The 72,089-nt window shown below is 33.1% G+C and overlaps 3 protein-coding genes and 1 long non-coding RNA gene across 4 annotated transcripts; 1 reads left to right on the top strand and 3 right to left on the bottom strand.

The window, feature by feature from the left end:
- Nucleotides 1-7,984: 7,984 nt before the first annotated feature.
- LOC126723941 (uncharacterized) lies at nucleotides 7,985-10,781 on the top strand. Its single transcript, XR_007654523.1, has 2 exons — nucleotides 7,985-8,198; nucleotides 10,414-10,781. It is a non-coding gene; the product is annotated as an uncharacterized LOC126723941 (long non-coding RNA).
- Nucleotides 10,782-17,239: 6,458 nt separating this feature from the next.
- Nucleotides 17,240-24,415, bottom strand: LOC126723940 (E3 ubiquitin-protein ligase BIG BROTHER). Its single transcript, XM_050427962.1, has 10 exons — nucleotides 24,255-24,415; nucleotides 24,071-24,135; nucleotides 23,356-23,401; nucleotides 23,078-23,259; nucleotides 22,418-22,640; nucleotides 22,245-22,279; nucleotides 21,146-21,190; nucleotides 20,477-20,604; nucleotides 17,678-17,786; nucleotides 17,240-17,566 (listed from the first exon to the last, which is right to left on the bottom strand). The coding sequence occupies exons 4-10, from the start codon at nucleotides 23,216-23,218 to the stop codon at nucleotides 17,531-17,533; spliced, it is 717 nt and encodes a 238-aa protein (XP_050283919.1). The 5' UTR covers nucleotides 23,219-23,259; nucleotides 23,356-23,401; nucleotides 24,071-24,135; nucleotides 24,255-24,415; the 3' UTR covers nucleotides 17,240-17,530.
- Nucleotides 24,416-33,998: 9,583 nt separating this feature from the next.
- On the bottom strand, nucleotides 33,999-38,243 carry LOC126723942 (ADP,ATP carrier protein 1, mitochondrial-like). Its single transcript, XM_050427963.1, has 4 exons — nucleotides 38,076-38,243; nucleotides 35,732-36,246; nucleotides 35,260-35,631; nucleotides 33,999-34,556 (listed from the first exon to the last, which is right to left on the bottom strand). Exons 2-4 carry the CDS (start codon nucleotides 36,233-36,235, stop codon nucleotides 34,260-34,262), a joined length of 1,173 nt encoding a protein of 390 aa, XP_050283920.1. The 5' UTR covers nucleotides 36,236-36,246; nucleotides 38,076-38,243; the 3' UTR covers nucleotides 33,999-34,259.
- Nucleotides 38,244-41,485: 3,242 nt separating this feature from the next.
- On the bottom strand, nucleotides 41,486-44,441 carry LOC126722728 (uncharacterized). Its single transcript, XM_050425878.1, has 3 exons — nucleotides 43,983-44,441; nucleotides 43,358-43,891; nucleotides 41,486-42,757 (listed from the first exon to the last, which is right to left on the bottom strand). The coding sequence occupies exons 1-3, from the start codon at nucleotides 44,439-44,441 to the stop codon at nucleotides 41,486-41,488; spliced, it is 2,265 nt and encodes a 754-aa protein (XP_050281835.1).
- Between the last annotated feature and the right edge of the window lie 27,648 nt (nucleotides 44,442-72,089).

The raw sequence follows: 72,089 nt of genomic DNA on the forward strand, positions 1-72,089 counted from the left end.
AGGTCAAGCCACTAGAACACCCTGTTTGGCAAAATATGACTTTTCACATTCCTTCTCATCCTACTATATATATAACCTTATACCCATGATTCAAAGAGTGCTTCTAGAGAGAATTTTGAGAGAGAAATCCTAGAGAAAAACAAGATTGACTCATCCACAATCTTTACCTAAGAGACTCTTCAAATTCCTCTACTCTCTTCCTCTCCATTGTCAAATCCTTGAGAGGCTTATTACCAAAACTTTTTCTCACCATATCCATTTCTATGAGAGGGTTGTTTGGTGCTTTGGGAAGCAGTTAGGAAGGAACCAATTTCACATTGGTTGATGCTATGATCAAGTAGCGGAATCCGGGAAGCTAGAAAAGAAATAGGTTCAGCGCAACCTCATTAGAGCAAGAAGCTTGGAGGGCTTAGGTACATTAGGTAGATTAGGCTTGGAGGGTCTATTGCTGTTCATGTATCCCAACTACATTTTCTAATGGATTACTTACCGCTTGGAGGGCAGCGGAGAGGTTTTACGCCGAGGGCTTCGGTTTCCTCTTCGATAACACATCGTTGTGTTGTTCTTGTGTTTACATCTCCCTTCCCTTATCTTTGCCTTTTATTTTCTGCTGTGGATGTGATTTTAATTGGCTTAGATTGTTTATCAATTCTGTTTATAGCTTGTGTTCATTTTCCGCACACTTTGTGTTTATCATAAAGCTTGAATTGGTTATTTTTGATATGGGGGTCTAAACGTTCATAGTGTATTTTACACTATTTGAACTTTCAATTCGTATCAGAGCGGGTACACTTGTTGTGGTTTAAATGCCTAAGTGTGATCCTTAACCCCTTGTGTTATTTGCCATGGATAGTGCTTTAAATGTCTCTATGCATGTTTTGGATGTTGATGAATGTTACATGCCACGTGTTTGTGATAATGTCTCTATGAGTGATGATCCTCATGATTATGATGCTATGTTACATGAATCTTTGGGTGTTGTTGATATTCCTAACATCAAACTCTTTAAGAAAAATGTTAAGAAGTTTCAAAAGAATTTGAGCAAGTTATTGTGTGAAAAGGATGATTTGATTGCTAAGCTCAATGAATCCAATAAATTGGTTGAGAAATATAAGAATCTTGCTGAAAATTCTCTTAAACTTATTTTGTCTAACAAACTTGTTGATAATCTTAAATGTGAAAATGAATCGCTTAAGATGCATGCCAAGTGTTTGATTGCTGAACCTATTGCTAAAATTAATGAAAATATTTGTTGCAATCATGTTGTGATACCCGATTTTGTGCCTATCATGTGTTCTACCTCAAAGGACAAATCGGTGTACATTCCTCCACATAAAAGAAATCAAAAGGTGGAGAGAAAGGCTGTTAAGTCAAAGCCTCTGTTTAGGTCTCAACCTAAGGCTTTGGATAGATCTAAGTTTGTTCCAACTTGCCACCATTGTGGTGTGATTGGTCATATAAGACCTCAATGTCACAAGTTGAAGAAGGAACAAAACCATGTTGCTATATCCCTTCCCAAAAAGTCTAGTGGACCTAAACACATTGTTTGTCATCATTGTGATGCCTTTGGTCATCTAAGACCTCAATGCTCTAAATTTCATGCTTTTATAAGAATCAAAAGAAAAGAAAAACTTGAGCTTTTTGGAAGTTATGCTAAAAAGAGTAAACCGGTTTTGAGTGAAAATAGCATGTTGTTAAAGAAAATGTTTAATGCTCTTAATTCCTTGACTATGTGCATCTCCGGTTCTCATTCTTCCAACCCTCATCTCACTTCTCTTGAGACACTCATTCCAAACAATCGTTCCGTTTGGATGAGGAAAGGTTCCTATGATTGAGCTTTTGCTCGTTTGGTCCTTAATCTAATTCTTTCGATCTTTGTAGGACCCTTCATGCATTAATTGTCATATCTTCATGCATTTTGTACATCTTGCATTTATTTGTATGCATTGCTTTTGTTTTGATTTTACTTTTATGTTTTAGTTTTATGTGAGTAAAAAATCCAAAACTACATAAAAAGTGTAAAATTCAAAAACTTTGATCGTATATGTTTGAGCACCTTTTACATATGAGTTTGGCCTTGTACCTTTGTACAAATAGCTCTGTGCATTTACGAGTTTAGCTTGTTCTTTTTGCACTTATATCTTTGTGGGAAAAATCTTGACATCTTTGTATGATTGTTGTAAATCGATCTTCAAGCTTGTCACAAGAGACTCTTTGTCCTTGTGTTTGCATCTCTCTTCATTTATCTTTGCCTTTTATTTTCTGCTGTGGATGTGATTTTAATTGGCTTAGATTGTTTATCAATTCTCAATTCTGTTTATAGCTTGTGTTCATTTTCCGCACACTTTGTGTTTGTCATAAAGCTTGAATTGGTTATTTTTGATTTAGGGGTCTAAACGTTCATAGTGTATTTTACGCTATTTGAACTTTCAAGATCAAATGAAAATAACCTTCTAAAAAAAATGAATGGCTCAAAAACTCACATGGGTTATAGTCACTACCTTTTATTTTCAAGATTTACAAAGTTGGTCCATAATGAAAAGTCAAGAGTATTATAGGTTTGTAACTCAACTAATTGAAACTTATAAATGTATCTAATAGAGATATTTAGGGTTAAATTGACTCTGCCAACAGTTGATTAAAAAAATTTGCATTCCTTTCATAATCAAATTTTTTTTAAATTAAAAAAAAAAAAAAAATTCTTTCAACTTACATGTATCTTTTCAAAATTCATGTGAGGAACAACAAAAATGATTATCTATCACACACACAAAAAAAAAAAAAAAAAAAAAAAAAAAAAAAAAAAAAAAGAGCTTATCAAAGCCAATTTCCTAGCCTACTAAATGAGGGGTCCAAGGTCTGGGACTTCCCCAGTTCCACCTAACCAATAACAAGCTTTAAAACTGCACACAAACCCATCCATTTTGGAGTTTTGATTCTTTTAAAAATACTCATTCAATATTATTATTATTATTATTATTATTATTATTATTATTATATAAAACCGAAATTTTTGAAACTCTCACAATTTTCCACATCATCATTTTAATTTATAAAAAAAAAATTAATTTTTTAAACTAAATAGTGAGAGAATCCTAACAAGAGTCTCTCTCTCTTTTTTCCTTAATCCTAAAGTTTTTTTTTTTTTTTACGTGAGTCTTTCTTTCTTTTTCTTTTTCTTTTTTCGAAACCTAAAGTGAGTTGTTTAAAAAAAAAATTTCTAATGTGTGGTCTTTTTGTAAACTAAATAGTGAGAGTCGTAATAGGAATCTCTCTCTCTTTTTTCCTTAATCCTAAAGTTTTTTTTTTTATGTGAGTCTTTCTTTTTTCTTTTTTCTTTTTGAAACCTAAAGTGAGTCCTTTAAAAAAAAAAATCTAACTTGAGGTTTAATTAAAAAAAATTATAATTATTTTTTTAATCCTAATTCTAACATAAGTCTCTCAAAAAGTCAAAAATTTTAGTTTTATATTATATATAGATAATAATATAAAACCATAGAAAGATCTAAGGATATGAGAATGCAAGTTGTAGATCTACTATCAAGATAACATAGATTAGATTGATGGTGAATAGCAGATTTAATTGCAGTTGAGTATTATGTGAAGTCATCACCATAGAAGAGCCTACACTAAAATGTGTTATGTGGAACCAATGATACAAAAGAAAAAGAATTTTTCTAAACCATTGTATTGAAAAAAAAAAATTATTATTTTCATTCATTTTCAAGTTATACATTTTTTAAAGTTAATTCATAAACCTTTAAGCAAAATAAGTACCTTAAATTTTTATTTAACTATCCCGTGCATTGCATAGATTAGCGATTAGTTATTATTATAACAAAAGTATTGCACAAGGTGCTGGAGAGAACAGACAACCACCTGCTCAAACAGTCATACTTGCCAAATTCGTGAAACAAAGGAGTTTGCATTTTTAAATAGTAAAGAAGAGTGGCATTATTTCTGAATAAGTTTATATATTCTTTTTTTTGTTGAAAAAAAAAAAGCCTACTACATATGTGCATGCGGCAGGCATGTCTTCTTATATGTATAGCACACCCTTCACTTTACAACAACTACAAAATCCAGCCCTCCCTCTTACATAGTCTGTTCTTCGAAACCACGAATTATTGCTTTTTTTAAGGTAACGTGTCTATAAATAGTCATTGCCTTAGCCTTAAGCAATTGTGTCTTAGATTGTACTGGTATAATTTTTCTTTTTTCAAACCTATTTTTATTTTGGATTCTATTGTTATTGACATTGCTGTGAAAATTGTTGTTCATGTAACTGATGTGGAAATACAACCTAATTGTTAGGACATATGTGAATCATGTTAGAAACATATGTCAATATAGAATTGACTAATCTTTTGACAAAACGCACTTTACTTGTAATTGGCTAGATCTAGGATGTGTTTAATACTTCAAGAAACAAGGTTTCAAATTCAAATGTTAAACTCATGCAAGTCTGTCTAATAATCAAGTGAAAAAGTGCTGGATTTTAATGTTCGACAGCTAACTCGATAACTAGTATCTATCAAGGTTTAAAAAACTGTTTCAGCCCGATGCTCGACAGTTGCTCGACAGATAGGGTATCTATCGAGGTTTATGAAAATCAATTTTTCAGATCTGATTTCAGTCCAATCAGCGAATAAATGTTTGGGCTTTCTTTTCTCACAACCCTAAACATATTTAAGGATTGTTTTAAGGGTCATCATAGCTGATGCAACTCAATGCAAAAAATTTTCACAAGTATATTGTGAACCAGAGACATATGCCCTAGTTCATCTTTCTATCAAGAAGCTACTGTGTTTGTACACCATAGGGTTTTGTAACCAAGGAGTTTCGTGATCTTCATCGTGTTGATGAACTGAAGAACTTTGCAACCAACATCTTTTTCAAGTTGGTGAGTAAGTTGCGTACTGGGATCTGCGCATCGAATTGGTTAATCACATACTGAGAGCCATGCATTAAAAGGAAAGATTATCACTACAAAACAAGTCCAATTGGGTATTGTGGTAAGGGTTTAACTGTAGGTTGGTATAAGGTACTAGGATTCCTTTACTTGTAACCGCTTGTTGTAATAATAGTGAATTCTTGAAAGTGATGACCTTAAAATCATCCGGTGGAGTTTTGCCTCGATAGTTTTCCCCATTCGTAAACAAATCACTTGTGGCAAATTTATTTTCCGCAGCATTTGACTTAATTTGTGATTTGTTTGTGCTACCACGCATATTGCATGCTAATTGAATTAATTGATCAACTTGGTTAATTAATTGATTAATTCATCATAAGGAGTCAATACATTCTTAACCTATCACTAATGACAGTGTTGTATAATAAGAAAAATTCATTAGTGAGAGAAAAAGATAATCAAAATCAACTTCCTCTTGTGGCTACTTTATCTAAGCAGTATTTGGATATATATCGCTAGATTTATCAATAAGAAATACATTCAACGCCAAAATTGGGTTGATGAAGATCTACAAGGGGTAAATGGTGCTACCATTTTGTCCTAGCTATATACACTGGTTTTTAGGGTAAGAATGAACTCTGTCTTAACTTTTTTTTTATTCGGAATTTAACTTCTATGATTTGAAATTTTTTTGGTTGATTAATTTCTTTGTCAACACAGATATTTCTCGGCATCTAGTGAACAGATTTCCAAGTTTGGTTTTCACTTCAAATAGAGAAAATCACTCCCATTTTCCTGTTATATAGTACCGTCTTTAACAAAATTTCAATCTTGTTTTTTATTTAATAGTTTTAATATTATTATGCTTATGGATTTAAATACGTGAATATGGTACCTTTTTTTTTGGTTTTTCAAGCTCGGCATCTCTATATGTTTTTCTGTATCTCTTGCTTGCTTCCAAATTGTTTATTTCTTTTCTTTTTTTTTTTTTAGTAGAACAGGATATAACATTAAACTAAAGAGCAAACACAGGATCAGTACATAGCCTGTTTACAAATAATCCACGGCAATTAGCCTCATAAAAAGGATGGATGTCCACAGGTGGACACGAAAAATATCGCTACCCATAGAAGATCCTAGCTTGGCCAAATGATCCGCACACTTATTTGCTTCTCTGTATACATGTGTAATTCTCACTTGAGGAATCTAAGCAACCAGCTGTCTGCAATCATCCATAAGAGAAGAAATAATAACATTTGAGTTCCCCTGTTGAGCAAAGGCATCAACTGTGACTTTGGCATCCATGTCTATAACTACTGCTTGAGTATGCGACCGTAAACAAAGTAAGAGCCCATCTCGGAGCGCCCAAAGCTTGGCAAAGAAGTTGTTTGCTGCGCCAATTTTTCTGGCATATCCAATCACCCATTTTCCCTCTTCATCTCTAATCACGCCTCCACCTCCAACCAACCCGAGAGTCCCAACAGATGAACCGTCCGTATTAAGCTTCCTCCATCCCACATTAGGCTACTCCCATCTGATACTTCTCAGAATCAGCTTTTTGATTGCTATGGGGTTGCACGCACAGTGATTATACTCCATAGCTCTATCCATAATTACTTTGGCAGCATTCGCATTTCGAGTTCTATCCTTGAAGATAAAAAGATTTCTATTCTTCCATATCAGCCAAATAGCAAACAAAAACACCTGTGACCACGGCAGCTGTCCTATTCTGTGCTTCAGATCAGCATTACAGTTAGAATACAACTAGTCCTTTAAGTTCACAATGAAGAAGGAGGGGTCTGAATGCTGAACTCCGAGTTGAAGCCAGGTAGCTTTAGTCGAGAGGCAGTCACGCAAGGCATGGAGAATAGTTTTATGGATTTTTGGAGTTTTTTTTATTAATAAAAAAAGGGGGTTCTTTGGACTTTTGTCCTTATTTATTAAACTGGCATGTCATTGTTTGGTTGGTCTCAAGTTTCCATGCTCTTTCTGATTGTTGGTCAATTTGAACATATATTCATAGTCTTTGTGTGTGATTGCCTTATAATATTATAAAGTGAATTTTCCAACTTAGATTCAGAAACTGGTCTGCTCATGACTTGTGTATAAGATATTTTTTCTTACAAAATTTTGTTATCGTTGTAAGAAAAAAAAAACAAAAAAACAAAACAAAACAAAAAACTTTATTAGATGTTTTGCAAACCTCAGGAAAAGGGAAGACTTTTGAATGCGAAATTGTATATTTTTATGGATTCTGAAAGTCATTTTAAAGTATTCCTTGCAAACAGCTTGTTCAAATTGGACATAATTTTGTCTCTGTGACAAATGTTAAATTTACAAATCCAAGACTTCTTCGGTTTTAACTAATTGTATTTTCTTACCACTTTGAAAAGCATATGTGACTTATTTTTATAAAAGACAATTTTAATCCTAGTTTCAAATTTCGGACCTTGTGAAATGGAAGTTTTCATGTGACTATTTTGGTTTGAAAATCATTAGCTAGCTTTTTGGCCTTATGGCTATTATTCAACACTTGCGTTTGAAACTCGTTGAAGACAAAATTATATTTTCGCTAATTAAGTGGAATACTCCAATACTCTTGGTTTCAAGGATGGTCACCCTTAAACCCCTTTATGAATTTGATCTTTACGATTTGAACTCCATATTTTGGTTTGAAACTTAAGCCATTGATTGAAGTAATACTTGACCCTTTCAGTTGAAAGGTTTATGTCGAAATGTTAATGCCAATGATTGCTCGGCCTTGTTATGAGACACATAACTATGTTTATAATTTTGGGAACGAAATTCTTTTAAGGGGGGAAGAATGTAACACCCCAAATATTTTTTTTAAAGCAACTTTTCCAATGAAAATAATATCTAAATTGGTCTTTTTTTAATCAGTGTAGTTAACTATTTTATGGGGGAGTTTTGAATATTTGGGCATATGATAGTATTTAGTTAAGTTTGGAATGGGCCAATTCAGATATGGGAGAAACTTTAAGGGTAAAGTTGTAATTTTGATCCCAAGATATTTTGGAACAAGTGGTCCACAATGCTCCCATCAACTCAGCCCCTTTCTCTTATAACCATACGTATGCCCCTTCTTTCATTTCTCTGTTTTCCTGTCTCACTCAGCCACCGAAGCCCACAGACATACACCCTCTAGTTCCCTCTATTTCTCTCACTCCCTCACCAGTAAACCAACCATCCACCACCACTTTTGGCGGATTTCACCGGAGAACCCCAGTAGAAACCCCATACACTCCATTCTCTCAAAGCTTTAAAGGTAAAACTCTTAATTGTTTGGTAGCTTTTCAAGTTTTTTTGAGATTTCTTTCTAATCTAAGCTACATGAGTGGTATACATGCGATTGAGTACATGGGTTTTTGATTTGGTGGATTTATTTGTTAAATGGTTAAGGGTTTTTACAAATGATGATCATTTGGGGTTTCTTTGTGGTTAAAAACTTGGGTTTCCTTTAGCAAATCGTGTGGGTTGATTTTGTGGAAGTTTGGTTTGATTTTTGGAAGTGTGTTCTTTGCATTTTAGATGACTTTGGCAAATGTGGGTGTGAGTGGAGTGATAACTACGAATTTATGCAAGTTAAGTGTGAGCATGTGCTTTTGCATACCAAGTGTTTGATAAGTTGTTTATATGAGATTTTTGAGTTTGATTCCTTGTTTTTAATATGCTTTAAATCTAGTGGTTTTAATGTGAGTAAATTCTCAAATAATTTGGGCTAGTCTTACAACTATAGCAATTTTCTAAAGCTGTCATGACAGATTTGAGTCAGCCGCAATGCATGATTTTTAATAAATTACAGAAAAATCATTTTGGCTTGAATTTTCTGTGGTACATTGTATACATATAGGGGAATGTTCCCTTAAAGTTTTGAATTAATCGGATAAATTTTCATTGACCAAACAATTTTTACAAATGGCTGCCCTGTTATGTACTGAATCTGAAAGCAAGACTAAAACGCTGAGAAATTGTGGAATTAATCCCAAACCTCGGTTGATCTTATCTTGGCTTAAATATATTATTTAGTACTCAAAGAGATTATGAGTATGTTATATTATCTTATGATGCACATTTTAGCGGTAATGAATTTAAAATGTTTTGGTTGTGTCAGTACTATGAGTTTCTTGGATGCTTGTTTGGTTCCTGCTTGGGAAGGATACTTGTCTTAGGACGGGCAAGCAAGACTTTAGGGCCTTTGGTTTGATTTTAGGGCATTGTTACGATTTATGGAGATAAGTGTGATGGTACTTTGTGAAAGGCCTTGTTATTGATAGGTTTGATCATTGTGTTTCTAGGTTCCGATATTCTTGGTGATAGACCTAGTGACTAGATTAGTTGATTTTGTGGTGCCCGGTTGAGGTAAAATTAGTTGGCCTTCCGAGGTAAATAGCTTTTTAATGGGAATTTTGAAAAATAAACATGTTGCATAAATATTGTTTTTGGGTTGGAAACTACTTATGGAAACTATATTTTCCTAAAAATTATTGTGTCGTAACCTTAATATATATATATATATATATATATATATATGATTATATATATGAAAATGCATCATATTTGATATTGCATTTTGGGAAATGCATGAATTGTTGATATGGAAAAATGAGCATCTTTTGTTTAATCTTTGATAAGGAAATCATGAACTTTATGGTATATTAGAAAATTCAAAGATGCTTATATTGTCTTGTTATGTGGGAAATTGTTAGAAAATCTTTTGACAAGAATGAAGTTGAAAACCTTACAAACTTTGTGGAAGTTAGATTATTTAAGGTTTTTCTAAAACTACCTGGTTATAAACTATGTATTTGAAAGGAAATGTATACCTGTGAGCTTTATGTGGTTTTGACACCATGTCATGTGTGATTTCCCGGTGATCACCCGATTTGGTTTTCGTAGTCTTTGTGACAACGAAATCAAATCTAGGTCAGTGCCCCTTCACTTTGGATGCCGCGTTCTTCCCTGTTGTCCATGGGAGGAAGGGGTTCTTTGATTGTGTGTGGGTGAGGCTGTTGCCCATGGGGCCAAGAGACCACATGCAAGAGAGGTCCTATTTGACGCTTTCTCTCTGCTACCCATGAGGGGAGAGAAAAATCTTAAGGGTATGGGTGAGGCCGCTGTCCATCGGGCCAGGAGTCTACATACCAATTGTGAATGAGTGGATCCCCTGATTGGTCTATGTGGTAGTGTGGTATATTTGTGATAATTTACCTTACGTTAGATATTATGGCTTTGTAAAGTATATTGTTAGTGCTCACAGATTATAATATATAGTTTCATGGTATTATTTTGAGAAACTTTGTGTTTTATCATTTAATCATTCTTGTTACATTATTATTGAAAATGATCTTGCAGTATTCAGTTAGCAATTTCCCAAACTAAAACATGTTTTGTAAACTGTTCATTATTATGAAACTTGCATTTCCCTCACCCCTATTAATTATGCTACTTACTGGGCTTTATCTCATCCCAATCTCCAACAGTTTTTCAGATAAATTAGCTACACGTCGAGCATAGAGCTTAATTTATTGGTGGTGATTGGAGTGCTATATTAAATTGGGAGACTTGGGCCATTAATGGTTAATGACTCAATCTTGCAAAGTTCAACAAGATCATAATCAATTCTATTGGAGGTTGGATACTTGAGGTCTGTTAGGCTTGGGTGCGGGAGGCCTAGATTTTTGTTGAGGTTGCATACCTTGGAGAGGATCATGACTTTGTGTTTATTGTATTTGGAATGTTGGATTGTTAAGTGTATTTTGAGGCACATGATTTGTAGTTTGTATTGCTTGTAAATGTGTCATCGAGCTCTGACTTGTATTGTGGAGAGATCAATATATTTATTTATATTTATCAAATGAAAAAAAAAAAAAAAATCACTACAATACCTTTTGAAGGCTCGGTCTTTCATGCTTTGGACCCTTTTGGGTTTGGGGCGTGACAAATTAATTCTGGCTTTTAATTCCCACAGCTCTGTTTCTTGCCCATTCACCATATCCAATTCCAAGAGAAGTTGATTTTCCAACTGGATCAAAGAGGGAGAGAGGTTGTTTGCCTTTGCCCTTTGAACCCCATCCTAGCGAGCCATGAGTCTTTTTTTCTTAGAAAAAATATTCCCAAAATGATTCTTATTCCACAAACTGACCTACTTTGCAAAATTTTCCATATTCTTCGATATGTTCCTAGTATTCCTCCAAGACTGATTAACTACTTTCAGGAAAAAAGTATCAGAGAGCCAAAAACTTTGAAACCTGAAAAGGCTTATTAAGATGAACTGATCTCCTAGGCAAAGTTTCCAGGAGCACCGGGCAGTGATCCGAGTGACATCTCATGAGGTGGGACACCCTAACTTCTAGGTACAAAAGACACCAACTTGGATTCATGAAGTATCTATCTATTCTTTCCTGAATGAAGCAATTGGCATCTCTTTTATTTGTCCACGTGAACCTTGGCCCATTAAAACCTATATCCACCATATTACATATGTCTAAGCAGTCCTTAAAAAGAAGAGACCTCTTAATGCTCACTGGTCTGCCCCCAAGTTTATCCTCGCCAATGAGGTGTTCATTGAAGTCACCAACTATCACCCAAGGTTTATTGTGCAACTTTGCTACTTTGGACAGATTATTCCACAAAATGTTTCTCTCTTCGCTTCTAGGACTTGCATAAATCGCAGAAAATAACCAAGAAAGGTTAGAGGAATGTACCTTAACTTCTACATGAATCTCTTGCTCTGTGGTAGCAAGTTGATCAACTTCCACCATATTTGAATTCCACAAGAGCCACAAACCTCCAATAAACCCAATTGTCTTCGTGTGAATTGCTCCGTCAAATGGAAGTCTGTTTGTAATCTCCCTAGTTCTCTCTCCCCCTAGGTGGGTTACCATAATAGCAGGATTGTGATTCCTAGCCAACTCCTTAACATGCTTCTAAAAATTGGGTTTCAAAACGCCCCTACTATTCCAAACAATAATATTCATGGTAAATTGATGGTTCAAGGTTGAGGCACTTATCAAGAAGGCACATCAACTCCACCTCCATCCTCAAGATCCATCCCATCTTTGCCAACAAGTACCTTACTCTTTCTACTGATTGTAAGCTGAAATCCAGGATCGACTTGAACACTTGAAGCAGCTTGATTACAAGACGGGACCCCATTGCAGAATGGACTATTGGCTGGACTTCCAAAGTCCTTCTCTCCGTCAAGTCTTCGACAGGAATCATCTTGTATAAGAATTTCAACGGCATCTTCCTCCATACTGCCTTCTGCTTCTCCTCTGGTGATCGTCCGTCGATCTGAACCTGCCACTAAGGGCTTGGCATCATCCCCCACAATGAATCCGTGAGAGAAGGAAATCCCACTTTTGTGCTTTCCTCCGTCATCAGAGAAATCAACTTCCACGCCTTCTTCAACATCCAAACAAACCACCCCCTCATTTGCGTAGGATTTGCTCTGGATTCGACAATCACTAACTCCGACCTCGCCACTACTCTGCCCCTCAAGTTGATCGCTAATTTTGGAATGAAATGAAGCTGTGAACTGGAAGGGGGCATCTGACTTTCTCTTGTTGACTTCAACGCTTCTCCAAGACCAAGTCTGATTTTTTTGAGAGGAAAGTCTGTTGCTAATGATAATGGCTAACTTCATATAAGTGTTAGGCGCCCTAGTCCTTGCTATGCCTTTTTTGCCCCACACGGATAGGCTTATCTAAATGGAAGGCTCAATTCCACTTGGTGAAAAACCCATACGGATTGGCCCATCCTGAATATTCTTTTTGCTGGGTTCAGCGCCAGCTACATTAAATTTTATGGACTCCTTAGCGCAGCCCACCTTCTCGGCCTTACTAGAAGAACCTTGTCCATTAGTATGATTTGTCACTACTTTCCCTGGACCCGTGGGACCCTCCTTAGTCACAACATTCACGGAGATTCATTGTCCTAACTTCTTACGTGTTACAATCATCCAAGGCCTGTACAAAGTGCTATCTGTAGCTGCTCCACTACCACCTGACGTGCCACACCCTTCTGTAGTACTATCCGTAGCATGCAACATGCGTGACCTTGCTAACTCATTGTGCTCACCGATTTCCCCTCTCACCGACGAACCCGGTTTCCAGATAGTGTGTGGGCAAGCATCCTTCTTATGCCCAATCTTGCCGCAGGCAAAACAAAGTTTATGTATACCCTCATAAACCACCTATTGCTCAAACCTACCAATGAGAACAGTATTGATGAGCGGCTTGTTAATGTTCACTTGGAGACATAACCTTGCATACTTCCCTCTCGCCTCTAATGTTGTGTGAGCATCTATTCGAAGGACTCTACCAATGGCTTCTCCAATCTGCTTCAACACCTCAGCCTCGTAAAGTTCCATAGGGAGTTGATGAAGCCGTACCCATACCGCAATCGAAGAGACATTGGCCATGGCTGGTTTGAAAAATGGCTCTCATGGTCTGATGGATAAAAAGTGTCCACTAATGAACCAAGGGCCTTTTTCCAAAACTGAGTTCAGGTACTCTTTCAGGGCGAAACGTACCGAGTAAAAATCATCTCCTAGGTTGACGCAATCAAGTCTCCATGTTGGTTTCCATAAAAGGTTGAGCTTGCTTTGGAGAAAATTGAACCCAACCAATCTCCCAAATAGCTTAACAATCAGAGTTTGAGCCCAAGGACCTCTAATCCGCCTCTTAGTTTCCCAAGAAAGCTTTACAGCTGCTAGACCTTTCCAAAGATCGGAGACCTCGTCGTCAGACTCTGCCTCACCATCCATCAGATCAGTAAAATCAAAAGCTTTTGCAAAGGCTCCTAGAATTTCGCCCACTAGTTTGTCCTTGAAGGAAGCTCTAGCCGACCCCCATGTATTCTGGTGACTCTGAGAATGGCCACCGTCACTCGAGCCGTTTCTTTGTTGACAAACAAAGCTGCGTCCATGTGTACTTCTTATGACAACGATCCACCACAGTAGGCATCTCAACTGTATTTGAATCCTACCAGCACCAGATGGTTTTGTAGCCAACTTTTGAAGTATATACAAATTATACCCTTGAATCATCTTTTCTTGTGCCCCAACTTTTACTTTTGCTCTTGCTAGGACCATTTTCTAATGCTTCTACGATGCTATTTCATTCTCATTTATATACAACCTACCCTCTCTCAACAAAAAATAAATAAATAAACAAGCTACCAAACTTTGAATATCTCCTAATTAAAGTCAAGCACCAAGTCTAAATATTTTTGCTTTCTAATTTCAATTATTCACTATCTTGCATGTGATTTAAAGTTGCTTCTATATATTTATTAATTTTATTTTAATGGGCATATATATCCAATAGGGTTAAGACAAAGAAATTCTTATTGGATTGAATAAACATTATGATCAATAATATATACCCATAAAATAACTTAATAACATGACCACATATGATCTCATGATTTGAAAGCAGGTCCGCTGATTGATTGTTCACTCCCACCTCAACCCAATGCAATCTTTACGCTCTTCATACTCTTTTTTCCTTTCCTACTAAAGCAATGAAAGCTGACTCCTGTTATCTTTTGCTTATGCTGACATGTCCTTGTACATTTCCAACACCATATTTGTAATTCCAGAATCACTAGTTACAGAAATATGTATTCTTGACTTCTTATTTATCAAATGGACAATATGGTTGTATATTGAAAAAAAAAAATGGAAAAGCTCATAAAGATAACAATGAACAATGATTTTCAACTTTTCTTTTTGGTGATGGTCCCTGCAGCATGTTTGCTCTACATCTTTAGCATTACCTGCAGAATGTGAAAGGAGAGTATAGTACTAGTCACTAAGACCACTGAGTGTTATCATTAGTAGTATTGACTTTCAATTAAGAGGGCTAGCCTGTTTGATGAATGTAAAAAGATACAATCTTCCAATGAAGATCACTTGTAGAATTAAATAAAAAATTAGCTTATATATAATATATGTCTAGGATTTGAGTATGATAGAATACCATTTTTGAAGTGCTTGTGTGTTTACGGAGCTCAGTTCCCTTAGCAAGAGAGTCTTGGCTACAGAAGCCTTCATGATTCTCTTCATATGCGAGTTCTCCACTAGTCACTAGAGCTGATACTAGGATGACCATTAGTGCCATTACAACAAAACCCAATTCCCATTCCTCTCTCCAGAGTTATAACTATCTGCTGCAGCATTTCATACGTCCTTTGGTTCATTTGGAATCATTGGATTGAGGGGAAGGAAAGGGGAGTAGAATAGAATTGGCCAAAAATTAACCTTTTTTCCTGCCAACCCCTTGCTCCCCCTCCCTCTCCCCTCAATCCAAACAGGCCATTAGTGCTCTTGCCTTTTCAAGATAGCTACCTGCATAGAGCTGCATACATAGTATTGTGTAAGAACAGGAGTTGGCATCTTATCCATTACGTCATAGCTATAGATTAAATTCAATGACAAAAGTAAAACTTGATACTTTAGATATGTCCTAGATTCAAATACTCAAGATAACAGCTCATGAGTCATGAAAGGATTTTGTGATGGCTAAGCTACAACCTACAAACTCAGCTTGATTCACTGTTACTTGCCATTATGTGTTCTATGTTTCAAATAGAAATGTACTGAATCTCTACCACTTAATTATTTGAACCTCTCAACTCACTATGATGCAAAATCGAAAAACCAGCCTTACAAACAAGCTAATATCATTGCCCGTAGTCTTGGAGCACTGCTCCAAACTCTCACAAAGGGGTGTGCCCCCATGGTGGGTCTCACATGTGGGACTCACCCCCTTTGTGAGAGAGCCTTGAGCAATACTCCAGGACCATTTAAGTATTGCCTTAAAAAAAATTCAATTCAATGGACCTCTTGATAAAATCACCCCTTTGTGAGAGAGCCTTGAGCAATACTCCAGGACCATTTAAGTATTGCCTTAAAAAAAATTCAATTCAATGGACCTCTTGATAAAATCAAATAGAAAGATCCAAAGAGATCTTATTTTAAGACCTCAAATGATGTGACTGAATAATGCTTTTTGTATTTGTAATAAACTAAGAGAAAAGCAATATAAGTAATAAACTAAGAAATAATGATAAAGTGAAAAATTTATTGATAATGTCTCCAAATGAGGAGTCGCTATAGGATAATCTACACCAACTACGACAATTCACTATGTGAGAAGAAATTTATTTGGACTTCTTGTTTTTTTTTTCCTCTCTCTCCTTATTTCCTAACACATATCACACGAATGTTTTCTTTTAATTTCTTACTCTTTTTACTTCTTACTTGTTTCCCTTCTCTTCCTTTAGCTCTAACCCAACAAAGTATTAGTTTATATATCAGCCATTCACTCACATGGTCGTGTTATATGAAAGTTCCGTAGGTGGCCTTCCTATGCATGTGTTATGTCCAAACAAAGTTTTGACATATAGAGTTTGAATAAATAAAAGATTTTCATCTCATAGGGAACTTATCTGATTAGATTAGATTGGTCTTGTTAGATTGTTATTATTTTCAATTTCAATTTGCTATAAGATAGGACTGGTACCTTATTTGATCCAGGCTATTTTTGCACCTAGAAGTTGTTAGGATAGGGCAAGGAGAATAGCCCGATTCAATTTCCTTTTGCCATCCTAGGAGGAGAACAGCCTCATTACCATGGTTTTAAAACCGGATTGGTTCGTTCAATAGGAAATTGGGCCCTAATCTGGTCTGTTAAAACTGTCACTCAAAACCAGTATAAACTGAGAACCAGGCCCTTTTCCAGGTTTTAAAACCATGCTCATTACCCTTCACTGAAATAGGCCACTTCACACAACTAAATTTATATCAATCTTGTGGTTCCTGCACATTGATGAGTACTTTAGTCTAACATTCTTGCAGTGAACACGCACGGATCTAAAGGTTTTTGGCCAAACCTAGAAGTAGTGCTAGTTCTTAATATGTATGAAGTTGCACGCTTGTGTTTCCCTTGTTTTAACAGCCTTCACAACCTACACACGAGAGAATACCAAATATTATTGGAAAAAAGTGGGAAACCAATTGAGTATCCTAGACCATAGTTCCTTGTACTCAAGCCTGTTGCTTCACCTTTCCTCACCTATGTTTTAACCAAATAGACTGTTGGCACACACGACACTGCCAATTGGACTCGGCACATAATAAGAATCACTCATATTCACTATAACATATGCAATTTCTGATTCCTTATACTGACCCCCATTTCTTCTATGAGATTTTTCATTTTTAACTCCATGTAATCTATGTGTTTCAGTGTTTACAAGCAAGCAAAAAAAAGATCAATGTCAAGTCTAGAGAACTAGGACTAATTCAAATAACAATCCTTCACTATATATTTACAGAGCCCAGCCACAGAATCCATTCTGAAATTGAAATTCATTTAAGAAGCTAAAATTATAAGATTCTTTTTCTACTGAACAGAGCCTGTATGAAAAAAGAGGAAGCCACTATAGTTCTTCACTAATCCAAGTTGTACCAAAAAGGGGAAAAAATAAATAAATAAATAAGAAGGGCAAAAAAAATGAAAATTCAAGTATGTGAACACTGGATTCCTTCCATTATTCTTGCCCACTTGATGCTACATTGCCTTTTGATTCCTAGCCAAATACCTCGGTGTTGCAAATTGGGCATATCTGACAAAAATACAGTAAGGTAAGATAAATAAAAATATATATATATATAGGCATAAGTAATGCAGATCTAGAAATCTGAAAAAGCTCAGCTTTAATAAAAGCACTACTGACCTTGCTAATGCTAAGCCATTTGGTGATGCATTCACTATGGTAAACATGCTTGCACGGCAATTTTATTTGCCGGTCACCTCTTTTGTACCTCATCTGGCAAACCACACATCTGTTTGCAGACAATACAAATACATTATGAATCAGCTTACACAAACAATGATAGAAAAGAGGGAAAAACCACAATTAAAAAAGAAAGTAATGCATCTAGTAACAATTTTTCTGAAAGGTGAAGCAAGACCTCCAAATCAAATCTACAAGTAAAAAAACAGATACAATGAAGAAATTACTATTCAAGGAACCCTATATAAGAGGAGCTTAAGAAGTTCAGTTTCTTTAGAAAACATGGTTCTAATTCACAAAATGAATGGCATCACCAGATTTTTATTTCTTTTAAGGGGCCAATCCATCTTAAAGGTTGCAAATCCAAATTTCTAGTTCTTTTTCTCCCCGCTTAGAGTAATAAACTTATTGAAACAAATGGAGAATACATAGAGAGAAATAGAAAGAAAAAAAAAAAGTACGATCAGTAATTCCAAGAATCCACATTGCCATGCCCCATAGTTTCACAATGACCATGTTCTGATACAATTATATCTGAAGTAGGCACCTACTTTCTGCAATACACTTCTTGTTGCAATGTCATGAAGAAACATCAATCACAACACCATTGCAAATGCTTGATAAACTAAAATTCAGCAAGAAAAATATATTTTCAGTTGCAATCTACCCTTAAAACAATCTGAAACAATAACTCCATCTGTTCTGCATGTCCATTCTACCATAATTTGAGTTCACTAAAGTGTTTTCATCCACATTCCTTTACCATGAGAGAAGCTTAGTTGTTGAACACTAGCTAAGTGCTGTTTCTGGAAAACCTAAACTATGAGATGCAAGATTAAAAACACAAAAATGGGTCCACCTATGGGATGCAAGTGATGACCTTAACCATTAGAAAAACAGCCCCTCTATGGCAACTCAAACAACTTTACTGACTAAACCCATGGATTCATGAGCACAACCTAACATTAAAATGAATTACTGGTCGTGTTAACACATGGGTAAACATCATTGCACCAGCCACCAGACTGGTCAAGCAAGCAAAATGATGTCAACTTTCATTTTGAGGTTGATATTCAACCCAAAGATACTTTACTATCCATAAGAGCTTGTTTGGATGAAGAGAGTTTTGAGTGATATCACTCAGTTTTCTGTTTTCATCATCAAAATCATGTGGGTCCCACCGCACAGTACTTGTTTGGATTAGTTTTGAATCATGGTTTTCATCACTCAATGACTCAGTAAAATGGATGTGAGTGACCAAAACTGAAAACAGGTTTCAGCTGTTTTCAAAACTCAAAACTGGTCACTCAGTGGCAATATTGTAAATACATGCATCTTTGTGGGACCCGCATCAAGGACATGTGTACCTCAAGTCATCAGCACCAACGACTTTCTCTTTCTCTCTTTCCCCTTTCTCCTTCTCCCAGAAACAAACCAACATTTCTTCATAAATTTTTTACTCCTTTCTCTCTTGTCCTTTCTGTACTTTTCCCCTTTGCATCTGAAGAACAACAATACCCAGGTGAAGATCTCCATCTTAAAGAACAATACCTAGGTGAAGACTGAAACCCAGGCAAACAACAATACCCAGGCAAAGACCGAAACCCATCAGCTAACCGAAGCTCTCCCTCTCTCTCTTGTCCTCTCGCTGCACCTCTCTACCCTCCACCGGATTTGCAGAGTTCTCTCTATCTCCTTGGCAAGATCAAAAAAAAATTTCTCTCTCTATCTTGTGGGTGCAGAGTTCGAATTTGAGATGTGGTTATAGGGTTTTGATTTTTGAGACATGGGTGTGTGTGTGTGGTTCATATTTGTGGTGTGGCTGTGGTGAGCTTAGATCTGAGATGTGGGTGGCTGTTATGGGTTCAAATTTGTGGTGTAGGTTCGGATTTGATTTGGGCATAAGGTCTGTATTTGTGATTTTTGATTTGGGTATTTGTGGGTTTTGATTTGAACATCTATGGGTACCTATGAGTTTATGTTTGTATTCATTTGTCTTTGTATGTTTATGATGGTTTGGCCGTAGGTTTGGAATAGGATTGTTCTTGTTGATGTGTGTGTACATGAGAAATGAAAGAGAAAGAGGACAGCTTCAGTGAGAGTAACAGGGCAATGGTGACTGAAGGGGAAGAAAATGAAATGAAGAGAGTGAGGGTGAAGGTGAGGCAGGTAGGCTAACAGAACTAATGACATGGTGCTCAGGCATGGGTCCCACAAAAAGTAGAAAAAATTGAGTGATGAGAAACTGAAAATATGTGCCAAACAGGTGGGGGTAAGAAATTGTGGTATTTTAAGTGATGAGTAATGAGTTATGAGTGATGAGTAATGGGTGATGAAAATTGAGTGATGAGTGACCATTTTTTTTTAACCAAACAAGCCCTAAGGCATAGCAAAAATTTCTCCATGTTTTCTTTTAACAAATAATATTCTGGTTAAGGAAAAAAAAGACTCCTTTCTAGCAAGGTAAGTTGGATGGACCACATCTAAAATATCAAGGGCAAGGCAGGTAACAGAGAATTATTTATCTATTACATGATGTCACTAAACTTCTGGATAGAAAAATTTGAGTGCAGATAAATATTTAACTTACCTAGGGAGAGAAAAAATGACACATGTTTGCCTATGGCATGAAGACTAGTAAAGCAAATGGTTTGATGGGTGAGAAGTGAGAACTGGTTTATCTCCATCCATAAATGAAAGTTGGGAAGATTAAAAAAATTAGCTACAAACAAGAATTACCTCTCTCTAGCTTTCTTTGTTGAGAATAAGTTTTTAAATTTGTACTTTGAAGTTGGAAGCAAATTAATAAGGTCCTGTGAAAGACCTCGACTTTGAGTTCCAACTGCCTCACCTAAGTCAAGTAATTCCTGCATAACAGAAAAAATATATATTAATGTGCCTAAATTCTAACCATTATGATTTCCTAATAATTATTTTACTAAAAAAACACCAAATTTGAATCACCAATCTACTTTGAATGGTAGTTACATACCCTCACTTTAAAAATTTTAACTAAGTTGCACTTGCCACTATTCAGAACAGTCATAAAAACACTGTTTCATCCATTCAATGAAATTATTGAATTCAATGAACAAAATCTTGAGTGCTACACAACAAATGTGTTTAATACTCTCACTTTTTGGCGTGTGTATGTGTGTGCATGCACGTATGTTGGGGGGAGGGAAGGGGGACCATTTTTTTCTTCCACCAAATTTAGTTCACCCAATTAAGCCAGGCCCCCGCTAACAGTGCTTCTACTGCTCAATAAGAGAACATCATTCGCACAAAAAAGGATAAATATTGCAAATCTACTAAATTGCAAGTAAAAATTATAGTACAAATTACTTTAATATATATAAATATGTGTATGTATGTATGTATGTATTAGTACAAACTATATGTAGCAACCTCATAGGTCATGTGATCTGGATCAACATTGTCTTGCCATGCAACCTGCAACGATAAACATAGAAGACAAAATGTTTACTTAGTTTTTAGCATCAGGGCAGTACAGATTCTACACGTAAAGTTAGCAAATGTAATTGAGCATGAATGAATGCATAAGATTTCAAATAAAAAACAACAGAAAATGACAACGGTATGATCATAAATGTGGAATTACAGGCATGATTCTAAATTTGGTATTACACTAGAGAAGGAGAAGACACTGAGGATGACTGAGCAGATGAGGATTTTGATGACAACCATATGAATAGAAGTGGTGTTAGTTCATTTTGCTTCAAAAGCCACAAGTAGAGTTTGAGAGAGACCAAAAATGATCTAGAATCAAGCTGTTTTTTCTTTTTTTTCTTTTTTTCTTTTTTCTTTTTTTTTTTTTTTTTTTGGGACATAGGATGCTAGCTCATAAAAATGACTCAAAATTAGGGATCACTATGGAGATGACCCAGATTCCAGACCACAGGATGTTAGCTCATATTTGCTTCTAAAACCATTACGAGGGTATCAGGAATTGCACTATTGACAATTTGACAAATCTTCAAAAAACTAGAAAGCTATTATTTTATTTTTTGGTTTATCTTCTTGGGTCCACCGGAAGCCTATTTGCCCTACAGACTATACTTTGTTTCTCTCCCATGTCTTTAATCCCCTATCTTGGAAAAACCAAACACCTAAATATGTTGAAAGAACAACCAAATGCCAGAAATCTGGGAAAAGAATGCAGGGAATTTGAGCCAATACTGGGATAAACTAAATTGGTGTCTAAGAGGATGCATGTCATAGATGGGGGTAAAGAGAGTGGGTTCAAAAACAAAATAATTGATATAAGTAGATTAAAATGTCAAAATAACTCAACGATAAAAAGACAAAATGATATCAATTTCTTCTTTGGATTACCTCATGCACAAGACATATCTAGTACTCTATGTGCATGTGTGCACGCATATTGACGTGTGCTACTTCTTAAACCAAGATTAAATCATCCAAGCATAAACTACCACCACTGGAAAGCAATCACATAAGGCCGCATCAGCAAGCAAACTTTTACCTGTGGACTATTACTATTGTGATGAGTTGGACTGCCTGCAAAAACAAAGAAATAAATGAACTTTAGATTATGACAGTAACTAAGTATCGTAATCTCTGATTAGATGCTTACAAAATTGAAAATAATAGCTTCACTAAATGATTAAAGGATATAACAGCTCGACATAAACTTACATTCTTCAGGGATAGCATGCACACCCATGACTGCATCTCCTTCAGATTGTGAGTCTGTGGTTGCAGGCTCTTCATTAATCGTTGAAGGGTAATCCCAAGCACTCCTGCTGACCTCTGCTCTTGGTAAATGGTCATTTACCTCATAAGGACCATAATAAGTATTCCCCAGACCAGATATTCCAAATTTGTAAGAATGCATATTCATTGACCAGTATACACTTTCCTGGACAGACAGGAAATAAGAAAATATCATGTCATGCCATTCTTGATAGAAATGAGATTTCGTCAATCACACATATGATTCACAGATCTTTGAAACAGATGACATCATCATCCATTAATTTCAGTGTTTCCCTTACTGCATAAACTCCTTTGAATTCTAAAAATAAACAGTCAGTATTTTTTTTTTAATAATCATTTAATAGCACTCATTGACTCACCCATTCCTTATGAATGAAAAAATTCATTTCTCAAAATATATATTTTTTAGAAGGAAACTAAATGCAACAGCTTGACAAACACCCACATCCTCCATTCATGACCATCAAGTACATAACCACCACACAGCTAAACACTTCCAAAAGCATGAACAAACTAATGGGACATATCAAATATATGAATATCCAGATTGGAGGATTTTTTAAGAAAAAGAAAATATACCTGATCATGCATAGGTACAGCATGACCATAATTGACTGGCACATGAGTAAGGCCTTCGAAGAAGTTCATAAAACTTTCTGTAACCGTGTAAGGACAACCGGTGTTTATGTAATGCACCTCCATTTGTCCATTCGCATTCATATTTAACCGCTACTACACAGACTCCAGTTTTGCAAAACAAGCTGCAAATCATCATAAAACACAACATTAAACAAAATTGTACCACATGATTAGGCCTTGTCTTTGATTCAATCAAAATAAGAGCTACTTTCACTTACCCCTGAAATTCCAATAGAAAATGCAGAATCCAATTTGCAAAGCAAGCTGCAAAATACCATAAAATAAATTCACATATAACCAAAAGAACAAATTAAAAGGAAAAAATTGTAACTACATTACCAGGCTTTTGGTCTTTAATTCAATCAAAAATGCGAGCTACTTTAACTAAACCCGAAAACTCAATTTAAAAGAAATGAAAATTCAACAAAATATTACTTCCATGAATACACACACACATATAGAGGATCTCTAAAAATTTTGGACAAATTAACAGAAACTGAAGCAGCATTTACCAAGAAGAAATTAGAAAAATTACATTTTTAAACTTCAAAGTCAGCTTACTTTCTGAGAAAAATTTGAATTTTCACACCAGAGAGCCTAAAAACAACAAATTTTGGCTAAGATGACAAATGAAGTTTCACCATTTTCATAAAAACATTTCCTTTCCTTTGCTTTACTTTTTTTCCTTTAAGTTTTCTCAGCAACCAAACGGCAGGTAGCGGAAACTTTCCTAAACCGTATTCTACCAAAAATTCACCAAAGATAGAGCGTAAATTGACTAAATTCCATATCTTCATTCTTTTTTCGTTTATATTCTTGCATTTTCTCAAACTTTCTCAGCAACCAAACAGAGAAACCAGAAGAAAAAAAAATCAAAAATCAAAAAAAAAATTTTAAACAAACATGAATGGAAAAAAAAAATGTTAAATTTACCAGAGGAAGAAAGCTCATTCAGGAAAAACTCCTTCGCAGTCGCATCTCTCGAACTCTTCGAAAATCTGAGAGAATCACAGCAAAACAAAAACGTTGAAAATCACCATAGCTTTGAAAAAATTTAGAGTAATCAAAATTCAGATACTGAAGAAAACAAAAATTGAAAAAAAAAAAAAAAATTTACATTTGCAGAGAGAGAGAGAGTTTGGAGCTTAGAACACAAAATGTGAGTCTCTCTGAGAGAGAGAAAGTGAAACTGAAAGTAAAAGAAAAAATGAGTTTTGTTCAGTTTCTGAGAGTTTAGTTTAGTGTTTTTTTTTTTTGTTTTTTTTTTTTTTTTTAAATATTAGTGTGAGTTTCTCTTTCTCTCTCTGATATATCCAATTTTCTCTCTCTTAGATTGCTGGTGCTTGTTTATATGCTGGATTTCAGGGGCTTGCCACATTAACCACCAGGATGAAACGGTGTCGTTTAGTTGTAGATTAACCAACCTTGAGTCTAAATTTATCTCCTACAGGGTGTGATCGAGTGCCCAGCTCATTAGTCTGAGGTGTAATGTAAGTTCGGAACTCTCTGGTTCAATCTACCACACTATTAGTTCGTAGAAACTTTTGGGGTGTCTTATGAATAGGTAAGGAGTAGGAGTGAAATAGTCTATGCAACAACTGGAACATCACTTTCTTTTATATTGCATCTCTCAAGTGAGTTGTGATCAGGCATGGAATCATGACTTGGAGTTCGGGAGGCAAAAGTATAAAAAAATATTTTTTTAAACTCCCAATAAGCATTCATTTAAAAGAAAAATGTTATGTCCATTATATTTTCACAACAAATTATAAGTAGTAGGTTATTATTAGTTATTATGAGTGAGTAAAAAGGTAATTTAAGTTATGGATTCAAATTAAAACCAATAACAACATACCGTATATGATTTGTTATAAAAATGTTGTGAACGTAGCACTTCTCAATTTAGAAAGTTAATTGTTTTTTTTTTACATTTTTTTTTTTAGTGTCTTGTGTGTTGTCATATTTGTATGGGTGTTTACTTAGACCAGTTAGAATTGGTTTAGGAATTTTTTATTTTATTTTATTTTATTTTTTGTTTGTGTCTTGCGTGGGTTTGTTTTTGGATGTTGTTTGGACTTAAGTTTGTTATTGGTAAATTTTGTTGTTGAACTTGTTAAATTTATTTCAGATTTTTTATCAATAAAAATTTTTATAGCCTTAAAAAAGATCAATAATATTGTTGAGGGAGACAAAGTGCAAATTTATTGAAACAGATTGCTAAAATTAATACATATTTATATATACTAAAAAAAAATTTGAAAAAATCTGGGGGCCACTGCCCCCCAAGTCCAAGTATTGTTTCGTCGTTGGTTGTGATTAACCCTATATGTGCATGAACATAATACCTCCTCGATCTACTAAAGGATCAATGTCTAAGCAACTTAGACATAATCCTTAAACCAAACTAGCATGGTGCCGTGAGTTTTCAAAAGCTTGAACTTAAACTCTTGTCTTGTACCAAACCTTGATCACCAAGTCAAGATTCCAGGAATTGTTGTCAATATTACCTATCTTATTATTTATATATATATATATATATTCCAAAACAAAATAGGACAAGACATTACTCCATCACATATATATATATATATATATATATATATATATAATCTCACAACATTCCATTATTTCCACTATCAAACCAATAACGAAGCGAGATTATTTTCTTAGGGGGGACAATGTGTAAAAGTCAAGATATATATCATGTGATTAAAATATATGCAATTTTCATTTAATAGTTATTTAGTATAATTTTCTTATTCTACTTTCCGTTCTGGATCTTGAGTTTAGTGCTACTACAGGCACAGCCATCAAGGTTACGAAGTAAAAGGAGAGCCAATCAATTTTGTTGGAGTATGGACTCGGGTGAATAATAATTTTGGTCTATTCCTTTCCTTTTTCTTTTTTTTTTTCTTTTTTTTTTAATTTTTTGACAAAGATAACTAAATCTCTTTTAGACCTCGTTTGGGAGGAGGAAATGGAATGGAAATGAATAAAAAGAATAATTTTAGAATATTCTTCCCTTCCCCTTGTTTGGGAGTTTTAATGGAGGGAATGGAAAATTCATTCCCTTGTTTGGGAGTTTAAGTAGAAAGGAATCGAATGAGTAGGAGGGAACACTCATTTCTCTCTATTCCCTTAAAACCTCAAATTTTCATTCCCCCGAAATTGGGAGAAATGGGAGGGAATAGAATTAGATTTAATGATTTTTTTACTAAAACTCCCAAAATACCCTTGTATATTCAATTATTTATTTTAAAATAAGGATCTAATAGTAATATTGTTATAAAATGAATCCATTCTATTCCCTCCATGTTGCTCCCAAACAAAATTACTTACATTCCATTCCTTTCCATTCCTTCATTTTAAAACATTCAATCAAGGTTACTTAATTCCATTTCATTCCATTCTTTTTCATTCCTTTCTCTTGCTTAAATACATTCCGTTCCGTTCCTTTCCATTCCCTTATGATCATTTTATTCCATTCCATTCCCTTCCCTTATGAACTCCCAAACGGAGCCTTAGTATGCAGTTCACACGTTCCAACACACTAAGTTATTATAGGGGAAAATTTCTTAGAGATAACCCTAAAATGTTGGTGATTCAAACTCATGATCTCATAAATATCATGAGACTTTAAGAATCACTAAACCAAACCCTTAAGACCATTCTTTTTAGTTATTAATAAAGAAAAACACAGGCTACTTTGAGGGGTTAAGCTAAATTAATATAAATATTTTTTTTCCCAATTAATTAATTTATGAAGTACAGAGTAGATAAAGATTTTATAGTCATAAATTAAAAAGTAAATCTATCATTTTATAGTAGGACAACACCTTTATAAATATGCCAACTATTTTGTTATGTAAAAGCATACCTGACCTGTTTTTGTCAACCTATAATTGTTGCAAATCATTTATTATAATTTTTTTTTTTTTTTTTTGGAGAAACTTATTATTTTCAATATATATAATTGGTACTTTTTGTACCATCTTCTTTTATAGATGAGAGATAAAAACAAATGATGTCAAATTAACTATAATTGTCAAAAAAAAATGGCATTTGGACAAAATCATTTTGAAGGCTTTTGTTTAGGTGGTTTTGTTTTGGTTCATTAGAAAGGAAAGTATGTATAATACAAGTTTTGACTACTTTTGTGAAATTTAAAGTAAATCTGCTGCAGCAGTGCTGCCTTTTCTATTGAAGCATCAACCTACAGGTAATGGAGATCTTTGCTTGAAAAAATGATACTTTTGCTTTTGGAATATTTCCATACACATACTAACTTTTGTCATTCTAGTTTATATTTTGCTTCCAACTTCTAAATGTGGACTTAAAATCTCTGAGGTGTTGTTTTGCTCTTCCTTTTTTTTTTTTTTTTTTAATGGTTAGAGAGTGTAATTAATGTGAATTTTTTACCTGCACATAACTATAGTAACACTCTAGTTTTTGTCAAAGCTGTTTATATATCTCAACATGGCCTTAAGATCTCTTCTTTTTGATGGGTTTCAATTGGTTCAACAAGTTTAGTTTTTTTTTTTTTTTTTTTTTTTTTTTTTTTTTCTGCCTTCAAATTAAAGAAAAAAATTCATTATTATCATGACCTAATTGTAAAAGATAAAAATGATGAAATGAGCTAAATGAGTCTATGGTATCAAAAGTACAAAACACTTCATCAAATTATGAAAAATGATTATTAGTATTTTTTTTTTTTAGAAACATGAAAAAAAGATTATGAATGTGTGTGACCATAAATTTATTATTTTAATTTTGGTAGGTTATAATATATATATATATATATCTAAAGTAAAAATAAAAACTTTGATAGTCAGAATAATTGACCAAGAACAAGAAGAGAGGTAAAAAAATTAAAAAATAAATAAATAAATAAAGCCATTTTCAACAGGCGGAGAGATCTGTGACAGCCGCATTGACAATAAATCTGTCTTTGCACAATCTTTGCCGAACATCTGTAAAATCTTCAAGGTTCTAATTTCTGATCCCTACAAATTGCTCACCTAAAGATTCCAAAAGGTAGTTTGGTCCCCCGAGCAACTAGAACAGCTTTAATGGTAAAACAAGATAAGGTTCATTTAATATAAAGTAAAAATATTTCTGACCTAAAATGTTTGAAACTTCCAACTACTATATCCCAAAAAATAAAAATTTAAAAATTTAGAGACTCGAGAATGTGATATTTTTGGTAGATTAAAATGAAAACTAGTAAAATTTGTTAACTTGATTGTTGTGAAAATTGATGTGTCTATAATATTTATAGAGAGAAATAAAAAAAATAAAAACTTTGCAAGGTAATGATACATGAACTCAAGGAAAACAATATCTATTTATCATATAGTCAATAGTGGTTGAAATATAGAGGCAGGTGAATTCATTTTTGTCAAATTGATATCTTCCAAGCACTTTTTAATTTTTTTGTCCATAGAATCATAGATACAGTGTTCTATATGAACAGGATGCGTTTGTGTTTGCCACTAATTCAATTATGACACCTCCCCCACTCTCCCTTATTTATTTAGGATTTATAAAAAAAAAAAAATTCAACTGCCATTGTAAACTACTAACAAGGCTTACAAATCAAAAGCAAATTGTAAGAATCTTGTCAAGGCATTTAAAATTGTTCCATTGCAAATAAAAGAAAGTTGAGAAATATATTTTCACGATAATCTTGATAATATATATATATATATATATATATATGTGTGTATATATTTTAAGCACACAGTTTACTAGTTACTTGATTAAAGTGAAAATCATATTCTTCTAAGTTCTAACTAGCAATTACTTTCATGTTTCTATAATCCTTATCTTCTCTTTTTCCATGAAAAAAGGAGTCTTCTCTATTTTCATGAAAATGAGCAATCTTGCCGAGCTTGGTAACTCTTGATTGTCACCAAGTGAGGCATTAAAGTGGTTGAATTTATGTCGACTCAAAAGTTAAATGTGGAGAAAATACAAAGCGGTGCTTTCAGCTTTCACATAAGGGTGGGCCTTACACGTGGGTCTCCAATGGGACACACCCCTTATGTGAGAGCCTGGAGCACTGCTCCAAAACTATATAAGTATTACCCTAAATGTGGAATGGTTGTTATGGCTTGTCTATGTTTGTAGCGCAAGCCCTCACCTTTGGGGTTGGGCGACCCCTATCTGCTGTATGCTTTCTTTGTATTTAAAATTGGGAAATTCTAACGAGTGTCCTTAGGACACTCATTAATAATTCATTTAAAAAAAGTTTTTATGGAAAATGAAAAAAAAGTAATTAATATTCTGACAGTTTTTTTATTTCCCATAAAAGTGGTATCAAAACTTTCCTAAAATGGATTATTAATGAGTGCCCTAAGGACACTCGTTAGCATGACCCAAATTTGATTGAGGAATCTTTGTCAAGATCATCACATGTAAAATAGTTCAAGTATCCCTATAATTAAACTGCCACCTCTTAGGCCTAATTGATACTATCATAGATGCCAACTATAAACAATAACTCCCTCAAACACAACTTATTATTGCAATTAGAAGTCTTCTCAAAGTCATCAATCTCTTTATATATATATATATATATATATATATATATTCCCCTTTTCAGTTAATATATTTTAATTTCTATCACTCACATATAGGTATGCCTCATTTAGTATCAATTAAATTCAAACAAATGAACAAGTTAGCATGGTCTAATATTTGGTGTGGTAAATCAAAATTAGGAATAGTCACATCACACCCAACTGGGGCAATAAGTACCTTTCATTCGGAAAGTTGAAGACAATCAAAACTTCAACATTATGTGTCAATTGTCATTGACTTGACGAACCACCTCAACTTTGGACCTTGAATTAATCACTTTGGTGCAAACATGTCATCAAGAGAGCTTAACTATAACTGCTATTTCAGTTGTTCATTTAGTACAAGTTACTAGTAGACTCCAAGACCTTCTATTCTGGTTGTTGATACGTTGAAGAAAATGAGAAAATGATTGGTATTGATGTTATATACTATTTAGTATATTCAAAGTCCATGCATCTTAGTTGTTGATTTGTTGTAGAAAATGATTGTAAGAAAATTTTCCCCTTCTCTTTAATGATTTTGGTAGGATGTAATGGTATTGTTACTCTCTTCAGAAAGTTGGTCTCCCTATAATGTATGCAATCAAATATAGTTGAAGATAGGTCACCAGAAACAGCTGACTTTTTATGTTGCTTCACATTATCTTAGTTAAAACCAGCTTAGTCAATGAATAGGCAATTTGGTATCTAAATAATGCCCAATTAGGTTATCTGTGACTGTGAGGCAACTTTTTTAAGTCAATTTCTTATGATACATGTCACAAGGTGAAGCCAGGAGCAAAGTTAAATGATCTCTTCTGGTGTAAGAGCAAATTGGTACAAGCATGATCATCATATGAAAGTAATTTTCATTTAATTCCAAGAGGTTGATCTAATGATTTCTAAGGTTTGTGTTATTCATGAGATCTTCGATTCACATCCTAGTTAACACTATCAAAAGATTCAAGTCTCCTGAACACCCATTATAAAAGGGGAAAGAATCAAAAGTTTTCATTTAGAATTGGACAATTCCATGAACCTATTACTTTGAATTCCAATAAATTTGTGGCAGTAACTTTTTTTTTTACAAAGTTGAATTGGGATCCCACAGGAATATTGTGACAATGCACTTTGAGTTTCTATGTATATCATAGTTATATATATGGACAATGCAGGGCTTGGGACCACATAAATACCTAGAAATTTATTTAAAAAATGAAAAAGCAATTAAAAGGAAGCCAGGCAAGTTCCTCTATGTGACCAAATAAAAAAAATAAGCTCTTTACCTGTAATAAAGCCATCAAATAAGTAAATGCTAATGTCATGAGATACATGGGACCAAAGTAGACCTTGTTTGCAAGCAAGGAATTGGTCTTTTCAATCCGCAAACACATGCATTGCAAGCAGAGAGAGAGAGAGAGAATATGGAACTTCAAAAGGTTGGTCAAAATTTAACAAAAAGATGAAACAAGGCATCTCTTACAAGTTAATTTTTTGAAAAGCAGCAATTATTGCAAAGAGATTTGCTCTGAATCAACAGATTAAACATTAAAGTTGGATTAGACTAATCATAATAATGTATTCATGTTTGCTTGTCAGCTTGAGTACTACCAGTAATTCAACTCAAGTACACAACAGTCTTAAGCCAAGCACATTTTGGAATCTTTGTCCTATGGTCTCCTTCAGAGATTAAACAAAGCATGACTTGTGGGTAACCTGAAATAGTGCCACTAATATATACGCATAGAGGGATACTTTACTTTTACCCAAATCATTTTCTACAAATAATTGAACTTTTAAAAAAAAAAATTACACAAGCAATTGCTTTCTTTATTTTTTTTTTTTATTATTAAAATTTCATCATTTATATTTAGTATTCATGCCAAAGTTGTTTAGACGATAATATACGTAATGTAGATGTCTCAAAATGCTTTGTAATAGTCAAAAATCTCGTAATTTAGGGTTATTGCAAGAATTTAGATTCGAATCTCCCTTCGCCCAATTTATTGTAGACAAAAAAAAAAAAAAAAAAAAATTATGCTTTGTGATCAGTAAACTATTTGCCTTAATAAGGACTTGGAGGACCATAAAACACATTCATCCATCTCTGCACACGACATATAACATAGCAAGAACATTGATGAAAATTGCAAATGCAAGTGGAAAGCCTTATAGTTGACATGTTAGTTGCCATGCCACACAAAACAAGGCACCTAAAACCACAATTCTGTGTGAAATGCCATATATGATGATATCACATGTTTCGCATTGGTTTTATGGCCCTTCTGGTGAGGCTTTTTTTTTTTTTTTAAATAAAATTTTTATGAGACTTCTGGTGAGGCTTTTAAAAGCAAAAAATACACCTTTCTAGCCGTTTGCTAATTAAATGATGCAATAGTTTTTTGTCACTTGTGTGAAACAGTTTTGTGATTTTGTCCCTATTGCCATTTTTAGATATACTGTCATGCTTCCCAACAATTGCTTTTCAAAACAGCTCAAACTCGGGTATTCGAGATGGATCCAACTTGCTATCCAGTTAAGGATTAAAAATCTGAAAATCGAGGTCGATGTCATGGTCAACCTCGATCTACTTCATTAGCATTGAGGGGCGTAATACCCTCAAATTGCAATTTTAGCAACATACTCGCTCTGACTAAGCTTTACTCGGGTGTGTATTGTTAAAAATTTTTAACAACCATAAATAGAAAGTGTGTATATATACAAATTACTGTAGCTAGATGGTAAAAATAATATATTATATTTTATTGTTTCTCTCTTCTAATAAACTATTATTAACAATTTTTTATTGCTTTTTTCTCTCTCTTCACATTCTCTCCCTTTCAAGTAAATAGTAAATAAAAGATATTTAAATGAAGTGGTGAAAGAATAAAGATTAGAATGTTAAATGTATTGTAAAATAAAATGGTATAATAGATAAAGTCATTTTTTTAGATGGTAAAATATACATCTTTATGCAGGCTAGGATATGAAGACATGATTTATCTACTTCAAGCACTTTATCTCATTACATGTACAGCTCCAACTTGGGTATTTGAGATGGGGTACAACTTGCTATCCAGTTATGGATTAAAAATCTGAAAATCTGAGGTCGATGTTATGGTCATCCTTTGATCTTGATCTACTTAAATGCGAGTTTGGCATTAGCTTTTTTTTCCTCAAATTTTAATCTTATAGCCTTTACGTACTGCTTTTTAAAACTTACTTTTTTAAGGTAAATATATATACTATAGCTCGCAAAAAGCTAAATAATCTAATGTCAATCACACACTAATCAGCTCGATGTACATAGTTTATCGACTTCAAGCACTTATCTCATTGCATGTACATGGTTTGAGTTAAGACTCTAATATCATTGACGCCACTCACACACACACACACAGGGAATCCAGTGTGGATCTCGTTGCAAAAGTAGGCTACCGTCTACTTACAAAGTTACAAACTCTCTTTTCCACCCTTCTTTTGTGTACTAAAGCCCAAAATGAGGTTTATGCGAAGTAGCGTGACTTACCCAAAGCACTTTTGTCCTGGTTCTTAATCAATTGCATATAGTTTCCATTCACCCAAAAAAATAAAGCTGCAACTTCAGATATCAGATATGTTTAAAGACCACAGTCCAACCAAACTGTTCACATATATAGAGATAAAAGCAAAGTTTTCGATAAAAGCCTAAAACACAGCCGGTTATTATTTGCTAGAATCCCGAACAAAACAGTAAAACTTTTCCAATCCTGTAGACTATATATAACTGGAACCCCGAAAATCCAATCAGCTCAGTAAAAAAGACAAGCCAGGTAAGAAATTATAGGATCCTAATTCAGAAATCAACCATGTAAGAAACCAATGCGTAAATTCTCTACATTTCATTAGCACCAATCGACTCTGGTTGATTCTCAACTGTAAAAGGAGTACTTATCTATTATGATAGAGATACCAAATCAACCATGTAAGAAACCAATGAGTGAACACTGACAAAAGAATATAGAGTTGAATTGCATAGTATTCACTCATTCACTTGTTACAAATTTGCCTGGTATGTCTGTCGCAAGCAATACTTTCATCAAAATCCATCATTGCACCGTGTGCAGTACTGCTTCCAATTCTTCGTTTTCGAATTAAATTTGCAGTACCCACTAATATGAAATACTCATAAAACAGCATTTGATAACCAACAATCTATGATAAAATTCATCTCAACATTCAACATATTCATCATTTACCGCAAAAGAAGCAAAATCCAGCATCAAATTAAGTCCTCATTCGTAAACAAAAATACCAGGACATATATGAAAGTATCCTCCTTAAATTATAGAGAGAGCTGAAGCTCAAAAGAAGTAACAGAGGCATTGACAGTCACCTCAATAAATCAGGTTTATAGGATCAGAATCAATCCAAAATTTTAAATTGGTTTGGGATTTAACTCCCTCTAAAACTGAATTATTTGAGCAAAAATTCGCCGGAATAAGTTCTTGGAACTCAAAAAGATTTTCATCACCATCTAGAAGCTAAAATTGGCACAAGCCAGGAAATATACCCCTGGTTAATTAAGCACCACCAGATCCGTATTTCTTTCCGAACACGATTAACTGTAACTTGTCATAACCGGCAAGGACACCAGCACCAGCAACAGCACGGAGGATGTTTGCACCAGCACCCTTGAAGAGAGACTTGGGACCCTCATTCTTCAGAATCTGGGAGAATGCATCCAATGAGCTCTTGTACTTGACAGCTTCACCGGAGGTCATCATCATTCTTCTACGAACAGTGTCAATTGGGTAGGATGCAAGACCAGCACCGTTGGTGATGAGCCAACCAAGGGCAAAGCTAGCAAAGAAACTATCCTGTAGTCATCAAAATAAGAGGGGAAGAAGATGTCAGGAATCAGAAAACTGACTCATGTGCCAGATTGATACAGCAGTTCAATACACAATTAAAACAAAACTGAATTTTTAACCTACATTAATAATAAAAAAGAAAGATGTCAGAACAGAAACCATTAAAACCTAATAAAAGATATTGTTTATAGATCCTAATTTATGAAAGAGAACAAGAAAGCAATGGTAAATATATCTGGCTTTTTATCAACAAGAAGCTCACTTGACAAATGGCCAATAATAGATCAATTTATTTAAATTGTAGAAGTTTGAAGACCTCTTAATTTTTTTTATGGCGTGGAACCTCATAAAAGGCAAGGCCCTTTGGGCACTCCTGGGGAGAAAACCCCAGATACATGACCCCACTAGCCAAAACTGTATATCAAGTATCCCAAGGGACCCTCTGGTGGGAATTCCAACCTAGGATGTATGGGTCTACACAGCTCATCTCAAGCCTCCCAGCACTAGGCCAGACTCAAATGGGTTATAAGTAATCAGACATGTAAAAATATCCATCCAAGTCATGTAACATGTCAGTTGCATTAAGATAAATTCATTAGATCATATGTCATCACTACACAGATGTAGCATTAAGTCATGGCCCATGCAAGTATAAGTAATGCCAAGTGCTGTAAAGTACAAGGAACAACATAGAAGAGACGCTGCTTACCGCCAAATCTCCAGTCAGGAGAACTGGCTTCAAAGAATCATACATTCCGAAGTAGAGACCACGGTACACGATGATACCAACACATGAAATGTTGAATCCACGGTAGAGACCAGCAATACCATCAGTTGCCAGTGTCTTTTTGTAGACATCAACCAGACCATTGAATTGCCTCTCTCCTCCCTTCTTTGCAGCCTTAGCGTCATTAGCCAGACGGGTACGGGCATAGTCCAGTGAGTAAACAAAGAGAAGGGATGAAGCACCAGCTGCACCACCAGAGGCCAAGTTACCAGCAAACCATTTCCAGTAACCATCCTTGTCCTTCTTGAAGTTGAAAAGCCTCTTGAAGTAATCCTTGAATGCAAAGTTCAAGGCCTGGTACAAGTTTCATAGAGCAAATATTGGCATTAGAAGCTTGAAAAATAATACTTTTTCAGACAACAAAAAAGGGGAAAAAGATAATAAAAATACGAACCTGAGTAGGGAAGTAACGGATGACATTAGCAGTGTTCCCTCTCCACAATGAAGCAAATCCCTCTTCCTTAATTGTTCGGCCAAAACAATCACCAATACCCTTGTAGGGTTCAGACAACCTCCCGGATTTAATCATCTCATCCTGGTTCTGAATCAAAAGTTTAACACGCTCAATTGGAGCAGCAGCTGTTTTGGATACAGCAGCAGATACACCACCCATAAGGAAATCAATGAGAAAGTTTCCTTTCTCTTTAGGGGCTGCAATGAAAATTGGGGAGGCAGTCGATGCAACAGCAGATAGATCAGTAGTAGCTCCACGAGCTGGCATTATGGGATACTGGAAGGCAGCATTTGAGTAGTTTCCAAATGTGGCACGCCTTTGGTACAGAGCTGCCTGATGGTAAGCACCATCAAAACTCTGAACATCCATGGAAATACCAGAGCGGAGATGGAGCTGGCCAGCTGCCTTCTGAAAGACTGTGGGGTGTTGAACCTGATCAACCATTTTCACTTTCCCTGCAAAATATGAACACTTTAACATCAAAAATAGCTGATACCACAAGGAAACACAACATGACAATAAAAATCAACATAGGCAAGAAAGATAATAATCATCCAAAAGATATCATTCTAGCTTTTCCAACCAATGATGCTTAAGAAATGGCAGTGATTTACAACTGTGCAACATTAGACAATACATGTAGTCTCACTAACAATAAATTTCATTGGAATATTGAAACTGGTCAGCCATAAATAGAAGACCAAACTTGAAAAATTCACTCCAATGCTTGTTCAATGATATCTTGATCACAACTAGGAATGCAAAACCACGTACTACTAAAACATAAGTTACTCAAACCCTCATAAGGTTTTATTGTGGTATCAGGATAGAACATAGAATGTATTTCATAAATGCCTAAAATTGGTGCATGTTACAAGTTTTTTTTTGGGCAAGTGACACAAGCATCCAATCAGTATAGTACATGGAATGTATTGCATAAAACCCCAAAATAAGTAAGTTACACAAGCACCCAATGGGAAGGCATGTTACAATTAGTAGCATAGTGCCATAGTGAATTTACAACAGCAAAAGTAAACCCAATAAGCAGCTCAGTCTGACACCTCGTTTCACAGCATAAACGAGTATAAAATTATAAGACAATAAACATGCTGCTAATAAACCGTGTAATACATATGTCCAATCTCTACTTCCATACCAAAGTTCTAAAAAAGACATCATCTTGCGAGACGCAGGATTAAAACACGTAATTTGCTAATACATCTCCAATATTTACAAACACGTATTTCATGTTAATTAAAAACCAATGGCTATGAAAAAAATGTTTAATAGTAATTCAATTAAATTCAATGAATAATTATCCGAATACCTCTTAAATAATTGCTAGTAAATTGTTGACATAGTTCATAATCAGGGTTATATAAAAGGATCCTGTTAACCGGTGCCATTAGGACATTTGTTATATAAAAAGCTGTCAAAAAAAATTAATTACTTTTTATTTTTACATAAAAAGTTTCTAGAAATATTTTCTAAACCAATGCCTCAGGGCATCCGTTAACTTTTGTTTTATATATAAATACAATTCAAAAAAAAAAAAAAAAAAACTTTTGCAAAACATATTATCAGTCAACTATATATATATATATCTGTGTGTGTGTGTGTGTGTGTGTGTGTGTGTGTTTATAATTATAAGATCAAACTCGAAAAGCGGAAAAAGATAGTAGCTGAAAATGAAAGCAGAAAAAAGCGAATCCGAATATATACAATTTTTTTAGATACTTTTAAAAACAAAGCTAGCAAAAGTAATATCAAAATTGAAAACAAAGGGAAAAAATTGATCAGATCTAACATAAATCTAGATACGAAAAAAATGTTACATCTAAAATTAAACTAAAAACTTAATCTAATAGTAAATCAATAAAAATCGAATTTTTTTATATTATATAGTTAAAAACGAACTGAAATGAGCACAAAAACTAACAGATCTAATAAATCAGATATATTTAGACCAAAAACTAATTAGATCTAGAACACGCAGCTTGAAAAAACGGTTATATAACCAAAAAAAAAAAAAAAAAAACGAATCAAATTAATAAAACGCCGGTTATAATAACGAGTCTACCTTTCAGTACTAGTGTAACTAAGCTAAACTTGATTGATAAAAATGAAACAGAAACCGCGTAAACAGGTAGATCTAACAGAAAAAAAACTGAATCAAACATAGCGAAACACATGCATGTGTATAAATAGATATCAGATCTAAAGAGATTTGCAATAGAATCAGAGAGAGATAGATATTTTTTGTGTTTTTTTTTTTTTTTTTTACCTGTTGAAGTCTCCGCCTTTCGCTGTGAAGTTGAAAGAGAGAGTTGCGAAAGGCAGAGAGAGAGAGCGAGGAAATGGGAGCTTTTTTTTTAGTGTTGTGCGGTGGAGAGGTGAGGAGGCTTTGAAGTGAAATGAGGCGTTTATATTGACTCTTTGCGCGTGCGGCGTGAGGGTATTGTTGCGTTGGGCGTTTGGTGTGGTCCATGTGGCTGAATGACTGTATTTTTCTTTTTCCTTTTTTTTTTTCTTTAAAAAAAAATGTTACAATTATAATATTTACATAACAAATTATAAGCGACTAATTATTATTTATTTTAATTTAAACTCCGTAACAATCTGTTCCATAATATTTGTTGTAAAAAAATTATAGATATAGTTTTTTTTTTTATAATAAAAAAAGAGCTCACGCGAGTGATTACTGGAATAAAATTTTCTAGACAATTCATTTTTCTAAACTCGTAGATTTGATGGGTCATAAAGACTACTTATCACTACGTCGTGTTGTAATTGGTGATGGAAATTCAATTTGTTTTATATGTTTGTATTATGAATGAGGGTTCTCTTTTCATTTGATTATGAGGTAATAGAGATACATGTCATGTTGCCACTATGTATATGAGGACTTGTTTGTTTTTTGATAACAAATTAGAAAGGTAGAGGAGCACTTTAGGCAAGTCAAATGCTTGATTTTATGATTAAGATTTTTTTTTTTTTTGAATAAGAGTGTATAGAAATTTGATTTTATATTCTACCATATATGATAGATGATTTTAAATGACATGTGACACTATATTTACTTTTAATTTTAAATATGTTAACCACCGAAAAGGTTCGAGATGCGGGGTTAGCAGCATGTTGTAATTATTTCTCAAAAAAAAAATATGTTAACCACCAAATTTTATCTTGAAATGTAATCTTTCCATTTTAAAAGAGCATTCTCTATAGAAGAAAAAAAATGGTACTTTTCCATTAGATGGTTTAAATTAAATATTAAACAATTTGAGAAAATAATTACAAATTTTTTTAGATTTTAAGAAAAATTAAATACTACTTTATTAATTTAAAATTTTAAATAACATGATACTCTATATATACATTGTTAGATGATTGAATAAAAGAGTCTATTTTGGTAATGGCACGTAAGGTTTAAAATTTTTGAATGGTAGATTGGTTGTCATTGATGTTACTTAATACTAGTGAAGTGAGATTGTCAAATAATTTAAACAATCTTCTGAAAAAATTTTATTTAGACAATAACAAATGATGTATTTCACTTGTACTCTTTAATTGTCTTTTTTTCTTTTTTTTATTTTTCCTTTTTAAGCTGATAATTAAGTAGGATAATAACAATTGTTGATGTGATAAGTGGTTATCTCTATATATTAAAATGATTTAGAAAGTTAGTTATGGTTTCAAAAAAGTCAAAAATACCCCTAATCTAATTAGATAATCTTTATTCTTAAAAAAAAAAAATGGGGTTAATATTATAATTCAACAAAATTCAAAAAAAAAAAAAAAAACTACCTGAGAAACTTTTTTCTTAAAAATTAATACACTCTCTATTTAAATATATCTCACACAAGTTTGATACATTTTTTTTTTCACTGTTTACTCTATTTCAAATCATTATTTTAGTTTCTTAAAAATTCTTTCTTATATAACCTCACTAATAATAGATAAATTCAAATTGAAAAATTACATTAAATTCAAAAAAATAAAAAATAGTCTCATCGCACTTGCGGAGTGTGTATGATGAGGCTAGTTAATAAGTAAAACAATAATATAAATGGTGAGTCTAGATGAAATCTAATAAGAATTGGTCATATCAACAACTTGTAGGAATGTTGTAAAATAATTTATATTTACAAATATATATATATATATATATATATATATATATATATATATATATTATAGAAACAAACTCTTTATAATTTATAGTAACAATAACACTACTCTTTCACTTTATACGATGGAATGAATAAAGCCTATAAAACCTATGGGGTTTATTACTAATCGGATTAAAGTATACAAAGCAAGGATTATAATAATAATTTTTTTTTTTTAAATGTATACAAAGTCAATCCGAAAATTGAAACTTTTGGAGTATGCAATTTCCTTTTATCAGAAACTCTAATTAGAAGTATGGACCAAAAGCTTTTCATCTCAATTTGGTATTATCGCGTGGTAAAATTTGGAGGGTTAAAAAGCAAATTGATGTACCTTTGTTACAATCCATTCAAATCCCATGCAAAACATGTCAATTTTGTAGTCTAATCAAATATTGCCGGTCAAATTTTAAACATTCATCTTTTAAAGGAAGAAAAATGTGACTTTGGTTGTGGAGCAGTCATCAATTGTGAACGAGGCAACTGGCTGGCAGCATGTGTCGAGTAATGTTAGAATCTACTATCTATTTATTTTTCATAATTTGTTTGGTAACTTATAATTGATGTAATATAAATTTTAGAATAAAATTTAGCTTTAAACAAATTTGGCATTATCATTTTCAACTTATTATGTGGCAATTTATAAAACTACCCATATGTATTATTTAAAAAAGTTATATGACCTATTAACAAAGTCATATGACTAAAATTACACTTGAATTGTTTCTTTACTCGCCACGAAATAAATTGAAAAAAGAGAGTTACAAACATATTTGGAACAAAAAAAAATTTCTAACTTTTATCATTACCACTATTTTTATTGTACACCAATTATTAAAATAAAATTTGTTGTACAATTGGATTTTTTTTTCCCTTTTGAGTTAATGGTAAATAATAAAATGATATTAGAAATGGGTCAAAAGAGAAGTAATAAGAGCATCCACAGCAGTGGAGCTAAAAATTTAGCTTTTTAGCTCCACCAAAAGTTACTTTATCTATTTTACCTACATACATGCTGCAGCAGTGGATCTATTTTAGCTTTCCACACAATAAAATAATATAAACATCACAATAAAATAATATATCCACTACAATAAAATAATATATCTTATATAATAAACAACAACCACAACCACCTTCAACTGCCACCGCCACTGGCGTCGCCACCGCCGCCGACGACTTTTTTTCCACCGCCGCCGCCGCCGTCGCATGATAGCAAATAATCGTCTAGTGTTATATTTTTTTTTTACTAAAAAAAATTTCCAATTATCATGATAACGTATTATCGTCTCAATTATCCGAAAGCAACCTTGGAACAATGTGAACTATAAAATGAAGGAACTTTATAATGTAGTCCATAGATTTATAAGAAAACATATAAAATAAAATACATATTATAGCAAGAACAATGTAGTCCATAGATTTGCTCACATACATAACTCAAACCAAATTACAATAAAACTCACACACTCGCACAAGTTCGACCGACTCATACTAAACCCACATACAAAAAAGAAAGTTCCTACGACTCGCCTTGCAATTGCCATAAATGTTCAATAAGGTCCGACTGGAGTTGAAAATGAATTTCTCGATCTCTAATGCGTCCATGCCTCTCAATGTATGACAAAAATTCATCACTTTGTTCACATAACATTTGCAAAGGAGGATTATCCACTCCATCATTTTGTTCATAATCCAAATCTACCACTTCATTATCATTTCGCTCATCTTCTCGCTCATCTTCAACAATCATATTATGGAGAATTATGCACGCTTTCATGATCTTTTTGAGTGTTTCAAGATGAAAAAATCGTGCAGGTCCACGGACAATTGCGAAACGTGCTTGAAGCACTCCAAATGCACACTCAACTTCCTTCCTATACGCCTCTTGGGCTGCTGCAAATAATTTATACCTATGTCCTTGTGGAGCTGGGATTGTTTTCACAAATGTTGCCCACTTTGGATATATACCATCAGCAAGGTAATATCTCATAGTGTAGTCATGACCATTAATTGAGTAATGTATTGTAGGAGCACGTCCTTCAGCAAATTCATTAAATACATGAGATCGCTCTAACACATTAATATCATTATTTGACCCAGGTAATTCAAAAAATGCATGCCATATCCAAAGATCATATGATGCTACTGCCTCCAAAATAATAGGAGGCTCACGAATATGACCACAATATTGACCTTTCCATGCAGATGGACAATTTTTCCACTTCCAATGCATGCAATCAATTGAACCTAACATACCTAGAAAACCTCGACGTTCACCGTGAGCTAACAGTCTAGCAATGTCTTCATTGTTTGGCTTTCTCAAGTATTCTTCAGAGAAAACATCAATTACCGCAATAACAAATTTTTTCAAACTTTCTAATGCAGTAGTTTCTCCAATCCGCACATATTCATCTACCAAATCACCCGATACTCCATACGCAAACATTCTAAGTGCAGCAGTTATCTTTTGTAATGAAGATAAACCAAGTTTGTTGGCACTATTTCTTTTTTGGACAAAATAAGAGTCATGAGCTTCAACTTGAGATTGAATACGAAGAAAAAGAGAACGATTCATCCGAAATCTCCTACGAAATAAAGCGGGTGGATATATTGGTGTGGGAGCAAAATAATCAAGAAAAAGCCTCTCATGCCCTACCAAATGATTACGTTGAATAGAACGACGACGACACTTAGGTTGTGATGCTTCCATAACAAGTTCTTCGATTATCTCATCTTCATCTGAGTCATCAAGAAGGAACTTGCGAATCACAAAGTGATTCATGGATGCAACCTTCAAGACAATTGAAAATCAATTATTACTATAGATGCAAGATTAAAATTAAGTGACATAAACCATATTAAAATGAATACAATTTATTTACGCACAAATCACAACACAAACACATACATCTAAAAATAAAAACTTGGAAATACTATAAATGCTCATTGTTCATAGATTTATTCTAAGACCTGTCATCTCAAAACCTAACATATGATACTAGGAATGTTCAATGAATAGAAATAATTGGATGAAAGACATTCATAGTGGCTGTACCAAGCATATGATACTAGGCACTCATAGTGGCTGTAATACTCATAGTTGATCAAATAATAGTTTCATTGAATCAAAGAATTATATCAATGCCTATCACAAGATCAAATAGAACTTAACAAAAGATAAAAAAGATTGCACTTCAAAGTCTTTGCTAGATTGCACTTCAAGTCACAACACAAATACATACATATAGTTTAAGATAATTCATCAAGTGACATAAGCCACTACAAAATACATAAACCACTACAAAATACATAAGCCACTACAAAATACATAAAAGTCTAAACTACATCCAAAATACAATTAAACCCATTAATTACGTGATCTTCGTTTTGCCATGATTTCCTCTTGGAGTTGTTCATAAAAAGCTTTTTGTGTTCCGGTTAAGCCACTTGTATCTATCATCATGATTCTCTCTTCCTCTAACCTTTCTTCTCGCTCACATTTTTTCTTCTCAATCATCATTCTTTCCTTCTCAATCTTAAGTTTTTCTTCCCTACTTTCCCTTTCAATTGCAAGTTTTTCCCCCTCAAAAGACATCTTTTCCTCTTCCAACCGAGTTACATCCTCAATCAATTTCAATTTTTTGTTCAAATATTCCCCTACATCTTTTCCGGCGGCTTTGTTCTTTCGGATGGCCTTTTCGGCCTTCCTACCAATTGGTCTCTCCAAATTAGAAGTGTCACCAAGTCCGGACCCACAATCCCCTTCACTAATAGATATTGCCTCTGAAGTTGGAGGCACAGATGATCTCGATCTAGCATTGTTAGGATCGGCAAACTTTGGTTGGTCCTTTAACATGAGCCAACAATGATCAAGAAGAAAGGGTTTCTTGTACTTCTCTAAATACAAAGCTTTCGCATTGATAATCTAAAAAAAATTTAAAACAAATATAACATGATTAATATCTTCAAACTATTGGTGAATGAACATTTTAACACTATTGTAATATAATTTATACCTTATCTTCTTCGGTTATACCACTTTGATGAAGTGCGTTAATTTGAGCCATACACCTAGCAAACTTATTTGTCTTTTCACTAATCGTACCCCAACGACTTAGTAAGGAGATAACAGTGCGTGTGGTACCGGATGTATTGTACTGCATAAAATATTCCCAAACTTTTTGACGAAAGGTATTTTGTGTTTGTTCATTACTGCTTATGGCATCAACACTAGTATTGAGCCATGCTGCCACTAAAAGTTTATCTTCCTCTACAGTAAAGTTAGAGCCCCGTTTTCCTTTTGTAGAAGAGGTATTTTCAACTTGTGGTGGTGGTGGAGGTGGAGAATCAGAAACTGATGTAGGAGTATTTTGAAACGTTCCCAAAAATTGAGAGTCAATTTCTATATCCCCGTTCATGATACCCGTGATAAATGTTAGGTCTCTACGTAACTCTGTGTCCCTACGTGACTCCATAAAATTAGAAAAAATATATATAAACTTCCCTGCACACAGAAAATTTCCAAACTAACATTTATATCGACACAACAAATTACATAGATAAATTACACAACAAACTTACATTTATATTACAGAGACATTTATATTACATTTATAGACAAATTACAGAGACCACACAATAAATTACAGTGACCCAATACATTCATGTGGTTTTATGCAACACAGTAATATGGTTTTGTGCAACACAATAATTTACAGAGATCAGGTTTTGTGCAACACAACAATTTACAGAAACCACCCATACAGAGACCACCCATACGTAACTCTGGCTCTGTGCAACACAACAAATTACACTAACAACAAAACATAAAAACTTTCCCGCACAAATTACAAAAATCACATAATCCAGACAAGAAATTTCTGCAAATAGAAAATTCTCAATTCAGAGCCCACATAATCCACACAACCAATTCCTGCAAACAGAAAATTCCCAATACAGAGTGCACAGAATCCACACAACAAAATAACAGAAAATTTCCAAAACACAAAATTTCCAATACAGAGACCACATAATCCACACAACCAATTCCTACAAACAGAAAATTCCCAATACAGAGAGCACAGAATCTATGCAACAAAATAACGGAAAATTCCCAAACAAAAAATCCCAAATACAGAGACCACAAAATCACAATAACCCAGAAAAATTAAGCTATGAAAAAATTCACTTCAAAAGAAAAGAGAGAGCACTGACCTGAAGTGGATCGGCTGGGACGGCGACGGCGACGGCGTGGGCTGGGCTTGGACGGCGACGGCGTGGAGAGCTTGATGAGTGAGATGAGAGCTTGCAACGGCGACGGACGGCGACGGTGATGAGTGAGGGAGATGAGCTGGAGGGCGATGAGTGAGGGAGATGCAGCGACGGACGGCGTGGGCTGGGTTGGTCTGGGACGGCGACGGCGTGGGCTGGTTTGGGCTGGACGGCGACGGACGGCGTTGGCGAGGGCTGGTCTGGGACGGCGATGGGTGAGAGAGATGAGTGCAATGGGTGAGAGAGAGGAGTGAGGGAGATGCGGCTGGGACGGTGTGGGCTGGGCTGGGCTGGGACGGCGAGGGACGGCGTGGGCTGGGCTGGTCTGTGGCGGCGACGGTGATGAGTGAGGCAGGAGTGATTTGGGAGATGAGAGTGAGGGAGAAGGAGATTGAGAGTGACGGTGAAGGAGATAGAAAATAAAAGAATGAAAAAAAAGGGGAAGGAGTGATTATTTTAATCGGGCTGTTGCTTAAAAAATTATTATTTTTTTTTTTAGATGAGTGCTACAGTGCACATCTATCTATAGATGTGCACTGTAGCAAATTAGCCAAATATTTTGGCTTTGGCTCCACTGCTGTGAGCTTGTTTTGCAATATTGGTGGAGCTAAAATAGCATTATAGCTTTTTAGCTCCACTGCTGCAAATGCTCTAAAAACTCATTAACTCAACTATTGTGAAAAATATTGTAAAGATTATTATGCATGTAGCATCACTCCTATGTGTTATGAAAAAGAAAGTTTACAAACACAACAAAATTTCTTAATATTTTTATAATAAACTTGTTTTGAGTTATGGTAGGTTCCGATATAACTTTTCTTATTATTTTTATTTTGACTTAACAATTCTATTGATACACCTAATTGGGAAAAATGGCTATATATCCTTTTTTTTTTAAGTATGCAGTAAAACACCCAATTTTTCAAAGTATCTAGCAAAATACCCCTATTTTTGGAACTCACAAAATTGAGTTCATGTAAAACTCGATATCATCAAAATTGAGTTCCAAAATAAGAGTATTTTGCTAAATACTTTGAAAAAAAAAAGTATTTTACTACATACTTTAAAAAATAAAAGATACTTAACTATTTTCCCCCGCCTTATTATATAACTTACCAAGGTGGAGGAAAAAACAGTGAGTCATTGTGGTAATAGAATCTATTCATTAATGAATAAACTATTTTTTTGGTAAACAAAATATGGGTAGAGGAAGCGACCAATGTGGCTTTTCTACCTAGGCGTAACCATAGTAGCATCCTACTCACTTTCAGGCGAGATCTCATACTCTCGGTCCATGAGAAACTCACTTACTCCCTCTGTCCCACTTTGTTTGTCTTGTTTGAAAAGTCAAACTTTTTAAGAGAATATCATTTATTGTCTTGTCTACCTTTTAAAAATGTATAAGTTTCCAAAATTACCCTTAAATAAATTTATTGTCTTGTCTACTTTTTAAATATTTGTTGGTTTTCTTTTCAAATAGTTTTGAAAATAAAATAAGGGTATAATAAGAATATTAGTAAATTAATAACTTTTATTTTTAGAAATATGACAATATTTTGAGACATTTCAAAATAGAATAGAGGACCAATAAAGTGGGACGGAAGAAGTATTATATTTGGACCGGTTAGGAAGGAAATGAGATATAAAAGCATCACTACACATTTAATTATTGTCACTCGGACACCTGTTGGGATTTGGGAATAGACCATTTTAATATGAAATTGGTTTGTCTTTTCTATGTCGTGGAAGCAAAGGACTCCTTATGGGAACATGGGAGGGAAGATCCTTCCACGTAATTACCGACAGAGAGGTTTGGGCTTTACTGGGACGTGTGCCATTCAGCCCTGTACTGTAGTGCCCACAGGCCTTTCAATGTCAATTTTGACCATCTCCTTATACCACACACAAAAAATGTTCATGTTGTTCTAATTTAGAGTGAGTTCTAGTTCTGTTTGAGGCTCACTCAGCTTAAAATAGACCAAACTTGTTGAGTAATTTTGTGACAATACCATCATCACAAGCCTCTTAGAATTTGAGTTTAACTTGAACACAAATTCCATGAATTGAAGTCTAGGCAAAAATAGATTGATTGTGTATTTTTTTTTATTCAAAGTATTTTCTTGTCAACCTATTTCAAATTTTTTATTATATTTAATAATTTAAATACTATTTAATTAATACATCATTTAATTTTTTGAGGCCAAGTTAAATCAAAGCAACATAGTTTATGACATAAATAGAAAGTCTAAAGCTTGTTTGGTAAAAATGTTCAAAACAAAAGTTTTTAATATTTAAATATTGAAAACTGTGGGTTTAAATAAAAAAAGCATATTTGATAGCGATATTTTATTATAGGTGTTTGAGTTACATGTTTTAAGGTGTTTAAAACATATATTTTGAAAACTCATCTATACTAATTTTTAGTTTTCAAGTAACAACAACTTGAATGGTCTTTTTGTAAAAAGTTGAAAATTGTGGGGCTCATTGATAATACCAAACTTTTTTTTTTTCATTTTCTCCCACAGGCGCATCTCTTTGTCATTCTCTCTTCTTTTTTTTTCTCTCTCTCCTTAAATAAAATAGTATTCTTTTACTAAACAATCATCACTTAAATAAATAAAAAAAACACATACACATGTTAAACACACAATTATATTTTTTACATTTTAAAATATGTTATTTGATATGGTATGAAATACATTTTTTGCATTATAAAATACTTTAAACTTATATTTTCACAACACTTTTTAAACCACAATTTTTACATTATCTTAAACACTAATATTTAAACGTTGCCACAAAACGGGCCCTAATTGTCTTTTGGAAAATAGGTTTATAACAACAAAGCATACTAGAGATGGACTTCTAAGCATTAGTATTGGTGGTGCTAAAAAGCTATATTGCTATTTTTAGCACCATTAAATACCAAAATGTGGCTACAGTTATGGTGCAAAACTACTTTTGACTGTGCATTGTAGCTCATATGTAAAAAAAAAAAAAAAAAAAAAAAAAAAAAAAATTATTATTATTATTATTATTATTATTAAATTGTTATGTTTACACTGCTTTTTAATAAAAAAAAATATCTTTTGGTTGTGTTTACATTACTTTTTAATAAAAAAAATCTCTTTGGGTTGTGTTCACACTGCTTTTTAATGAATTTTTTATATTATTTTAATCAAATAATTAAAAATATAGATCCATTGATGTTGGGTGTATGGTAAAGTGAGAAGTTAAAATAGATAAAATAGTTTTTTGTTGAACAATATTGTTAAATTTATGGCTCCACCAATGTGGATGCTCAACATCTACTAGAAACCACTAGAAGGTTCAAAACAGCCCATTTGTCATCTTTGAAATGATATGTGGAAAATCTAATAACTACTTTTATGTAAAACAACCAAAATGATCAAATGAAACAATATTATAAACGATGTCAAGAACGATTCAAGGTTCAAATTTTCAAGCATGATTCAATCAAATTCACTATTGATCAAGAGTTGAGTTTTGAAGAGCTCAAATATAGTTTCTGAATTTACCCCCCTCTCCCCTTAGCCACAACTGTTCAGATATAAACTGTATAAGAAGTGACCAATCAAGCAGGTATAACTCAAGTAACCATTGCATACACCGAAAAGACAGAAAATTACAAGCAAGCAGCCAAGCACCTCTCAGTTGTGGCACTCAACCTGTAGTTTGACATTTATGATTGTTGCAAAGTAACTAGAGACTTCTGGCCAGTAAAAAAGTGAAATTCCATGAACAAGCTTCTTAGCTGATAACCCAGAAATTTTAAGAGAAGTTTGGTTATGACTGGGATTATTAACTGGTTTTACCTTATTGATGTTGGTTTGTTACCTATAGTATATAAAGATGCTTGTGAGGCCCTACATGATTTCATATTAGACTAAGCTCCTGCCTCTCTCATCCATCTCAACACAATTACAGGAAATAAAAAGAGCGATTTTGTCACATTTATTTTTACTCTTATTTTCTAGTCCACATGTAGTATTTTTTTTATAAAAAAAGTCTCAGTGCAAAATGTCCCCATGTGAGTGATGCTGAAGAAGTGGAAATCATACAGGAAGGCTGTACTTTTTTTTATTAAATCTGGATTCTATGATCTCATCATTGAGGGTGAGAGTATGGAAGTTATGAGCAAACTCTCTATTCCAGATATAGACTGTTCACAACTCGGGCATATTTTTCAAGAAATAAAGATGTTGGTGGTTGGTATTCGCAATGGCTTTTTCTCATATGTCAGCCGATCTGGTAACTCGGTGAGTGAGTGACGCACTCTTTAGCTATGTTTGCTAAATCTATCTCTAATGAAGTAACTTGGATGAAAAATCCTTCTCCTCCTCCTTTTGCCTTAACGACTTTGTTTTGTGAATGATTGACTCTTTTCTCGAATAAAAGAGAGACAGAGAGACAGAGAGAAGCAGTTGGCCATTGCGTTGGTGTGCAAATTGGCAGTCACAAAAGGCAACTCCATAGCCTACTAGAAACGTGAGAACTTTCCCGTTGCTATTTAATTGGACACTGAAATTCTGAATTGCCTTTTTAAAAGTCACCGTTTCTTAATTTTCCATGGAATACGTAAGTTGTTGACTTTGAATTCATCCTAAAAACCTTTGAACGTACCGTTACACCCATAAATATTTTCTTTGACTTCTAGAAGTCCCATATCCCAGGACGAGAAATCAACCAAATGTTGGGAAACCATTTGAGGAATACGGAATATGAGTTGCCTCTGATACACCTTCCCCCAGTAAAGTTACATTTTCCCCAATATTCTTGTCCCATTTTGTTTGGAATATATGAGCCCGTTTGGATTGAGTTTTTTGATAATTCAATTCTCTGTTTCCATAACTCATAACTCAAAAATGAGGGGATCATAGTAAAAAGTTTGTTTAGCAAACAATAACTCTGTTTCCATCACTCAATTCTCTTATTTTTGAGTTATGAGTTATGGAAACTGAAAACAACTTTTGGCTGTTTTCAGTTTCCATAACTCATAACTCAATGGCAATATTATAATTAAACACACATAGGGGACCCACAGCCGCAACTTTTGACCACCTTTTGATTTTTTTTTTTTTTTGGGTTGGCGTTGGCTGTTTGTTTGTTTTTTTTTTTTTTTTTTTTTTTGGCTTCGGTGAGTTGGGTACTAAAAAAAAAAAAAAAACTGTACTGGCTGACAGGTGTGGGACCCATGAATAGTGTGAAAAAATTGAGTGATGAAAATAAAAGTGATGTTGCCAAATGAGTGTGAAAAAATGAGTGATAAGTGATGAGTGATGGAAATTGAGTGACGAAAATTGAGTGATGAAAAAAGCTTACCCAAACAGGCTCTATATTTCTCAAAATTCCTACACAATCAAGAAATATTCCAGTACTATTTTGTTCATAAGTTGCGTGGAATGTAATATCGTTGGCATAATAACATTGATACCAACGGCTATAAATATAAGCAATTAAGCATCATATACAAATCATTTGCTTCACTAATTGAGGACAAATTTTGTTGAGTGTTTTCTTTTGGGCAATGGAACTTAGGTACTCGTATAGTCGTATCTTTTAGTCAATTAACTAAAAAGAAAAGTAAAAAGGATGGGCTTTTGTTTTGAGTCTAAATTTAGGACGAGTTGACATGTCCAACTTTCCCTGATGATTTGGGCCACATTTCGAAGGCAAATATAGCTCGAACCTTGGATTTAATGGGCCTTGGGTCGAAGACAATATGTGAAATAGTTGGCCCTGATCTATAATGTGCTGCATGCCAGCTTTCATGCCTATTTATAAGAGACTTTGAATCCAAAAAAAGAAATCTCTCTCTCTCTCTCTCTCTCTCTCTCTCTCTCTCTCTCTCTCTCTCAAGACCTGAATGACAGAAAATAAACTGATTGAAATTTATTGGTAATAGACTTCATTTCTCATTTTATATGTTGGAGGCCTATTTAAATACTTCGTGTGTGTTTGGCAAAAATTATTATTATTTTTTTTTATGGGGGCAATTTTTTTTTTTTTTTGATGGGGGCAAAATTTTTTTTTATCAACTTATTTTACTATTCAGCTTATTTTTGCTACTATTCATAAGCTCCACTGCACTTTTTGGTACTATTCATAGGTTCCAGTACTATTTCAACTAACTATTACTTTTATTTATAATACTTTCAATAAAAAATTTTCAGTTTCAGCAAAATAAGTGAATCCCAAACAAATTTTTCAAATATATATATTTTCAAATAAAAAATTCTTAAATAGATTATAATTGATACAATAGCATAATATAACTCTAATTTGACTAGGATATCCTTAAAACACTTAAAATCAAGTCCTACAATTTCAAAAATAATATAAAATAACAAAAATTAAACCCATATCTTGTCTATAACATAAACGAAACGTGCAAAGATCAAATATATCATATGTACCTTTTGAATTTCTAGTATGACTTTCTCTTCTTACCTCTTGGTTGAATTCGAGTGTGTCAGATTTTTGCCAAATAGTGACTAAATTAACTCTTTTTTTTTTTTTTTTGATAAATTCAATAGTTCCAATGAAAAAGGGAAGATTTGAACCTTTATAGTATCCATTGAAGATACCATGAAGTACAAGTAGAAGTATTGTTATTGATTCCGTTTCGTTCCGGCCGGAAAGGCTGGAATATTTCATACTAGCATGCAAATTGGTACCATGATACCCAGTATTCCACATTGGGTCAAATTTCGGCCTATTTTGGGGTGTTCTGGCCATTCTAGCCAATTTCGGCCGAAATACAAATTTCAGTCGATATCAGATTTTGGCTTTATGAAAAAAAAAAAAAAAAAAAAAAAAAAAATCCTACCTTCTTCCTTCTACTTCTTCTTCTTGTTTTTTTTTTTTTTTTTTTTTGGGGCCAAAATCTGGTAAGTAGAAGGAAGAATGTAGGATTTTTTTTTTTTTTCCCCTTCTTCTTTTGGTGGGTTTCAGACCCTTCTTCTTCTCTTTTTCTTCTTTTCTTCTAGTAGGTTTCGGTCCTACTGCCAATCTGCCTTTCCTTTTTTATTTATGTGCTGTACAGGTAATGTATTTGACTATTTGTCAACCTCCTTAGAGCATTCTCATCAAAGGTTTCAAATGCTAAATATGCTATTTTTTAACATCTGATTCTAAAAATGCACACTACATTAAGGGTGCTATACTTAAAAGTTTTAACATCTTAACTACAGTAGAATGTCATCTTTGACATCCTACTGTAGCTGAAATTAGAAATATATATATATATATATTATCACTTCAATTGATAAAGAGAGAGAGAGATAGAGGGAGAGAAAGCAAGAATAAAAAATGAATAAAAATAATAAAAAAAATATTTAAATGAAATGGTAAAAAAATAGAAGTTTTGATGTTAGATGTATTGTAAAGTGATGTGTTAAATGTTATTAAGTGACTTTTTTAGTTGCTAAACTAAAATTTTTAAAACTCTTAACAGGAATGCTCTCTTCCTTAAATCTATGTCCTTTGTTTTAAATTTTTTGTCTATTATGTTTTTGCCAGCCCACATACTCTTCTCTTTTGTCACTTGTGTTTTAAATTTTGAATTTTTTTTTGTTTTGTTTTGCTTTTGTGAGCCCCACGTGGCTAACAATAAAAATGAATGTTCCACCTTCACCCTCTTCCACTGTTCCACCTACTAATATTAACATCAAGGTTTTTTTTTTTTTTTTTTTTTTTTTCATATTATTACTCTTATTATATTTTATAAATGATTGAACTTGTAAGGACCAGAAAATCTAGCAGCCCAAGCCCACTTAGAACAGTGAGTTGTATCGTTCAACCTTGGCCTAAATCGATAAATTTGTAAGAGAGAGAAACAAATAATAAGAGAGGGCTCTACCTAAGAATGAAAATAAGGAAGAAAGGACTAATATTATAGAATAGATGAGCAAATGTCTCCATACAAGCTGGCCCGAGGAGGCCAATGTTATACAGAAAATTGCACTGTTCATTCTCTTCTCTCAATGTTCTTCTTCCATTTTTATACTTGTCTCTGGATGATTTTCTCTAAAAACCATTTTTTTTTTTTTTTATACTCCCCCCTCCTTCACATCTTGACCTCCCATCTTTACCTACCCAATTTCTCCTAGTGACACTTGCCCCTTTACATATTTGAAAAAGGTGGTAGAAGGAATTTGCTTAGCTGTGAATTACACTGTTCAGGTCACTTCCTCATCAATACAGCTGATAAAGTTGTTACCCACCATTTTATGCGGAGGCAACAGGCTACTTTAAACTGGAAATTTCCCCTACTCTCACTGATTCTCTCTCTTCAAACCATTCTTCCTACCTAGAGCGCCTTTGTCTCATGCCCTCATCTCCTCAAGCAAATTTCCTCTCCGAGCACATGATACCCCCATATTAGTACCGCAACTCTTCAATCTTGTCCTTGATCCTCGGGCACCCACAGAACTGATACTTATTATTATTATTATTATTATTATTTGAGCTTAAAGATTACATATTAGTTGAAATATGTACTTATAACTTCTTAAAAACCCTTAATAATTTATTTGGGTTTTTTTTTTTATTAATAATAATATATTTTTTATTATGAAATAGCGTAACTCCAAAACTCCCTGAAATGGTACGCCAAAATAGGCCAGTACCAAAATATTCCATTCCAATGGGCAAACTGAAACGTGGTTCTAATTGGTATTCATAACATGTATGTAAGGTTGAATTTTATCAACCATCTTGTTGGTTTTATTCCGTATCAAATTTGCTTGTATTTTAGCAATTAGTAACCCTGTATTTAGATGGGAATCATGTAAGGGTAGTGAGTGAGAGAGTGTGAAGAAATACTCAAGATTGTGTAAGGATACAGAGACTCGCGGTTGGGACTCGCGACTGGCAAGTCGCCACCTGCAGCACACGAGTGAAGCGTGCAGAGAAGATGAACAGTCACGCTAGCTGGAGCACTAGAGGACAAAAAGTCCAGCTTGACTGTTTTGTTAACTCGCGACTCAGACAAGTCGCGAGGTCAAGCCGCCAGTCAGCTCTGTTTTGAAAAACCTAACTCTTCGCATTCCGCTTCACCCTAGTATAAATACCCCTTATACCCACGAAATGTAGAGAGCTTCCAGAGAGAATTTTGAGAGAAAAACCCTAGAGAAAAACAAGATTGACTCATCCACAATCTTCATATAAAGACTCTTCAAATTCCTTTACTCTCTCCTTCTCCATTGTTACATCCTTGAAAGGTACATTACCAAAACATTTTCTCACCATACCCATATCTGTGAGAAAGCTGTTTGGTGCTTTGGAAAACAGTTAAAAATGAACAAATTTCATATTGGTTGATGCTATGGTCAAGTAGCGGAATCTGTAAGCTAAAGAAGAAATAGGTTTGGCATAACCTCGTTGGAGTAGGAGCTTAGAGAGCTTAGGTACATTGGATAGATTAGGCTTAGAGGGTCTTCTGCTGTTCATGTATCCCAACTACATTCTTTAGTGGATTATTTACCGCTTGGAGAGCGGCGGAGAGGTTTTACGCCGAGGGCTTCGGTTTCCTCTTCGATAACACATCGTTGTGTTGTCCTTGTGTTTGCATCTCTCTTCCCTTAATCTTTGCCATTTAATTTCTATTGTGGATGTGATTTTATTTGGTTTAGATTGTTTTATCAATTCTGTATTAAGTTTATGTTCATATTCTGCACATTAATTGTTTGATATTAAGTTTGAATTGGTAATTTGTTAATTGGGGGTCTCAACATTCATAGTGTTTTATACACTGATTGAACTTTCAATGTAGAACTATAAAACTCTTGACAAGTCAATGTTTAATTTGTATTGTTAAACTTTTTTTCCCTAAAAGGATAATTTTTTTTATTAAAATAAAGCAGACCTTACATACTGAGGTATTAATATTTGGGCCTAGACAACAATAGGGATGGTAGGCATTGCCTCACCCAAGGGCTCAAAATTAGGACATAAACCTCGACTAAATAAATTGGGAGTAAACCTTGGGACATCCACTTTTTAAAGTTATTAGAGCATTTTCAGTAGTTTCTTTAAATTTTTGTACTGTTTAGAGAGTGAATAGTTATATTTACTTTTTACCTACCTACTTTTGAAAATATACTTTTTAAAATATACTTTCTAACAAACTCTCTATCATTTCTCTATCTTATTTAAATATTATTTCTTCATCTTTTTTTAATCAACAAGAAAGAGAAAAAATTGATATAATCTACCTGCTAGAATTTTTTTAATCAAAAAAATTCAATTGCTAATGAATAGTAGCCCATCAGACTTGGTGAGCTATTGTTCTTGAGCAAAAAAAAAAAAAAAAAATTGAGATTTAGAGAGACTATTGGAGACCTGTTTTTTGGTTTTATTCTCTATTATAGAGAGTATTTTGGTTTTACATTTGCTGTTGAAGATGCTCTTATGCCTTTTACCAATAAGATGAAATCTCATGCATCTAATATACATATCATCACTTTTATATAATGTGGGTTCCACACAAGTAGGTATCATATGAAACGATTTCATAAAATTACCCACACATATGTGAACTATATATTGTGAGAGAAAATGTCATATAAAATCATTTCATAAAATACTTTTTCATCCCATACTATGTGATAGAAAGAATGTATATATTAGATGAATAAGATAATTGATTACTTATCTAAAAGCATAAAGAAAAAGAGAAACACCCCCAAAACTGCTTGCTGCATCTACTAAAACTAAGGGTCCGTTTGGTAATATTGTTCTAGTAATATTGTTTGTATTTTTTGGAAATACGTGTGGGTGAAAAAGTGTGTAAAAATTCGTGTAATATTATTTAAAAACTGAAAACTGTTATTTAAGTGCATGTACCAAATGGGCCCTAAAAGTCTTAAAATATAAGTTTTGTGAATTATTCATGTGAGAAAAAGTCGTATTATACCGTTTCTTAAGCTACTTTTTTTTCATTTCACACCGTGAGTGAGAGAATGCATATATTAAATGGATAAACTAATTACGGATAAACTAATTACTTATAGAAGGGAAATGATAAACACTCCAAAACTGGCTATTGCATCTACTAGAACTAGAAGTCTTTAAAATTTAAAAATAAGAATTAAGAACCGGCAAGTTCAGTTTTGACTTTTGTGACCAAAATTTTGCAAACTTGGAGCCTTTACTGTCTTCTAGCTTTGTGGTCCCATGGCATGCAAATCTGTCTTTGAATCATCTAAAAGTTTCTGAGTGTCATGCCAGCTTTAGAAATTGTTTTTGTCCAATTATCCGTATGCTGGGCAGCTCATCTCTTCTTTTTACTGTTTCAAACCTGCATTGGTATTTGGCAGTATCAAAGCCTAGATTTCGTCATTCTTTTGGTCTTTCTAATTTTTTTACTTGTATCATCACCTTGTCATCAAATTTGACTTGAGGCCTCTGCACATATGCAGCAGGATAAAGATCTTTCTCATTGGACCATGCATGGTATTGTGAAATTTTAAAGTACTCATAAGTGTACAAACCGTACCGAAATATAATTTGACAAGAACGAGGTTAAATTCATAGGGACTTGAATGAACGTAAAAAAATTAATCAAATCTTAACCAAATTAATCCTAATCAAGTTTAATAAAAATTGGTTGTTTTGAAATTAAATAAAGCTAAACAAATAATTAAACTAAGCAAATATATAATATAAAGCAGTAAAGAGATGTAAACAATCTAGAGAAATGAATTAAGGTTTTGAAATCCGCCTTTTAAGTCATATAGGCATATATTTATGATCATTAAATTTTCCCCAACTACTACATGATAATCTAGAAATCAATTTTGCTATCATGGAAAATATTATCATTAAGACTTCTATTTAAATATCTAAAGCATGCTCTTCTTTGCTTCTTAAGTATAAAATCAAATTATCAATTGTATTCATAGCCAAACAAATTAAGAAATAATAAACCAAACATTCAATTAATTAAGAAAAATCCTAAATCATGAGAAAAACATGATTGAACTCATATCTAGAATTCCATTTTAGTCAATTGATATGAAGCAAGAACAATTTAAATCATTAAAGGACAACTATTGTGAAAAAAATCAAATCACATAAACAATATTGAAAATCCTTAACAAGGTTTCATCCTCAACCTTAATTATAAATTTAGCTACTCATGGTAATTGAAAGAAAACACAAAAATAAAATACTAAACATTAAACAAGACAAATAAAATAGGGAAAGAAATAGTTACAATGCTATCATGGAGAAAAGCTATAGAGAAGCCACATGCGGCACCGCCTCTTACTCTAATTTTCTGTTTTGCATCCCAGCCTTAGCACTAGCCTTAGCCTCCTCTGAACTTTGACCTAAAAAGCCTTTAAATAGGTCAAGGAATCCTATTACAAGTTGAATTTTCATTTGGAGAAAATCTCATATTTTTAGGCTTCACTTAACCAACGATTTTGGCCCATTTAATGTCAAAATTCAGACTTTTAAGTTAAAGTTCTAGCCCAACTTGAATCATCTCAATTGAACATTTGAGCCAAAAGTTATGCCAAAAATACTAACTGATGTGCAGGCTGGAATCTTAATTTGAATTGGATTTGGATTTGATGCAAATTTCCTTTGATTCCTTACTTCAATTGGACTTAAATTTAATTGGGGTGGTCTTCTTTAACTTCATCATGACTCTTGTAAAATTAAAGTCTATTAGCTTTCTTCTTTGTACAAATCCATTTATTTAATTCCATTCTTTTACAAAAGACAAATTCACATAATAAAATTCAATTAAGCACAAAATTGATTATTTAGCATTATTCCAAAACCAAATATAAAATGCATTAATTAAATCAAAATGAGTATGAAAATGCTTTCTAATAATGATAGAAATATGCAAAATTAAGCTATTATCAATGCACATCACATGGCCTTGGCATTAAAGGTCCTCTTGCATTGTTGGTCACGTTAGCTTTATACAACTTACTGATTTTTCCAAACAGTAAAGAGAAGATTAGCATGGACTTTTTTTTTTTGGCCTAGCAAAAGAGAAAACTTACTGCTCTTGCTTTGCATATATGTATGTTAGGATCTGTACGTATATGCTGAATTTGTGGGTTTATTTGTTTCTTTCTTGTTGTAAATGGTTTATTATATCATTCATTTATCTTTCTTCTACCTCATCATGACCAACTTTTGAACAATTTAATTTAAAGGTTATTTGATTGGTCAGCACCAAATATTTTTACGGCTAAATTATAAATTGCCCCTCTCTAATTTGGACATTTTTCAATTTAGTTCTTTAACTTTAGTATGTGATCAATTTAACTAGTTATTCTATCTAGTTCTATCCAATCTCATTGATACTTCTAGTCTTTTTCACATTCCAAAACGATATCATTTTGATGGAATTAATGGTGTGGATTGGACGAAAAGACTGCATTAAAAATGAATGGAAGTTAAAGTATCAAAATGAAAAAATATATATAAGACCTAAAATTGTTTTTTGAAAGCACGTCTAAATTAGAGGGCATAATTTATAATTAGTCACATGTGTGAGGTGATAAGCAATTTGAAGGTGGTGTAAAATTGTTGTGAATTTTTATTGTTACTCACTTTTTTTTTTTTCATCTCTCTCTGCCGTACTTGAAGTCCAAGTCAACAAAGCATTTCCAAAATCACCTGGTTCAGCCATACAAACCCTATATTTGTTTTCTACTTCATTTTATTCTCCTGTACGTGATGGAGTTCATGTCTAGTGTGATGTGATAGATCATGGTGTGTCTTTCCCCAAGCTTTGCCTGTGAGCCACATTATATGCCTTCCTTTTTTTTTTTGCTAAGCATTATATGCCTTCCTAGTAATTGGTCTCTAAATAAAACGTATATACATTGATGGAGGACAACTTGGACTAACTGGAATTTGCATGGCAAAGTCAATTTGCAACCAAAGGAATCTTAGTTTAGTATTCTCAGTGGCTGCTCATCTTAAAGAAAAAGAAAGAGAAATACTATCCCACTAATTTTTTACAGGTGGGTTGTCTGGTCCATTGCCACAATGACCATTCAATCTAATGCAGGATAGGCTTGTTTTTTGCGTTTGTCATTTTTATTTTGGTCTATGAGCTCTACAGTAAACGTCCATTTCTCACTGGATTTCCGGGATTTGCCTGTTTTTGGTATATATTAAGTTAAAGAAAATAGAAGTTTTGCATTTTGCTTTAAGCCTTGAATCCATGTGCTGGTGTTGCAAATAATGCTGGCTAATACTGTTCAAGGCTGCAGTTATGCCTCAAATGATACATATAATGCATGTATAGCAAGTCCGCTTCACAACTATTGACATTATTTGTTATAAATTAAAGTAATATCACGTTCACATTAACTCATTATTGCTACAATGTATTATCATGCATCATCAGAATAAGTCTCTTGTCAAATATTAATTGTAAAACATTTTGTGTTCCTGCTACTCTTATTGGTCTTGAAAATTAATTTGTTTAGAGAAAAATTTGCTTTCATTTTGGAAGTAGCCCACTTTGTCACTATTCAAAACATTATTGATTTACTCTATGCCACTCCCAAAGAACTGTACTAGTGGGAGTTTGCTGAAGCCATTTCCTACACTTGCTTTATTATTATTATTGTTTTCTTCATTACAGTTTTATGATAGCTCCATGCTAGTAAAAGTGATATAACAAAGTGCTCATCAAATGGCTTTGCAGCTCATAAGGAAGCTGTCTCTATCATCTCTGCATTATATTGTTGCTCACCGAAAGGTCCATTTTCTGCCACACCTTCTCACTGCTAACCCTTGAAGATATATAGTTTCTGTCTGGTTTTAGAGACTAAGGTAACTTTCCATCTTGTTCACAAGATGATGTCATTTTTGTAGACTTCTAGTCTTTTTTCAGGTGAAAAAGTTGGAGCAATGCTGCTATCACAACTTGGAGCACAATCTGTGCCATAACTCGTATGTGGTATGGTGAGTTGTAGTTGGTGAAGGGGTGTCCGTGGATCCACGTGGGGATATCCCTCTACCAACTATAAGTAACCACATGAGTGAGTTGTGGCACCAAAATTATCTGAAAAAGTTGCTTTCTTGGCCATATATGTTCATTTAATGCTCCATTGGCAATTAAATCACTTCCCCAGATAAATCTTTTTGTTTGTTTCAAGCGGTACAAATTGCCAGTTCAAGTAGTGCACTACCCCTTTTTTTTAATATATTACAAGATAGAAATTCTACTCTATCTTAATTTAAGTGTATGTGTATGTTTAACTCTTTCTTGGTATACATGCTGATCATTGGTCATAACTATTGTGCAATTTTATTTTATTTTAATTTATTATAATATTTTTCAAATCTTAAATAATGTTAATAAAAGTATGGAACACAGTGGTAACTGGCTAGACTCAATGAGCAAGATTTTTCAATGGAAGAATTGGTATACTATTTATGTAATAATTAGGGTTTTTGTCTAAACTTTCTCTCTGTTAGTTTAGTTGTGGTGTTGTTCTGTCTCTCTTGGGCTGCACTGCCTTATGCTTCTTTCTGATTATCAATTAAAAAAAAAAAAAAAAAAGCTTCTTTCGTACTAATGTGCTGGAGTGGTCTTAAGGACATCTAAGAAAGATTGCCATAGAATTAATGGTTTGCAGGACACGTTTTTCGCATGCAGAAGGCTATAATTAATTGTAGGGCAGCAGGGGCAGGGTCCAATGAGCAAGATTTTTCAACGGAAGAATTGGTATAGTATTTATGTAATAATTAGGGTTTTTGTCTAAACTTTCTCTCTGTTAGTTTAGTTGTGGTGTTGTTCTGTCTCTCTTGGGCTGCACTGCCTTATGCTTCTTTCTGATTATCAATTTAAAAAAAAAAAAAAAAACCTTCTTTCGTACTAATGTGCTGGATTACTCTTAGAGCAGTAGCATTGGAGAATGCTAATGCCATATCTAAAGTCTTTTTGGCATTTCATAACTAAAAAACATTTGCATCAAAAAATGGTATACCTCACTATTGCAAAATTTTTTATATATATTTTATTCCATCCCTTAGTTAAAAAAAGTGATGATGTGAAAGAAATAATAAAGAAAGATTAAAAAAATAATATTTTAATGAAAAAGTAAAATAATAGAGTTTTTGGATGTAGGGTATATTGTAAAATGGTATGGTATAATTAATAAAATAACTTTTTAAAATTATAAAATAGGATAGAGTAGTATTCTTCAATGCTGATGCTCTTAAAGACATCTGAGAAAAATTGGCATAGAATTAATGGTTTGCAGGACATGTTTTTCGCATGCAGAATCGTACTAATGTGCTGGAGTACTCTTAAGGACATCTAAGAAAAATTGCCATAGAATTAATGGTTTGCAGGATATGTTTTTGGCATGCAGATTGCAGAAGGCTATAATTAATTGTAGGGGCAGTAGGGGCAGGGTCCAAACTGAAATTTCTAGGTCATTTGTGATGCCATGTTGTAAACTTGTAATTCATGGAACTTTGAATCCTTTGATCAGGTTTTTGCCGAAACTTTGATTTGCTTAAATTTACAAAGGTACAGTTGAACCTAAAAATAAATTAGGTATTAAAAAACTGTACATAAACACATAAGATATTAACCGAGATTTTGTAATATAATGTGTTACAATGGTTTTAAGGTTGTCATATATATTCTATTATATTTTGTATTTATACTTTTTGATGAGAGCACCATAAAATTAACACAACTAATTTATTTTTTGAGAATCAACCATAAGACACAACTAAATAGTAAATATATAATTGTTTAAGTTTAAGCTACTTAAACCAAAATGGGTTTTACTGACGTATGCCCTTAAGATATATGTTAATAAATAATTTTTTTTTTAAATTTATGAAAAAACAAAAAAATGATTAACTTTTTTAAATATTTTTTTTAATTTTTAATAAAAATATTTTAAAAATAAATAATTAGTATATACCCTTAACCAGACCCAGTTAAAGCGCCCTCATTGGGTTTCCAAGAAACCTATTCAGAGAGATAAGCCGACATCCCCTTTCATCCAGCTACCAGAAAAGAGAAAAAATGAGCATTTCTTTTTGCAATAACGTCATATTTATGCATGAATAGTGAGTTGCAATCATGTTTCTCTTACCAATAACATCCCATGCAGCTGGTCCCCACCTATCATTCTCAGAAGTCAGATCTACTTCCTACTATAGACTTCGATTTATTAGCATTCCTATTCGGAAATTCTATCTATTATCTTTTATCATTTTAAAAACTTAATTTATTAATTATATTATATTATTTTATAATACATTTAATATTTTAATTTTTATTTTACAATACATCATATTAAAATAATATATCTACACAATAAAATAATATATTTTAAAACATAAATAAAAGCTAGAAATGAGACACGGAGAGAGAGATAAAGATTAAAATATGAGACAGAGAGTGGGAGGATAGAGAAATGAATAAAAAAATATTATTTCCTTTTACAGTTACGCTACTGTACCATCACAATTGTGATAGTAGTGTAGTACAATTCTAAATTTTTTAGGATAATGGACCAATATGAGGCCAAATGCTAGGACCTTTTAGTACTTTAATACAAAAATTTGCTTACATATACCATTTGCAAGGCCAATTGTGAACGCTCCAATAATAATAAAGGTAAATTACAAAATACGATCCTGAAATTTGGAATTACTTGAATTTTATATCGTAAAGTTTGAGAAATTAAATTTTATACTCTAAAATTTAGTTCCATTAACAAAACTACCCTCTGTTAGTTTAAGCTGATAGCCTGCTGACATTTTTTTATTTTATTTTATTGTTGGTTTCAAAGCAAAAGGCAATGTAAACCCACCCAAATTCCAGGTTTTATGACAACATGGTTTTGGAAGTAACTCAATTCCCAAATCATTCAACCCAAAATGACAAAACCAGAAGAATGAACCCCACGAACCCATGCAACTCAAAACCCAACCTAGGCCTCAACTCACTGTGAACCCACCTAGCTCAACCAGATTAGGTCTATGGCAAAAGCAGCGGTGGCGAAGAAGAATCTGGATCTTTACTATGCTGGCTAATCTCTTGAAGAATCTCTACTCTCTTGTCTGACCAATTCCCTAAAGGAACCACCTCTCGAGACCTCGGAGCTGGAGGAGACAAGATTATCAGTGAGGTCTAGGAAGAGACCATCCTCGGAACCGCCATCATTGCTACCGACAATCACAACAAGGAGGAGGAGATTGACAACAACAACAACAACAGAAATAATATGGCGAAGGAGATGACTTTGTAGGATTTCTTGATGAATGTTGAGGCGGTAAGGGAGGAGGATGTGATACTAGGTGGTAGGCGAGACTAGGATGTGAAAGTGAAACTAGCTGGAGGATTTCTTGACCAAGGCTAAAATTTGTGTTTTGATTTTGGGCTACTAAGGGGGTGTTTGGTGGGTGTTTCCAAACAACAATTTTCAGTTTTTAAACAACATTTTACATATTTCTACACACTTTTTCACCCACACGTATTTCCACAAAAGTTCTTAAACAATAATTTTTAGTTTTTAAACACATGTACCAAACGGGCCCTAAGCGACTCTGTTTTGGAAGCTGGCACAATTCCTTTTGCTTTCTTTGAAATGATGCGTTTCTCTAAGGTTGATTTGCCCCCCACCCCCCCCCCCCCCCCCCCACCCAAAAAAAAAAAAAACAAAAAACAAAAAAAATATCAGCATGCTAACATGTCACTTAACAGCTTAAACTAACGGAATGTGGAGTTTTACTAATGGAATCAAACTTCAGGGTGTAAAATCCTAGCAACCTCAAATTTTAGAGGTATATTTTGCAATTTACCCTAATAATAATATCACCATGTTTTTTAATTTTTCTGGGAGGGAGAATAATATCACCATGTTGGCTACTATGTATGTACATGAAGAATATATCTGCTACATTTACAAATTATTTTACAATATTTTTACAAATGGTTAATATGATAAATTCTTATTCCCAAAAAAAAAAAAAAACAAAAAAACAAAAAACAAAAAAACATGCTAGCATGCTGACATGTCACATAACAACTTAAACCAATGGAAGGTGGAGTTTTACTAAAGGAACCAAACTTCAGGGGTGTAAAATTCAATTTCTCAAATTTTAGGGTGTAAAATCCTAACAATCTCAAATTTTAGAGGTGTATTTTGCAATTTACCCTAATAATAATATCACCATTTTTTTTAGGGGGAATAATATCACCATGTTGGCTACTATGTTTGTCATGAAGAATATATCTGCTACACTCACAAATTATTTTACAACATTTTTACAAATGGTTAATATGATAAATTCTTATTGATTCTCATTTAAGCCCATTACTAATATCCCATTTTTACTTATTACTAACCACTCATCACATCAACAATTTGTAAAAAGTTTATAAAATAGTTTTTTTTAGAGAGTTTCAACTTATGACGTCTGCTCTTGATAATAGCTCTTTATCATCAGACAAAAACACTAATCAATTTTTGTGTAGGCAAGAATTGAACTCCAGATCTCTTATGACTTTAGCATTTTCCATATCTCATTATGCATTTATGCTCCATTTCTCACCCAATCATATCTGAGGTGAACATTGCCCTCACTATTAATGCAAAAATCTTCCATTATATAATTAAGGAAAAAGTTGACGAATGTCCTAAAGGTAATTTTTTAAATAATGTTTTTAAGAAATTTTTCTAGGAAAAGACAAAAGCAATTGATTTTTTTTTATAACTTTTTATATTTTCCTTGAGAGTAATATTAATTTTTTTTTTCTAAAATGATCAATTAGAAAATGTCATAAGAGTAATAAATGTTCACCTCACTCATGGCATAAATGTCTAGCCCATATTTGGATAAAATTTGCTCGTCCAACAAATTGTTATTACTTAATATGGTAAAATAGAAAGGGTGGGGGGCTTAAATTTCGAAGAATGCACTTAATTACTACATAAATAACAATAAAAGTCACAAGTGAAAAAAATGTTATAAGAGTACTTGTTAACCGATCCCTATAATTTTTTGAAATGGTTGCGTTAGGCATCCACCCATCAACAACTCACGATCAAATGATTTATGTACATACGTAAATCACTTGTTATATACCATATAAAGAAAAAAAAATGTCATAAGAGCACTCATTAATTGATTCCTATAATCAATTGAAATGATTACATTAGGCATCCATCCATCAACAACTCACAATCTAGTTACGTACGTATATAATAAACATATTAATTTATATAACTCACTAAGTACAAATGCACCATCAAAATATTGGTTGAAGGTGAAATTAATACAAACATATTTTTTCAACTTGTGACTTTTATTGTTATTTATGTAGTAATTAAGTGCATTCTTCAAAATATAAACCCCCACCCTTTCTGTTTTACCATATTAAAGGTCTGTTTGGAATCTACTTATTTTGCTGAAATTGAAAACTTTTTACTGAAAGTACTGTAGATAAATGTAAAAGTTAGTTGAAATAGTATAATGAGACACATAAATAATACCAAAAAGTGTAATGGGATACATAAATAGTAGTAAAAATAAACTAAATAATAAAATATAAATTGATAAAATTAATCATACCAAACAAAAATAAATTAATAACAGTTCGTTGGATGAGCAACTTTGTACCCAAATATGGGCTAGATATTTATGCCATGGGTCATGAGTGAGGTGAACATTTATTACGGTATATGGACACTAGCCTTGGTCTCACAGAAGTATAATTTTCACAATCCACTCACTGTCTCATCCTAAAAGGGTTTTTATCTTCTAGGAAAAGTTAACGAATAATATAATACAATTGGTTTAGAAAATATTTTTTGAAATATTTTACAAAAAAAAAGGTAATTAATTGTTGTGATGATTTTTTTATATTTCTTTATATAAAAAGCGGCTATGCCGCTACAATGCTTCGATATTGTGCACTGAATGTGTTTGCACTATGCAAGCACTCTAGCGACAATAGTGTTTTGGTTTCGTGAGTCCTTTTTTTTTGGGGGGTTTGTTTTGTGCTTTTTGTTTTGTTTTATTTTGGTTTTTTTTTTTTTTTTTTTTTTTTTTTTTTTTTTTTTTGTCTTTTCTTTCTTCTTTATATACAACGCTTTTGTTTTAGTTAACCGGCACTGGAGTTACAATCCTTAAAGTTTTGTTTTGTTTTTTTTTTTTTGTTTTTTTTTTTATAAATATTTATGTAAGCTGGTATATATATTGTTATATTGACGCAATAAATTTCACAATTATTGACCGGCACTATAATTACAGTGCCTAATTTTTTTTTTTTTTTTTTGATAATCGGTTTGTGTGTGTGTGTGTGTGTGTGTTTTAAATATTTATGTAAGCTGGTATATATATTGTTATACTGACACAACAAATTCTACGGTGTTTCGACACTGTGCACTCAGTGTGTTTGCACTGTGCAAGCACTGATAGTGGCAACAGTGCTTTGGTTTCGTGAGTCCTTTTTTTTTTCGATAATAGGTTTGTGTTTTTTTTTCTTTTAAATATTTATGTAAGCTGGTATATATATTATTATACTGACACAACAAATTTCACAATATTTTCACAATTATTGACGTGTCAATTTTTTACAAGTTGAAATCAAATAATAAAATATGAGACTGTGACCAACCACAATTAAAAATAAATATTTTGAGAAAATGTTACTACACTTATTGTGTAATGCTTTTACTTTATCGCGAATGCGCATATGCACGGTAGCTACAGTGCTTTTGGTTTAGTTAACTGGCACTGTATCTACAATGCCTCTTTTTTTTTTTTTTTTTAGTAATCAGTTTGTGTTTTTTTTTAAAAAGAAAAAATTTATGTAAGTTGGTATATATATTGTTATACTGACACAACAAATTTCACAATATTTTTATAATTATTGACGTGTCAATTTCTTACAAGTCGAAATAAAATAATAAAATATAAGATTGTGACCAACCACAACTAAAAATAAATGTTTTGAGAAAATGTTACAACACTTATTGTGCAGTGCTTTTGCTTTATTCAACTGGCATTGTATAGTGCCTAAAGTTTTTTTTTTCTTTTAAATATTTACGTAAGCTGGTATATATATTGTTATACTAACACAACAGATTTCACAATATTTTCACAATTATTGACGTGTCAATTTCTTACAAGTCGAAATAAAATTATAAAATATAAGACTATGACCAACCAAAACTAAAAATAAATGTTTTGAGAATATGTTACAACACTTATTGTGTAGTGCTTTTGGTTTATTCAACTGACATGGTAGATACAGTGCCTAATTTTTTTTTTTTTTTTTTTTTTTTCAGTAATCGGTTTGTGTTTTTTTTTTTCTTTTAAATATTTGTGTAAGCTGGTATATATATTGTTATATTGACACAACAAATTTCACAATATTTTCACAATTATTGACATATCAATTTCTTAAAAGTCGAAATAAAATAATAAAATATGAGACTGTGACTAACCATAACTAAAAATAAATGTTTCGAGAAATTATTATAACACTTATTGTTATCACAATATTTTCACAATTGTTGAGATCTCAGTTTTTTATAGATCAAATAAAAAAATGCTAAGTCTACAACATTTTAACATTAATTTCTACAATGCCTAAAGTTTTTTTTTTTTTTTTTTTTGTTCCTTTTAAATATTTATGTAAGCTGACATATCTATTAGCTATATAAAAGGAGCCAAAGGCTCATAAATAGTGTTTTATTGGTTTATTCAATTAGTGAGGTGCATTTTTTGTTTTATTTTGTTTTTTGTTTTTTTTCCCCTTCAAGTATGCCAGTTGGTTTGAGTTTTGTTTTTGTTTTTTTGTTTTTTTTTTAGATCTTTATATGTTTATTTTGTACTTGCAATGTAAGTTTACATTGTAAATACACAAAAGTGGTTAATATTATACACATTTGCACAAAAAATGGTAAATATTGTACAAATTTTGTAAATGTGTACAAAATTTGACAATTTTTTTGTGTCTACATTATAAATTTACATTGTAATTAAGTACCGTGTATACATAGAGATATTGTGAAAATGTTGTGATGCATGTGTCAATTCCTTATGGGTCAAAATAAATTAAAATAAAATAATAAAATATCATACCGAAATCTAGCACAACTAAAAATGTCGTAACATATGGTTGTTATTACAATATATTCACAAATAATGAGGAGTAAGTTATAGATCAAAATAAAATAGTAAAATATTAAACGGAGATTCGTTACGGTTTTATACGAATGAGATTAACTTTTTATGACATAATTATCAAAATTCTTAAAATTAATGTCTCTTTTGATTATTGTAAATTTCTATGTATTTTAAAAATCCAATGATTTATATCTTTATTTTGTGATTCAAATAAAATTTAGAATATATCCTAATCACTACTTTTACTAGTTTTATAAAAATAATCTCAAAACTTTTATAAAATAGTTTATTTATAATTAACTTAAAGATATTTATAAAATTATCATTATTTTTTTTAATCACAATGCCTGTCTACTATATAGGGCTGTCAACTCTTTACAAGGGCTGTTTAATACGGGAGATGTGACCATGTGCAGCAGGAAAACCTGACTTATGTTGGCCTATATATCCCTTCAGTTGTTTAGGGAAAAAAACAAAAACACATGGGAATAAACATTTGTAATTTGATTTGGCTTTGTGGGGTTTCCAATCCAGGAGGCAAAGTTGTTTAAAATTTTCAAAATTTTTCTTGGACATGGAGACTTCAAAAGCCTCAAGCTTCAGTTTTCAAACACACACTCGTGCATTCTTGGAAACATTAAAGTATCAGTTTGGACTCTGGTCAAAAGGAAGACTCTCCATTGAGAGCTTTTGAAGAAAAAAAAATTATATTATATTATGCTTTTAATAATGAGAATTTCAAAGGCATGATTGTCCTTTAATGACAAGAAATAATTTATTAAATACTTGATTTGGGCTTTGATTAGATGATTCACTTCTAAGTTCTAACTTCTTTCATACTTCTAAAAACAAAAAGAGGAAAAAAAGAGGAACAAATAATATACTGAAATTAATATCTTTGGTACAAAGGAAAATGGGTAGAGAGGAGAGAATGGCAAAATATGGTCCTTGTATACTTAATTTGTGGCACATTTTCCTTTTCTTTCCTCCTGTCTCCCTCTATTTGAATAACTTCACTAAAGAATTCTTAAAACACTAACCATTCATTTTAATATTTTAATATATGGTTAAGATTTTATCACATTATCGATATCTTCAATAGGTTTTAAAATGTCAAAGGTCTTGTAACTCAACTCATTGACATCTTTTGTTATTTTTTTAATTCAGGCATTTAGTGTTCAAATCCCCCAACCCCAACCCCTAACTATCAAATTATTATTATTATTATTATTATTATTTAAAGTTGTTAGCTAATGTTAGGATCTTTAGCGTGTTGGTAAATTCCATGACAAGTTTGGATGTATTCATTGAATTTAAATTGTACATTGTATTTGTAAAATGTTGTGGGTTTAAATTCGTAATAGGTTGAGGAGGTTAGAAGATGATATTTGGAATTGCCAATTGAAGGATTCTGCACGAGTGAATAAGGAGGGTTAGGCTATATGTCAAGCGAACTTAGATTTTGAAAAGCAGTTAGGACACTTTTTTTTTTCTCACTTTTAGGAGACTAGCTCAAGCAAAAATGCTAGAACTTTAGAGGGTTCAGTTACAAATTTCTTTATAATAATAATTCTCAGCCTCTCTTCATAAGCCTCATTTTCCATGAATTTCATAGACTTAATTCCCATATTGAAAAGCTAGAGAGAGTCATAAAACCTTAGTGAAAAAGCCCATTCCATCTCTCTATCTTCTCCCTCTCTAATGGTCAGTTTGGATTGAGGGAGAGGGAGCCGGGAGGAGAGTAGATTAGAGTAGATTTAGTTCGAAATTAGCCTATTTTCAACCAACTCTCCTCTACTCTCCCTCTTTCCCCCCTCCATCCAAACGGGTTATAAATGTCAAATTTCTTGATAGGAGACAAGCTCATCATACCCATTATTACCATCAAAGTTTTGGTGTTGAGTGGAGCTTGGGAATCACTAGAGTAGTCCCAAAATTGCCAAGGAGACTTGAAGATTACAATTGGAGTTTCTATTGCAAATCTACATATTTGTGAGAAGAAATGATTTGAGGAATCAGTTGCTAATAAGAGTCGGAGGCTTGAGTGCATAGTTACTTCTTAGTTTGGAGCATTTTGTAAGAAATATGTACAACTATTCTCATTAGTGGATCGTTTGGTATTATATTGCCTCAGAGAGGTTTTTATGTCCGATTCACAGATTTTCCTTTTCGTAAACACTTTAGTGTTCTTGTGGGTGGTTGAATTTTGTAATTAGAATTGTTTTTATATTTATCCATGCATGCTTATGTCAATTGGTTAATTAATAAAAAATTGGGCTTAAATTCTTTAGTTAGCATAATATCGACACTAGCTGTAAAATTTGAGATCTAAATCGGTTTTTTCATTTGGGTCATGCTAACGAGTGCCCTTAAGGCATTGGTTAACAATTCATTTTAGGAAAGTTTTGATATTACTTTTATGGGAAATGAAAAAAAGTTGTCAAAATATTAATTTTTTTTAAATAGATTGCTAACCAATGCCTTAGGGCATTTGTTAGCATTTCTCTTTTCATTTAACTTACATTTACGTTATCAAATGCTATAAGAATGGTACGGTGGAATTATACTTGGACACCCCTAGGTTATATGAGAAAACAAAATCATTTTCTGTATTTTTAAGAAGGAGAAAAGTCTAGTGCCACAGAAAAATGCATAATTTGTACCACAATTTGTCACATGACGAGTTGTGGTTGGTAAAAAAGTGTCCCCAACACCCTTCTACCAATCACAACTAGTCCGGCAACCCACTCAACCCAACCAACCCGCCGCCCGTGTCCAACTAGAACTGACCTTTCTAGCTGGGAGACCTATATAACTAGAAACCTATATGATATAAGTCTCCCAACTAGAAAGATCAATTCTGAATCTGACATTCAATTAAAAGTAGAATATCTCACTATTTCACCTATTAGCACGGAAACTGTCAGGGAAACTGGGATCCCATATAAGTACCCATCATTTCATATTTAAGTTCTCTGTTAGATAATTACATTAAGTTTTAATTTGCCAGAGAGTCTAGCTAGTTAGACTATTAATCTATTATGTACTATTTGCAAACGAAACCCTAGAAGTACAGATGCATATATATATTTTTGCATACACAGCCCGATTTATTATGTGTTTGCAAATTTAATCCTAGAAGTACAGAACTACAGATATATTTGTTTGTCCCTTAACTAAGCTCTTTGTGTATTGAAATTCAGAATGATTTGGGAAAAGCAATTGTTGTCCTCATAATATTTTTGCTACTAACTATGTTCCAATTTCCCCATGAATTTTGCTTTGATTAACTCACAAGTGGGTTTCGAGATAAGCTAAAAAGTTGAAAATCAAATTCACTAGTGCTTTTTCAGCATGTTGATGGTCAACATAGCACTCAAGAAGGTCTTCATCCAAAATAAGTAGTCATTATGGTTTGAGCAAACCCAAATGATGGTTATCACTAAGTGAATTTTATAATAGAGAGTTAATGGATCTGTAGTAAAGAGATCTAAAATTTCAATTTCCCAGTTATAGTGTTCCAATGACCCAAATTAATTCGAGAAGTATATCAGCTCTCTCTCTCTCTCTCTCTCTCTGATATATACTATATATATACACTTGTCAAAGTTTCTAGGGGACTAAGACTAGGACTTTTAATTTGTTGTGACTCAATTTATTTCTTTTTTTAATAC

This window comes from Quercus robur, chromosome 4 (genome assembly GCF_932294415.1).
Source record: "Quercus robur chromosome 4, dhQueRobu3.1, whole genome shotgun sequence".
NCBI lineage: Eukaryota > Viridiplantae > Streptophyta > Magnoliopsida > Fagales > Fagaceae > Quercus > Quercus robur.

What these genes read in the sequence shown, in the direction of transcription:
- LOC126723940 (XM_050427962.1), bottom strand. Translation starts at nt 23,218, where the DNA reads ATGAATGCGAATGGACAAATGGAGGTGCATTACATAAACACCGGTTGT. An exon ending in ACAATAGTAATAGTCCACAG is followed by an intron (nt 21,191 to 22,244) that starts GTAAAAGTTTGC and finishes TTATCGTTGCAG; the next exon opens with GTTGCATGGCAAGACAATGT. An exon ending in AATGGCTTAGCATTAGCAAG is followed by an intron (nt 17,567 to 17,677) that starts GTCAGTAGTGCT and finishes TATTTTTGTCAG; the next exon opens with ATATGCCCAATTTGCAACAC.
- LOC126723942 (XM_050427963.1), bottom strand. Translation starts at nt 36,235, where the DNA reads ATGGTTGATCAGGTTCAACACCCCACAGTCTTTCAGAAGGCAGCTGGC. An exon ending in TCCGTTACTTCCCTACTCAG is followed by an intron (nt 35,632 to 35,731) that starts GTTCGTATTTTT and finishes AACTTGTACCAG; the next exon opens with GCCTTGAACTTTGCATTCAA. An exon ending in TCCTGACTGGAGATTTGGCG is followed by an intron (nt 34,557 to 35,259) that starts GTAAGCAGCGTC and finishes TGATGACTACAG; the next exon opens with GATAGTTTCTTTGCTAGCTT.
- LOC126722728 (XM_050425878.1), bottom strand. Translation starts at nt 44,441, where the DNA reads ATGGAGTCACGTAGGGACACAGAGTTACGTAGAGACCTAACATTTATC. An exon ending in GTATAACCGAAGAAGATAAG is followed by an intron (nt 43,892 to 43,982) that starts GTATAAATTATA and finishes AATTTTTTTTAG; the next exon opens with ATTATCAATGCGAAAGCTTT. An exon ending in AACTCCAAGAGGAAATCATG is followed by an intron (nt 42,758 to 43,357) that starts GCAAAACGAAGA and finishes ATTGTCTTGAAG; the next exon opens with GTTGCATCCATGAATCACTT.